The following is a 62,115-nucleotide window of genomic DNA, read 5'->3' on the forward strand; positions in this document are numbered from 1 at the left end:
GCCCTCCCCTATATTTTTGATATAACTTTTATGTAATCTAAAACTTCTTTAAAAATAAAGAAAAAAAGAAAAAGAAACACGCAAAAAATACAAGACAAAGCCATCATTGTGGATGAAAAACAACACCCAAATATATGTTATCTTCCAGAAAACAACTTTATTTCTTAATTTTTAATTTTTATTTAATTGTCTTTGTTTTTAAAGATACATAGATCACAAAAATGTTACATTAAAAAATATAAGAGGTTCCCATATACTCCACACTCCACACCTCCTACTCCTCCCACATCAACAACCTCTTTCATCATCGTGGCACATTCATTCAATTTGGTGAATACATTTTGGAGCACTGCTCCACCACATGGATTATAGTTTACATTGTGATTTATACTCTCCCCCAGTCCATTCAGTTGGTTACGGCAGGATATATAATGTCCTGCATCTGTCCCTGCAATATCATTCAGGACAACTCCAAGTCCCCAAAATTCCCCACATCACACATCTTCTTCCCTCTCCCTGCTCTCAGCAACTCCCGTGGCCACTCTCCCCACATCAGTGATAAAATTTCTTCCACTGCTAGCGTCACAAATGTTCTATAGTAGAATATCAGTAAGTCCACTCTAATCCATATTTTATTCCTTCATCCTGTGGACCCTGGGATGGTGATGTCCACTTCACCTCTAAATTGAGAGGGGTGTTACATACCATAAGGATCATGGATGCGATTCTCCTGCTTGCAGTTGTAGACACTCTCGGTTCCCTGATGTGGTGGTTGACCACCTTCACCTCCCTGTTAGCTGGCCTGGATAAGTCCAACAAACCAGAGAGCAGGTGCTGCAACTCTTCTGAGGCTCAGGGCCTAGCTGGCACATGGACAGTCCAGAGATTCAAGTATCCTGAGTATACACCAATTCCAGTGCCAAGCACAGGTTCAGTAAAAGTGACAGAAGAGGCATGTATATAAAGGTCTCATCTGAGTCCAACTCTATCACAACCAGGAGCACAAATTCCAAAGTAGGGCCCACTGGCAAGACACTGAACTCCAGAGCCATCTGCCATGACCATAGAAGCTGTGTGTTTCTGTAGCCCTCAGGAGCACCACTACCTGGGGTTGTATCTACTTTGGCCATCTCTGGGATCCTGCTGAGACATGCGTAAGTATGTCTAATGACTCCCTCTGATGACTCCTGACTCATTTTGAGTCTCTTAGCCATATTAAACTCATTTGTCTTTACCATTTTCTCTTTTTATTCAAGGTCTTTTTCTAGTTGCATCACCAGCTGGTGCTTGGTAGTAATCCCTTGGTGCCAGGAAGGCTCATACCCAGGAGTCATGTCCCATGCTGGGGGGAAGGTAATACATTTACATGCTGAGTTTGCCTTAGAGAGTGGCCACATTTGAGCAACATGGAGGCTCTCAGGAGGTAATTCTTAGGCACCCTGCAGCTCTAGGCCTAGTTCAAATTTCAAGCACACAGGCTCATAAGCATAGTCATCAGTATCAAGGGCCCATCATTGGAACATCCTTCTTCCCTGGCCTTTGCCCTTGCACTTTGGGGATTGTTGCTGTTCCATTGAGGAATGCGACAGAGCTCCCCTGGCTAGGAACTCAGCACTCCCTCAGTTGTGTGTAACTCTACCTACTATGACAATACCCAATGAACACCTGAACATTTTTATATACCCTTATACATGCCCTGGAGAACTCCCTCCCAACCATGTGTCCCCCATCAATGACACCCCACACCGGTGCTCCTCCCCTGCCATAGTTGAACCCCTCTGTGATCCAAAACTTCTTCAAAAATGAAGCCTAATACATTGCCAAATTCAATTAGTAGGAAAATGAAATAGTAATGATAGGTTTAAAGATTAGAGATAGAATACATAATAATTTAGAAAAACTAAAATAAAGTAAAAAATACATTGGGGTATTAAAGAATGAAAAATATCATATAACTTTGTTTTTGACATTTTGCCTTTCATTACTATAATAGGTATGGCCCTGTATGTACAGAGGCAAGGCAATCTCTTCCATTCCTTCATTAGTGTCTACACTCTTTTTTTTTCTTAATTTTTAATTTTGTCTTCAGAAAAGTTTTAGATCACAGTAAAGTCACATATATAATATAGGGGACTCGCATATACCCAACATCAAATCCTTTTCCCCTTTCCCAAGCAATGATCTTTTTACATGTGGGTGTTATACTTGCTACAGCTGATGTACAGATATTGAAACATAGCTACTAACCATGACTCCATTTTGGTTTACATTATGGTTTATATTTTAGACTGTACTCTTTAATAAATTTTTGGTGAAATTTAATCTGTCCTATATCCATCATTGCACATTCTTGTGGAACACTTCCATTGCCCCCCATTTACCCCTCTTCCATCTATTCTATTCCTTTCTCCCCCTTCCCTCAGGGCCACAGTGACAACCAAGCTTCACTGCTTGAAGGACCAGATTCATAAATACTTACAACAATACTGAGGGCTTGACGCACTAGTCTGTCCTCCCCAATTGGGAGCCACCCATGCTCTCGAGAGACACCCTTCCCTCTGTTTGAGAACATCAGGCCTCCCCAGGATGGGAGTACAACACCTTCCCATGCCTTGTATGGGTCTTCACCCAATGCTAAAATAAACTATGACAAGATGATCACTCACACACTCCCTAGAAGTCTGCCCCAGGTGCACCCTGTGCCAGAAATCCACTTTAAATATAAAGACACAGATAGGGTAAAAGTAAAGTAATCAATGTAAAACAGTTTTTAAAAGGAAAGAGATGGAGAAAGATATACCACGCTAACACTAACTAAAAGAAAACTGAGTATCATGAAAAAGTTTTGGTAACTGATGTTGGTGATTGTAGCACCACCAAAGTGTATCAAAGTGTATATTTAATAATGGTTAAAATGGAAAAATTTTTTGTCATATATATATGCTACCACACACAAAATGAAAAAAATAAAGACATATGGGGCAGCTATATTAATTTCAGACAAAGCAGATTTCACAGCAAGGAAAATGATCAGGGATAAAGAGGGGTATTACATACTGATAATGGGCCCAATTTCCCAAGAAGACATAACTATCCTTAATGTGAGAACAGAGCCTCAAAATATATGAGACAAAACCCCATAGAACTGCATGGAGAAAAAGACAAATTCTCTATAAGAGCTGGAGATTTCAACATCCCTCTGTGGTAATTGACAGAATCAGGAGGCAGAAAATCAGTAAGGATGTAGTTGGACAGTATAGCGCTATTGATCAACTGGATCTAATTGACATTTAAGGACCACTTTATTCAATAAAAACAGAATACATATTCCTTTTATGCTTACTTGGAATATTCATCAACATAGATCACAACTTGTGCCATAAAAAACACCTAAATGAATTTTAAAAAATAAAAATCATACAAAGTATGCTCTCAGGCCACAATGAAATCAAAGTAGAAATCAGTAAAAGAAAGACAGCTGGAAAATCCCAAAACATCTGGAAATTAAACTACACACTTAGAAATAACCATGAGTCAGAGAAGAAGTCTCAATAGAAATTTAAAATTATTTTGAACTAAATGAGAATGAAAATCCAACTTAACAAAATCTGTGGGTTACAGCAAAAGCAGGGCTTAGTGGGATATTTTTATCACTGCATGCATGTATATAAAAAGAAGGAAGAGCTTGTGTCAATGATTGAAGCTTCCATTTTAGAAAACTTGAAAAAGAAGGGATAATTAAATCCAAGCTGAGCAGAAGAAAATAAGTAATAAAAATGAGAGCAGAAACCAATGAAATTGAAAACAAAAAATTAATAGAAAAAGTCAATAGAGTGAAAAGCTGGTTCTGTGAAAAGATCAAGAGAAATGATAAACTTCTAGCCAGGCTAATCAAGGGGAAAAAAAGAGAAGACACAAATTACTAATATCAGAAATGAAAGAGGGACTACCATAACTGGTCCCATAGACATAATTATAAGGATAATAGAGAATACTATGTACAATGCTAGGCCTGCAAATTTCATAGCTTAAATGAAAGGGACTAATTCCTAGAAAGATACATTCTACCAAGACTTGGACCAGGAGAACTAGGTTATCTGAATAGGCCTATACCTACTAAAGACGTTGTAACAAACAATTAATGCCTCTCCAAATCAGAAAGCACCAGGCCCAAATGGCTTCACCGGTGAATTCTACCAAGCATTTAAAACCAAAGTGATACCAATTCTCTACAATCTCTTCTGGAAAACATAAACAGAGGAACTAATTCTTAACTCATTCTATGAGGCCGGCATTACTCTAATACCAAAGCCAGACAAAGACACATTACTATGAAAGAAAATTACAGACCAATATCTCTCATGAGCATAGATAGAAAAGTCTTCAATAAAATATTAGCAAATCAAATTCAACAATGTATAAATTGAATTATATACTATGGCCAAGTGAGATTTATTTCAGTTATCCAAGCCTGGTTCAACATTCAGAAATCAATTAATGTAATCTACCAAATCAAAGGCTAAAGAAGGAAAATCATATGATCATATCAATTGATGCAGAAAAAGCATTTGTTAAAATCCAATACCCAGCCAAAATAAAAAACAACAACAATTCTAGGCAAACTAGGAATAAAGGGAAATTTCTTCAACTTGATAAAGAACACTTACAAAAACCCCCCAAAAAACAAAAACAACCTTGCAGCTAACATAATACCTAATGGTGAGAAACTGGAGGTTTTTTCCCTAAAACGGGGTACAAGACAAGGATATCCTTTTTCACCACTCCCGCTTAACATCACACTGGAAGACCTAGCTAATGCAATAAGGCAAGTAAAGGAAATAAGAGGCATACAGATTGGGAAGGAAGAAATAAAACTGTCCTTGTTCAGAGATGATATAATTTTCTATATAGGAAATCCTAAATAGCTGACAAAATAACTATTGGAATTAATAAGCAACTACGTCAAGGCTGCAGGATACAATGTTGATAGACAAAAGTCAACTTACTTTCCAGTAATGAACACAGCACCATTTACATTAGCACCAAAACAAAACAAAACAAAACAAAAAAACAACCCTGAAATACTTAGGTATAAACCTAACAGAATATGTACTGGGTTAATACAAGGAAAATGACAAAATTCTGAAGAAAGAAATCAAAGAGGACCTAAACAAATGAAAAGATATTCTGTGTTCATGGATAGGAAGATTTGATAGTACTAAGATGTCGATTCTTCCCAACTTGACATTTTTTTTCCACGCGATCCCAATCAAAACCCCTCTCTCTATGAAGCCACACTGGCCTGGCACCCCTCAACTCCCACCTTTCTGGTAGCTCTTCTTCACCCCATCAACCTCTAAACATTGGAGAAGCACAGGCCTGCTCCTCAGACTCATCTCTTTTCTACCTACCTTTCCTCATCTTTAGGTACCATCCTAAGTCATGCTGATGACTTAGCCATTTATTTTTCCAACCTGGACCTCTTTCCTGAACGCCCAGCTCATGTTTCCACCTGCCTCCTTGACATCTCCTCTTGGATGTCTGCTGTGGATTGAGTCAGGGCCCCCACAGAGACACGTTCACGTCCTGCCCGTGCAGTCCTGTGGATGGGAACTCACTTGAAGATTTTATTAGTTAAGAGGAGGCCAAAATGAATCAGGGTGGGCCTTAATCCACTAGGACTGTAGTCGCTATAAGCAGAGGAAATCTGGATGCAGGAGGAGACAGACAGGGATACGTGTGACGGGGCAGGGACTGAGTTACAGATTGCCAAGCAAGTCCCTTCTAGAGCACTGACAGACTTCAGAGAAGGCACGGTCCTATCGACACTTGGGTGTTGGAATCGTAGCTTCCAAAACTGTGAGACCATAAATTCCTGATGTAAACCAACTGGTCTGTGGTATTTGTTACAGCAGCCCTGGCAAACTGAGACAATGCCCAGCTAATCTGCATGTTCAAATCTTTCCCATCTCTGTACAGGGCAACTCTGTCCTTCACTTTGGGTAGAAGACAAACTACACGATCCACCCCAGCCCACCCCACCACTCTGAGCTCATCTTCTATCACTACTTTCCGTCTTGTTCCGCCCACAGGGACCCCCTTGCTTGTGCCCCCACCTTTGCCCTCACGCTCCCCTGTGCCAACTGTGCTGGCCCACAGGGCATCCTCTTGGCTCCTTCCCTCCCTGCCTTTAACTCCTTACTCAAAGTTGCTGTCTTGGTGAGATTGTTCCTGGCCACCTGTCTGAAATATAATCTGCTCTCCCACACATCCAGAGGCATTTTCACACCGTAACTTTTTTCGCCTAACAAAAAACTCAGTTACTTAAGTTACTTATTGGTTTCTTTTGTGCCTTCCCCACTAGGGTGAGACTCTGGCTGGGTTTAGTCACAACTTCAATGCCTAGAACCCATGCGCAGTAAACATTCACTGAATGAACTTGCTCTTCATTCATTCAATAAATAGATATATTTGTATCACTGGTACCGATCACCAGATACTCTTGTATCCAGGGCCTGCTCTGCACAGGTAGGTGGTTAGAAATGTTTATCACAAAAGTAGCTACCCCTTCCTCTTTGGTCTCCTGTATAGACCTTTCTATAATCCAAGATCACGGTGTGCATGCAAACTTATACTTGCTTTATTAGAGAAGTTGTGGGTTTGCAGAACAATCATGCATGAAATACAGAATTCCCACATACCACCAACACGTTGCAATAGTGTGGGACATAGATGACAATTAATGAGAGCACATTTGAACAATTGTACTAGTAACTAAAGTCCATGGTTTAACTTAGGGTTCACTGTGTATTACGTGGTTTAACTTAGGGTTCACTCACTGTGTATTACATGGTTTAACCACTCACTGTGTATGACATGGTTTAACTTAGCGCTCACTGTGTGTTACAGAACCCCGCCCTTCCTTTCAACCTGGGCGAAATGGGGAGGACAGAAATGTCCCGGGTGGTGGAAGGGAACTCGAGGGCCGCGGTTTCTCCGGCACTCCCACCCACGCCGCCGTTCCAACACCCTGGTCTAACCAATGTAAAAGGCTGTGAAGGCCCGGATTTCCGGGAGGAGGAGCAGGAGGCGGCGCGGGGCGAATGAGTGTAGCAGGGACTGTGCTATAAAAGCTGCTGTCGGCGCCGGAGCTGGCGCGACGGGCGGACCTGGGCGCCGGGACACCGCGGACGGCGGAGCCGAGGGAGCTGGGCGCCCGTGGACCCCCGTGGCCGCCTGTGGCCGCCGTGGACAGCGAGGCCGAGGGAGCTGGGCGCCCGTGGACGGCGGGGCCGCCTGTGGCCGCCGTGGACAGCGAGGCCGAGGGAGCTGGACGCCCGTGGACGGCGGGGCCGCGCGCGGTGAGCGGGCGCGGGGGGCGCGGGGCCAGGGCGCGGGGCGGCCCGCTCCGGAGCCCGTCCTGCCCCCACCCTCGGGGGGCCCCTCCTCGGGGCTTCGTGCCCCGCTCCGGGGCCCCGGCGCCTCGGGAGGCCTGCGGGCCGCGGAAGCGAAAGCGATCGCGGGCTGGAAGCGGCTGCGCCGGGCGCGCGCCCCGGGAGGCGCAGCTTCCGGGTCCGCGCCCCGGGCAGCGCTGGACCCCAGGTCCCGGGCCCCGCCGCGCCGGCCCCGCACGGCCCCGCGCCGGCCCCGCGGGTCTCTCCTACAGCCTGGTCCAGGAGCAGCGGGCGCGCCCGGCCCCAGTGGGGTTACCGGGTGCCCTGCCGCGGAGAGCCGCGGTTTGCACGCCGGGGGCGGTTGCAGCGACACCCAGAATCTGTATAGTCATAATTCTTGGACGCGAGCTGGTCATGGGGGAGGAGGGGTCCGGGGCTCCGGCGTCGAGAGGGCGAGTATCAGACCTCCTGGGTCGTCGGGGACATTTGCTTCCACGAGCGCGGCGGGGTTGGCGACAGTGGCGGCCGTGCGCTCCCCGCCGCCTGACAGCGCGTTCGCTCCATCTCCTCCTCATCCTTCTCTCCGCGGCTGTGCATTGCCCCTCTTTAGTCACTCGTCTTCATCTTGCTCCTAATGTTTGTTCAGTTGGGGCAGCGCCTGAGGCGGTTATCTTCCTTGTATCTGGGAGAAGTCCTTCCGTCTCCGGAGTACTCCATAGGTTTTTAAGTTTTAATCACTTTATTGAAACGTGTTGGTCAACCGCGCAGTCATCGGCATTTGTATAATCACAGAGTTGTGTTCTTCCGGGAATGAAGTGATCTTGGAAGTGAACTTCATACTCCGTTTGCAACCACCAGCGAGGCTGTCAGCAGGGAAGAAACTGTGGTCAGTTTAGAAACGTGGAAGAGTGCAGCTTTTCTGTGCGAAAATACTGAAGACCAAGCTTGTTTAAAATGAAGTGTGGAGGGTATCATCGTTATCATGACTGATAACCATAATGATTAGCTTTAACTTTGATTTTCCTCTGACTGCACTATATTGAGTCCCGGAGATATGTTGTATTTTCAGGATTATGAATATTAAGAAAATATCCCTAAATATTAACTTCCTAACTGCTATTATTTGCAGTTTATTAACCCATCCCATGCTAATACCGCCAGTGTGGTCTGGGAATTTGAAAACAATGTGTAGCTTCCCAAGACTTAGTTAAATAATATATTTCTGGCAAAAAATGATTGACTGGATTAACTTGTAGGATATTGATTTTTGAGGCACATATTTTTAAAATTTAGTTCCATACTTGCCCCATGCTTCCTAATATGGCACACTCATTTCATATAGGTGAGGAAGGCTCTCAGATTAGGTGATTGCAGCTGGATTTTTCCAAGGACAAATTATTGTTTGCAGTCCAGAGAAATGGCATGTGTTAATGGGCAGAGAGTGGAAGTTTGAGTGAAGGGATAAATTCAACCTCAGAATCTGCCACATTGGATGAACCATTTAACTATAAATCTCAGCTTCCTTATTTGTAAATTGAGAATGAGGATAATAAAACTTACTTTCCTCTGGTGATAATGGGATAAAGCGATGTTCAACTCGATTTCTGTCTCATTGCCTCTTGCTGATCATTTATCTTCGCCTTGCTCAGAGCTCTTGTTCACCTGGGGCAAAGCTTGAGGCTGTTATCATCAAAGAACCGGGGAGAAGCCCTTTGGTCACTTTGGGGTACTTGAGTAAAACTAGGGTTCTCTTAGGGAAGGAAGTAGGCAGTGGCATTTGTGTAGGCGACCAACATTTGTCTACCACATTCTCTTAGATATGGTCACAGTTGAAAATTGGGGAAAGAATGAGGTTAAAAAGTAGACCTATTAATGAAAAGTAAATATGACTATTTTGGTATTTAGACTTGTCCTGCCATAGGAGGTAATTTGTGAATTTTCTTGGAATTTCCCATTCCAAGAAAATTGTTTCCCTGAGTGTCTGAATTAACAGCCATTTATGCACTGTTACATTATTAGTTGAAATGAGTTATGGTAACATGCTATATAACAAGCCAGTGTGCCATCATTAATTACTCATAACATTGCTTCCTAAAAGTTTTACTACCTGTCTGCTGTTCAGTGTTTTTGTGACTCTAGGGAATCTCTCACCCTACTCATTCACAAGGCCTTCCTAAGATATGCAGTGCTTTACGAAAGTGAATTATTAATGAGGCAAGGAGGGGGGCGGTGAAAACAAAAGAAATAATTGGAAACCCATGTAAAAGAATGCAGAGACTAAACCAGCAGGCAGCGTAAGGATTTATGGGTTCAAGAGCTGGCTTCCCCTGGTTCTCTGAGCTCTGCCGTGCTTGCAGGATCCACGGGAACCCTGGCTTGTCTTGGCAGATAGCCCAGGTGGATACCCAGGAGAGATTTTTTTTTTTTTCCCTGTTGGTTTAATTTATTACTGTTCGACATCCAGTGACACTGACATACCCCCACAGGGCCTGTGCCCCAGGCCCCGGTGCGGCTGACCTGTCCTAGAAACTACAGCACAAGGAGCAGAGCGGACAGCTACGTACCTGCATCCACGGCTGAAAACTGCAGTGATTCCAAACTGCAGCTGCCAAAGGGCGGCCGGGAGTGGGAAGGAGAAACCCGTACCACGCGTTCCCCAATTCGTCATTTTTCTTTTTCCTCTTCTTTTTTTTTCCTTTTTTGTCTTTAAACGGTTAATGCTGTTAGAAACGCTACTGATGCTGGGACAGGGCCAGACACAAACAGTCCTACGTCTTCTCTGCCGTATAGATATGGAAGATTTCGGTTTATACAGGTTTACCCCACGGCTGAAACTGCGTCTGCTGCTACCTGTTACTGCTCAGGGCTGGGACGGGCCCGTGGTCAAGGCTGTAGAATGTTGGGGTCGGTCCTCCTCCTGCTCCTCTAAAGTTGAAACGTTACACCCACGTCAGGGCATGACTGCAGTTCATTCCCGTTTCTTTACTCTGTGAGCTTATTTGAACTTATGAAGTGTCCTTCTACAACATCATTTTTAAAAGCTGCTAGATGTGTTTCAGAGTATCCATGGGTAAACTTTTGTAGCCAGCTCTCCTCTGTACCCGTTGATTGTTTATACAGATCGTTGCTGTTCTGTATGTTATTGGAAACATTTTTGCACATAATTTTGTTCAGCGTCTCTGTTCCCACATCAGTAAAGGACTACTTCCGTGAATGAATCCCTTTTTAAAAATAATTTTTATTATAAATGAAATTCATGTTTATTATAGTAAACTTGGAAATTGTAGTGAAAGTATAAGTACGAACATGAAAATCACTCTACCATCCAGATAAAATCCTTGTGAACATTTTGGTGTTTTTCCTTGTTTTTATTTTTCGTATGCCTCTATGGAAAAATGTACATATTTATTATATTTTTCACACTTACTCTTTGAAAACAATTTTGATAAAGTATGTAATATTCTATCTTATGAATGTGCTGTGATTTATTTAATATAGTCTTTATTTTTTAACTTTTGAGTTTGTCATAATTTCAGACTTCCAGGAAAGTTAGAAAAATAACACAAAACAATGCAGAAAAGTCCAAGGTATTAGATGCCCACTTTCATTAGCTTTCAACATTTTGTCACATTTCTAATATCAGTCTATCTATCACATTTCTAATATTCTATTTATCTACCTACCTACCTACTTTCTAAACATTTGAGAGTAGGTGGTATACATCATACTCCTCAAACACATAATACTCCTGTGTATGTTTCCTAAGAACAAAAATACTCAATTATGTAACCAACTTCAGCATAATTATCAAGTTCAATAAATTAAACAATGATATAAAGTTTATAGTCTATAGTCTAATTTTTTCAGTTGTCCCAATGTCCTTTTGGGCATTTCTCCCTTATTAGATCCAATCCAGGAGCATGGATTGCATTTGTTATTGTTTCTTCAGTCTCCCTCTCTCTTTTTAAAAATTGTGATTTTTATACACACACACACACATATATAAATATATAAACATATTTTCCATTCTCAACAACTCCCAAGCATACGATTCAGTGGGATTAATCACATTCACAATGTTGTGCTACCCTCACCACCATCTACTACGAAAACTTATCCATCACCCCAAAGGAGACCCTGCAGCCATTATGCAGTAACTCCCTCTTCCCCCAACCCCATGCTTCTGGTACCTTCACTCACTTTCTGGCCCTATGAATTAGCATATTCTAGTGATTTCATATAAGTGGCATCATACAATATCTCTGCTATTGTATATGGCTTGTATCACTCAACATGATGTCTTTAAGGTTCATCCATGATGTAACCTGTGTCAGAATTTCATTCTTTTTTATGACTGATTACCATTCCGTAGTACGTATATACAGCCTTTTGTTTATCCACTCTTCTCTTGATGGACACTTGGGGTGCGTCCACCTTTTGGCTCTTGTGAGTAATGTTGTTATGGATATTGGTGTACAAATAATCTGTTTGAGTTGCTGCTTTCAGTTGTAGGGGGTATATACCTAGAAGTGGGATTGCTGGGCCATAGGGTAATTCTGTGTTTAACTTTCTGATTAAACAGAAATGTTTTCCACAGATGTTGAGCCACCAACAATGTAGTAGGGCTCCCATTTTCCCCAATTTATTATTTTTTTTCTTTTGTTGCTCATGATTTTGGTGTAAAATCTAAGAATCTGTTGCTTAATACAAGAAGCTGAAGATACTCCCCTGTGTATTCTTCTGAGAGTCTGATAGTTTTCTCTCTTATATTTAGGTCATTATTCCATTTTGAGTCAATTTTTGTATATGGTGTGAGGAAGGGGTCCATTTTAATTCTTTTGTACGTGGATATCCAGTTTTCCCAGCACTGCTTGTTGAAGAGACTATTCTTTCCCCATTGTGTAGATTTGGTACCTTGTCAAAAATGAAGGGGAGCAGATGTGGCTTAAGTGGTTGAGCGCCTGCTTTCCACATGGGAGATCCTGGGTTCGGTTTCCGGTGCCTCCTAAAAGAAGACAAGCAGCACTGCCCCTGCTGCAAAAAGGTAGACGCCGCTGCCACCACAGGGAGCAGATGCCACAGGCCAGCAAACACTGCAGCCTGCAGAGAGCAGATGTGGCACAGTTTCTTGAGCACTCGCCTCTCATGTAGGAGCTCCCAGGTTCAGTATCTGGTGCCTCCTGGAGAAGGCAACCAGATGCGCAAAAAAGTGAGCAGACAGATGAGAACTATCTGGGGGAGGGGGGGTAAATAAAGAAAAATAAAGTAAATAAGTCTTAATTTAGAAAAATGAACAATAAGCGAATAAACAGGAAAACCAACTGAGGGGAGCTGATGTGGTTCAGTGGTTGAGCACCAGCTTCCCACATGTGAGATTCTGGTTTCAATCCTCAACCTCGGTACCTGAAAAAATAAAATCAGCCATAGGCATGTGGGTTTGTTTCTATGCTCTCAATTCCATTCCATTGGTCTATTTTTCTGTCCTAGTGCCAGTACCACACCTCTTGGTTATTGTAGCTTTGTAATATATTTTGAAATTAGGAGGCATGTGTCTGTCAAATTTGTTCTTTTTCAAGATAGTTGTAGCTATTTGGGGTTTTCCATATAAATTTGGTGATTAGCTTAAATATTTCTGCAAAGAAGTCTTGTTGGAATTTTGATTGGGGTTAGGTTGATTCTGTAGATCCTTTTAGGTAGTATTAACATCTTAGTGATACTGTCTTCCAATCCATGAGCATGGTGTAGTTAAGTCTTCAATTGATTGATTTATTATTGATTTTATTCATTGATTTAAGCCTTCAATTTCTGTCAGTAATGATTTGCAATTTTCCACATGTAAGTCTTTTAGATCTGCTTTAGTTTCCTAGGCTGCTGCAGCAAAATACCATGAAGTTGGTTGGGTTAAACAATGGGAATTTACTTCAGGCTGGAAAAAAGGCCAGAATCAAGGCTCCATCAAGACAGTGCTTTCTTCCTGAAGACTGTGGCGTTTTGGGGCTGGCTGCTGGTGATCCTTGGTCCTTAGCTTGTTATGTGACAGGGAAGGTGGCAGCATCTCTTGGGCTCCTCCTTCTCTTCTGGGTTGCGTTGATATTCAGCTTCTTGCTTCCTGTCACTTTTTTTTCCTCTCTGTCTGAATTTCATTCTGATATTCTGCTTATAAATGACTCCAGTAATAGGATTAAGATCCATTGTGATTGGGCTGTGTCATATCTTACCTTGAAGTAAAGGCATCAGAAGGTCCTACTCTCAGTGGGTTCACATACCTGGGATAGATTAGTTGAATAGATTAGATTTAAGAACATGTTTTTCTTGGGTACATACAACGTCAAACCACCACAAATTTTTTCCTAGATATTTTATTATTTTAGTTACTATTGTAAACAGAACTTTTTTCTTCACTTCTTTTTTGGGTTCATTGCTGGTCTATGGAAACACTACTGACTTTTTGCCTTTTAATCTTGTATCCCAACACTTTACCAAATTAATTTATTGACTCCAATAACTTTCTTGTTGATTCTTGAGGATTTTCTATATACTGGTTCATGTCATCTGTGAACAGGAATAACTTCTTCCTTTCCAATTTGGATGCTTTCATTTCTTCCTGTTCTAGCTCTGGCTAGAACTTCCAATAGAATGCTGAATATCAGGCATGAAAGTGGGCATCTTTGTCTTGTTCTTGATCTTAGTGGGAAAGCTTTTAGTCTTTCACCATTGAGTATGATGTCAGCCATGGGTTTTTCATATATGCCCTTTATTGTGTTGAAGAAATCTCTTCCTATTTTGCTGAGAAATATTATCAAGAAAGGGTGTTAGAGTTTGTCAAATAACTTTCTGTTTCAATGGAGATGATAGGTAATTTTCTCCCTTCATTCTATTGTGGTGAATTCTGTTAATTGGTTTTCTATTTTTTCCCCAGAGATTTATTTATTTTCTCCCCTTCTCTGCCCCAACCCTGCTGTTTTTGCTGTCTATGTCCATTTGCTGTGTGATCTTCTGTATCTATTTCTCTTTGTCTCCTCATCTTTCTCCCAGTGGATCCAGAGGGATTCAATCCTGGGGACCTCTGATGTGGAGAGAGGTTCCCTGTCAACTGCGCCACCTTAGTTCCTGGTCTCTGTTGCACTTCACCTTGACTTTCCCCCTGGTCTCTCTTTTGTTGCGTCATCATCTTGCTGTGTGACTCCCTTGCATGGACACTGGGTCACCATGCAGGCACTCACGTGGGCACTTGACTCACACGTGAGCACTGGCTCACTGCACAGGGTTGCTTTCTCTTCATTTTTTTCACTAGGAGGCCTCAGGGATTGAACTAGGTCCTCCCATATATAGGCGGAGGACTTATCAGTGTGCCACATCCGCTTCCCTAATTGGTTTCCTTATGTTGCATTTCTAGAACTAATCCCACTTGATCAAGGAACGTAATCCTTCTGATGTGTTGCTGGTTTCAGTTTGCTAATATTTTGTTGAGGATTTTTCATCTATATTTATAGTAATAGTGGTCTATAATATTCTTAGTCTATAATATTTATTTTTTTATTTTTAAAAGATATATAGATCACACAAATTGTTACATTAAAAAATATAGGAGGTTCCCATATGCCCCATGTATTCTTTTCTTGTGATATGTTTTTCTGGAAGAGTTTGAGAATGATTGGTATTAAGCTTTGAACACTTGTTAAAATTTAGCAGAGAAGCCATCTTGACCTGAACTTTTCTTCGGTGGAAGATTTTTGATTACTGATTCAATGTCTTTACTTGCTATTGGTCTGTTGGGATATTCTATTTTTTTTTTTTTTTGACACAGTTTCAGTAATATGTGTATTTCTAGGACTTTGTCCATTTAATGTAGGTTATCTAATTCGTTGGTGTACAATTGTTCATAATATCCTCTTATATATAATCATTTCTGTAATTTTAGTAGTAATGTTCCCATTTCATTTCTGATGGTTGTAATTTGTACATTCTTTCTTTTCTTGGTCATTTTAGCTAAAAGTTTGTCAAAGAACCAACTTTTGGTTTTGTTGGTTCTTTCTATTTTTAGTTCCATTTTATATTTCATTTAGCTCTGCTCTAATCTTTATTATTTCCTTCCTCTGCCCACTTTGGATTTGGTTTGCTCTTATTTTTCTAGTTCTTCAAGATATGAGGTTAGGTTACTGAATTGAGATTTTTCTTCCTTTTTAATTTGAGGAATTAGAGCTATAACGTTCCTTATCAGTTCTGCCTTTGCTGCATCCCATGGTGTTTATTGGGTTTTTCTTTTCATAAATCTCAAGACACTTAAAATTTCCCTCATTATTTCTTCTTCTACCCATTGCTTGTTTAAGAGTGCATTGTTTAATTTCTACATAATCCTGTGGATTTTCTCATTCTCTCTCTTATTGATTTCTAGCTTCATTTCATTATGGTTGAAGAATATACTTTGTATGATTTCAATCATTTTAAACTTTTTGAGACTTTTTATGTGGCCTCACATATAGCCTGTCTTAGGGAATGATCTGTGTGTACTTAAGAAAATGGCCTATTTTGATGTTGTTGGATAAACGGTTCTACATATGTCTGTTAGAGCTAGTTGGCTTATAGTATTGTTCATGCTATCTATTTCCTTATTGATCTTCTGTGTAGATGGTCTATCCACTATTAGAAGTGGTGCATTGAAGTCTCCTACTACTGATGTATTTCTCCCTTCAAAGCTGTCAATATTTGCTTCACACATTTTGGGGCCTGTTCTTAGGTCTGTTTATGTTTTTGATTGCTATATCTTCTTGCTGAATTGTCCCTTTTATCAATGTACAGTGTCATTCTTTGTTCCTTTTTATGGTTTTTTACTTAAAGCTTATTTTGTCTGTTATTAGTTTAGCCACACTCTGTTTTGATTACTGTTTGCAGGAAATATGTTTCTATGCTTTCACTTGTAATCTGTGTGTGTCTTTGAATTTAATGTGGTCTCTTGTAAATGGTATATGGTTGGGTCATGGTTTTTTTTTTGTTTTTTTTTAATCACAGTCAAACAATCAAACAATTAATCCCAGTCTGCCAATCTCTGCCTTTTGGAGAATTTAATCCAGTTATATTCAAAGTAACTACTAATAATGCAGGACTTAACTTCTGCCATTTTCTCATTTGGTATTTGTCTTAGTTTGCTAAAGACTGCCAAGGCAATATACCGGAAATGGACTGGCTTTTACAATGGGGATTTATTAACTCAAAAGCTTACAGTTCTGAGGCTGGGAAAAATGCTCTTACCAAGGCATCAGACAGCTCTTCCTCTTCCTCCCCGTAGACCAGCTTCCAGTGATCCTGGACTCCGCTGTCAAATGGGAAGGCATATGGTGGCACCTACTTTCTCCTAGGGGTCTGTCACTTTCAGCTTCCTGGTTTCCATGGCTTCTTCTCTCAGCTTCTGGGAGTTTTTCTCTGTACTTCTGTGTTCTGTTGATTTCAATTTCTGGCTTCCAGGACTTTCTCTCTCACTGTCTGGGAATTTCTCTCTGATTTTCTCTCCATAGTCATCCCATTTATAAAGGACTCCAGTAAGAGGATTAAAACCTACCCTGGGTCAAGACTACTGAAGTAATCTATTAAAAAGCCCTTAGCTGAAGTCATCTAATTAAAAGGTCCTACCTGCAATAGATTCACACCTACCAGAATGGATTAACTTTAAGGACGTGGTTTTCTGGGATCCATCCAACATCAAACCATCACAGTAGTTGTCCCTGTAATTCTTTCACTGCCTTATTTGTATTTAGTTGATCTTTTGTAATGAACCCTTTAGACTCTTTTCTCATTTCTTTTGTGTGTAGTGTTTTGACATTATCTTTCTGGGTTTCCCAGGGGTGTAAATTTAACATCCTAAATCTTTAACACTTACTTAATTTTATACCAACTTAATTTCACTAGCATACACAAATTAGGTTCCTATATCCTTCTGATCCCTGACCTTTATGTTGTCAAAAATTACTTCTTTTTACATTGGCTGTCCAAAACCTTAGATTTATCATTACTTTTTAAGCATTTTCATTTTTTACTCTGTAAGATGAAAAAAGGGGAGTTACAAGCCAAAAATAAAATATACTGATTTTTACTCCATAGTTACCATTCCTGGAGACCTTTATTTTGTCATGTGGCTTTAATCTATTGCCTGGTGTGGTGGTTTGAAGCTGTATGTACCCCAGAAAACATGTTCTTAAAGTTAATCAATAGGATCGGTCTTACTGCTATTTCTGGAATCCTTTATAAGAGAATGAAATTCAGACACACAGAGAGAAAGCCACAGGAAGTAAGAAGCTGAAATCAACAAACCTGAAAGAGAAGAAAGAAACCAGGAGATGCCACCATGTGACAAACTAAGAACCAAAGGTCACCAGCAACCAGCCCCAGAATTTCACGGTCTTGGGGAGAAAGGATCACCTAGAAAATGCCTTGATTTGGACATTTTCCCAGGCTTAAAACCATAAGCTACTAATTCCCATTGTTTAAGCCAGCCCATTTCATGGTATTTGCTTAAGCATCCTAGGAAACTAAAACACCTGATATCCTTTCCTTTCTGCCTGAAAAACTCCCTTTAGCATATCTTATAGGCCCAGTCTAATGGTGATAAACTCAGTTTTTTGTTTATCTGGGAATGTCTTAATCACCCTCTCATTTTAGAAACAAGATTTTGCCAGATATAGAATTCTTTGTTGTTACATTTTCCTCCTGTACTTTAAATATGCCATCCCACTGCTTTCTAGCCTCCATGGTTTCTGAGGAGAATTTAGCACTTTATCGTTTTGACTATGCCTTGTGCATTGCTTCTCTCACACAACTTTCAAGAGTCTCTCTTTGTCTTTGACATTAACAGTTTGATTATAAGGTATCTTCGTGTGGATCTCTTTAGTGTTGGTTAAGCTTCTTGGCTACATATATTCATGTCTTGTGTTAAATTTGAGAAAATTTCAGTCATTATTTCTTGGAATATTCTCTCTGCCTCTTTCTCTCTTTCTTTTCCTTCTGGGACTCCTACATGCATATGCTGATATTATGTTTGGTTGTCTCTCACAGGTCTCTCAGGCTCTATTAACTTTTCTTTATTCCTTCTTCCTTCTGCTTCTCAGACTAAATGATTTCAGTCATCTTATCTTCGAGTTTACTGATTATTCCTTCTGTCAACTCCAGTCTGCTGCTGACTCCCTCTAAGGAATTTTTTTATTTCTTTTACTGTGGACTTCAGAGCTGTTTGGTTCCTTTCCATGATTTCCTTCTCTCTACCAATTCACTTTGGGTTCATCTGTCATTTTCCTGAATTTTTTTAGTTCTTTGTCCAGGTTTTTCTTTAGCTCTTTGATAATGTCTAGGACCTTTTTTTTTTTTTTTTTTTTTTTTTTTAACAGTCTTTGCCTAATATGTCCTAGGTCTGGTCATCCTTACTGATGGTTTCTTAATGCTTTAATCATCTCCTTTGCCAGGGCTATCACTCCCTGTTCCTTTCTTTTTGTTTTGTGTAATCTTTTTTGAAACCTGAACATTTTGATATTTTAATGTGTTATCAGTGGAATTTAGACTCTGAGGTGTCTGTTCCCTTAGCTTGTATCCAGCTAGTGTTGTGACTGAGCTTTCCTAGAATACCAGGAGCCAACAAGAGAGAAATAGATAGGAAAAATGTACATGCTTTTCCCAGACTTTGCAGATTTCCCAATGAGGGTACTTGAGTACTCTCCTTCAGGCATATGAGTTAAGAGAATAGCTTTGAAACCACCCTGATCCTTTTTTCTTCAGGGGCCAAGAGCACTGAAGCATTTAATCTACCATCTTAAGGGGGCTTCTTATCTTTTTTTTTTTTTTTTTGCCTTATTTTATGTATTTATTTTTATCAGTTTTATTTTGATATATTCACACACCATGCAGTCCATCCAAAGTGTAGTCAGTGGCTCTCAGTATAGTCAGGGAGTTGTGCATTCATCACCACAGTGAATTTTAAGACATTTTCATTACTCCCAAAAGAAAAAACCCCATATGCCTAAGATGCCCCTGTTGTTGAAAAGTAGCACTGGTGTGGTACCTTTGTTCCAAGTGAGGAAAGAAGCTTAAAATATTACTGTTAACTATAGCCCATAGTTTGTATTAGGTGTATTTTTCCCATATTATTTTTTAAGTTGGCTTTTTTTTTAGTGCTGTCCTAGTTACTGCTGCCCTTTAACTGTTTTCCAGAACTCTGAGAAAGATGCTTCTGTCTGGTTTTGCTTGTTGTTAAAAGTTTAGTGGTGGGGATGGAAACCGGGTTTTCTTACTTCTCCATCGTGGTATCATCGCTGCAGCCTTTATTTTTGGGTAAATATTTCCTTTTTAGAGAACACTCCATTTACTGCTCACCCACCATGTGTCAGGTCTTTTGTTGGGTGCTGGAGATGGACAGCCTCCAGCCAGTTAGGGAGAAGCAGCCCATGACATCTGTCCCAGCAGGCTTGCGGGGAACAGGGCACGTTGACGGTATCCAGCGGGGGCTCCTGGGTGGCTTCCCGAGGGATCTCGTTCTCACAGGGATGGTCAGTAGGAGCTGGGAGCCAGCGGCATGTAATGCTCACACAGTGCTGGGAGGTAGGCGCTGTTATTTCCGTTTGCAGTTGAGGAAATTGAGGCTAAGTAGGTTCCTCAAGACCTTGGGTCTAAAAATTGCAGAAGTAGAATCCAAACTCAACAAGGATAAGCCCGAGCTCTTTCCGCTGTCTTCTAGCCCCCACCCCCACCCCCGCACCCCCGCCTCACCTCTTCCCCTATCTTCTTGGACTTTGGGCAGCTTTCCCCAAGCCGGCTCCTGCCCATAGATTGCCTTTTCCTGAGTTCTTCTTTCCTTCGCAACGCTGTGTTCCAGGGAAGAAGGAGAGAGAGATTTGATGTTGCCTTCTTCTCTGCACCGATGGATAAATTCTCCAAATCCTTTTCCTTCTTGACTTCCTAAATTTGGCATCTTTCCCTATATATCCTTCAGATTCCTTCTTTTCCGTATCACTGTAAACCTATTTATTTTCTAAGGCTGTTCAGTGGTTTCATTTCCTGCTGTTGGCTGGGGCTGCTGGGTCTGGCTCAGGGTAAATTTTCCCTTCTCTGTTTTGTAATTCTGGCAAAGAAGCTCATGTGCCATCCCGATTTGAAGGTGATTTATGTCTGCTTTAGCCTTTTAACTCGAGGAGGCCCCCAGCCTGTGGCCACTTTCAAAATAAAACTTCTTAGTTTGGGGATTCCAGTCATCAGAGGAGTCAAAGCCTGAACCTGTTTGCAGACAGCCCCCCAGGTACAGATTGGCATGGAGGCTGTTGTTTTATGCCCCATACTCGGTCCAAGAGAAACAAATGCTTTTTGCTAAGGGGCTGCTTTTGTCTGGGCCATCCTTTCCTTGAGGGGGTAGCACATAGTGGAGTGCCACTTTGAGAGGGTGAAGAGGTCTTAGTTCCCACCCTCACCTGGGCTTTCAAGCTCGGCCTTTGGGGTGGTGAGTTTGGCATTGCCACCCCAGGGTGTGCCCGAAAGCCTTTTGGGTCGACTGCCCCCTTCCAGTGCCCTGTTTTAAATCTTAGTCTGCTAGGCTGCCGAAATGCGATAGGCCGGAAATGAATTGGCTCTTACAATGGGAATTCATTAACTTATTTATAAGCTTACAGTTCTGAGACCATGAAAATGTCCAAATTAAGACTTCATCGTGCAACGCTTTCTCCCCATAGACCAGCCGCCAGTGATCCTGGGCTCCTCGGCCCCATGGCAAGGCACATGGTGGCATCTGCTGGCCTCCCCCTTCTCCTCTGGGTTTCCTTGCTTTTTTGGCTTCAGTGGCTTCCTCTCTGCTCCTGTGGCTTTCTCTCTCCATATTCATCCCATTTATATGGGACACCGGCAAGAGGATTACGACCCACCCTGAGTCACGCCTTTCTGAAGTAACCCAGTCAAAAGGTCTCACCTGCAATAGGTCCACACCCACAGGAAGGGACTGTCTCTAAGAACATGATTTTACAGCTTCCAACCATCACATCATCCCTGGATTTCTTTTGCTTCCCAGTGAGCCCAGCTCTACTTTTTTTTTTTTAATTAATTTATTTATTTCTCTCCCCTCTCCCCCCCCCCCCCCCGCCTCGGTTGTCTGTTCTCCTTGTCTATTTGCTGCATCTTTTTCGTCTGCTTCTGTTGTTGTCAGCGGCACGGGAATCTGTGTGTCTTTATTGCGTCATCTTGCTATGTCAGCTCTCCATGTGGGTGGCGCCATTCCTGGGCAGGCTGCACTTTCTTTCGCACTGGGCGGCTCTCCTTACGGGGCGCACTCCTTGCGCATGGGGCTCCCCTACGCGGGGGACACCCCTGCGTGGCAGGGCACTCCTTGCGCACATCAGCACTGCGCATGGGCCAGCTCCACACGGGTCAAGGAGGCCCCTGGGGTTTGAACCGCGGACCTCCCATGTGGTAGACGGACGCCCTAACCACTGGGCCAAATCCTCCACCTGCATTTTTATGATGTTTGTGAGATCGTTTCAACATACATAGGTGTATTGTAGCAGGAGGCAATTTTTAGAAATGTTCTTCCCTGTAAGGAGTAAAAGTTATGGTCTTCTCTGACTCCTAGAAATATGAAAAACAGCTCATTTCAAACACGGTAAATCTAACCTCCAAAAGCAACCCGGTGGAACGTCACCTACGTTCTGGGAGTGACGCTAGCCCTGACCGCCGTGTCCCCTCTGTTTCCTCCGCAGGACACTGCCCTGAGGGGGGACCCAGCGCTGGGTGTGGGGCTCTCAGAGCATCAGGGATGGCAGGAAGCATGTTGCTGGATGACATCCAGATGAAATCCACCGACTTCCTGGAGAAGCAGCACATCGACAGCGGGGGCTTCGGGAAGGTGTCCTTGTGCTTTCACCGAAACCATGGCCTTGTGGTCCTGAAGAACGTGTACAAGGGACCCAACTGCACGGAGTGAGTGGGGGCCGGCGGGCCAGACCCCAGAGGTGGGCCGCAGAGGCGCAGGGCAGTGCGCGGAGAAGAGCAGCTCTAGAACTTTGGGGCTTCGAGGGGCTTTCGAACGGGGCAGACCGCGGTTTAAATCTCGGGACTTAGACTTTTCGCCAGGTGTCCCGATGACTCACCAGGTGGCTGTCATTCTTCTCTGGTAGCTAGTAAGAGGAAGGAAGCAGAGAAAGGGAACGAGGTCAAGGGCGATGTGGGAGGCGAGGCAAAGGAAACGGGGCTGGCGAGGGACCCTTGGAGATGGGCTTACTCCCTTGCTTCACTTTTTTTTTTGGCCAGGACTGGCCCCTCGCTTGAAAATAAAAGTGGCTCATTCATTAGAGGTTCCAAGGACCTCTCTTTTAAAGCAATTGGTGGAGTTGTTTTCGGTTTCTTTTCTCGTCAAAGTGGTTAGGAAGGTGGCTACATTTTTAAATTATTGTACTCGGCCACCTTTCTCCAGAGATGTTGCTGCTATTGATGTACTTTTCATTCACTTATTTATTGATTTAACATTTATTGAACTCTCACAGTCATTGGGAAGTAGGAAAATAAAGACGAACGAGAAACTGCTCTGCCACCTAAAGCTGGTAGTCCGTCCCTGGAAGAGATCAATACTGCTTTAGTCTGCTAGGCTGCCAAAATGCGATAGACCAGAAATGGGTTGGCTTTTACAATGGGGGTTATTAGCTTGCAAGCTTTCAGGCCTGAGGCTGAGAAAAATGTCCAAACCAAGGCATCATCAGGCAACGCCATTCTCCCAAAGGACAGCTGCCGTCGATGCTGGTCTCCTCTGTCATATGGTATCTGCTGCTCTCCCCTTTGTTTCAGTTTGCCAAAGGGCTGCCCATGCAAAGTACTGGAAATGCATTGGCTTCTAGAAAGGGTATTTATTTGGGGCAAAAGCTTACAGTTCCAGGGCTGTGAAAGGTCCAACTCAAGGCACCATAAGAGGTCCTTTCTCACCCAAGTCTGCCATGTGTTGAAGCAAGATGGCAGGTGATCGCTGCCTTCCCTCCAGGCTGTGCCATCTCCTGGAGCTCAGCTGAGGGCAAGCCAGGCATAGGGCTTTTATTTTACCAGGCCTCTTCTCTCAGGCTGTTCCCCTTTCTTCCTGATTTCAGCTGCGAACTATCAGGCAAATGGCTCGTCTTCCGCCAGGCCTCAGCTCTTTGAGTTTCTCGCTTCTCTGTCACATGGCAGAGCTCTCTTTCTTTTTTTTTTTTCAGACCCAGCAAGAGGCTGACACTCAACCTGAGTCATTGCCTCCCTGAGGTAGTCCAGTTGGAAAAAGGTCTCATGCCCACAGGAGTGGACCAGCCCACAAATATACTTTCTCCTTTGGGGATTCATGAAATAATTTCAGACTGCCTCACCCTTCTCTTCCAGGTCTTGTCACTTTCAGCTTCCTGCTTCTCTGGCTTTTTTCTCTCTCCTGATTTTCATTCTGTTATAAAGGACGCCAGTAAGAGGATTAAGACCTACCCTGGGCCATGCACCTGCTGACGTAACCTCATCAAAGGTTCCCATCTACAATGAGCTTATACCCACAGAAATGAATTAACCTTAAGAACATAACTTTCCTGAATGATGAACAAACCTAAGAGGGGAGGGTAACCGTGGACCAAGACCAATGTAGATTTATTTTTATTGTAGGTATTATCATGTGGTTACAGAAGATCTTGTAATGTTGATATACAGATAGTGGTTACCAGAGATTCAGAGGGGAGGGGAAGGGATGGATAGATGGAGCGCAGAAATGCATTTTTAGGGCATTTGAACTGTTTTGCATGTTACTGAATGACGGATACATGATATTATACATTTTGTCAAAGCCCATAAAACTGTACAGTGCAAAGTGCAAATCATAAACTGCAGACCTTGATTAGTAGCACTTTTTCTTCAGTTTGGTTTGTAAGTTGTAACAAACGTACCTCACTAACATAAGATGTGAAGGAGAGGGGGAAATGTATATGTGGGTGGGTGGGAGTAATATGGGAATGCCTTTGTATTAGTCAGCCAAAGGGCAGCTGATGCAAAGCACCAGAAATCTGTTGGCTTTTATTAAGGGTATTTAGTTGGGGAAAACACTTACAGTTACAAGTCCGTAAAAAGCCCAACTCAAGGTTGCTTTCTCACTGAAGTCGGTTCCTGCGTGTTGAAGCAAGATGCCCGCCCATCTCTGGCTGGCCCCTGCCTTCTCCTCTGGGCTGCCTCCTCTTTGTGAAGCTCTGCTTCTTCCTGATTTCAGGGGCAGGTGGCACAGGACTTGTCTCTCAGGGCTTCGTAGATCAGTCTCCGCTCTCTTCTGAAGGTTAGCTGTAAGCTATCAGGCAAAGCTTTTCACCTCTCCCTGGGGCTTTCGCTATTTGAGCCTTCTTTCTGTCACATGGGTTGATCAAAATGAAGGAGCGCTCTCTTCCATGTGTCTTCTTGAGTGAGTGTCTGTTTATATCAGACCCAGCAAGGGGACAGGGACTCAGAACCTGAGTCACACCCACCGACTTTGCTCCAGTCTTAACAGGAAATCTAATCAAAGGACCCTCAGCTGAATATGATGCAGTCAAAGGGTGCCACACCCGGAGGAATCGATGAGCGTACAAACATCATCCTTCTCTTTTGGGGATTCCTAAAATGATCTCAAACTGCCACATCCTGATACTTTGGGCGGAACTTTTCTGTAATCTAAAATGTCTCTAAAAATAAAGTTTAGAATGATTTTTTTTCCCCCGAAAAGCACATCCTCTTCCATCCAGCTTCAAACCATCCGAAATCCATACACAAGGAACTCTCCGCGAGGTGGCGCGTTGGAGGCCTCCGCGTCCTAACCCGGCTCCTGCCCTTCCCCCAGGTACAATGAGTCCCTCTTGGAGGAGGGGAAGATGATGCACAGACTGAGACACAGACGGGTGGTGAGGCTGCTGGGCTTCATCATGGAGGACGGGGTCTACTCCCTCGTGATGGAGTTCATGGAGAAGGGGAACCTGATGAAGGTGCTGAAGTCCGAGGTAGGGGCTCAAGGCCACGGTGACCTGCTGCTGCTTGTCTGTCCCGGTCACCACCGTGGGGTCCTCTCGGGGCTCGCAGGTGTCAGAGACTCCCTCTGTGAGTTGCTAGGCATCTGGGATTGTCCGAAGTCTGCCTCTTGTTCCTTCTTCTTCGACTTTCCCTGCTTTGGGCGAGGGGTCCTCTCCTCTCAATTTCTGCAGATACTTCCCTGTATCACTGTTCTAGTTTGCTGAGTAGCTTCCAAGCTGACAGTTTTGAAGCTGAGAAAAATGTCCAGATCAAAGCCTCTTTGGGCAATGCCTTTTCCCTGAAGGCTGGCGATCCTGGACTCCTCTGCCACATGGCGAGGCACATGGCGGCGTCTGCTGGGCTCTCCCTTCTCCTCCGGGTTTCGTTGCTTTCAGCCTCTTGCTTCCATGGCTTTCTCCGTCTTGTCTGAATTTCGTTCTATTATAAAGGACTCCAGTAAGAGCATTAAGAACTCACCCTGAATGAGGTGGGTCACATCTTAAGATCCCCCAAAGGTCCCATTACAATGGGCCCCTCCCCACAGGAATGGATTAGCTTTAAGTACATAGTTTTCTAGGGTCCATCCAGGCTTCAAACCATCACAGTCGCTCCCTTGAAAAGTCACCTCCGTGTCTCCATATTGTCACTGGTTTTGACGAACCCCGCCAGCCACTCTCAGCTCCACGGTTCAGAGCTGTCTTAGATTCCTGGCTGCTATGGCAAAGACCACACTGTGGGGTCTTCCTTGCTCACCGTTTCAGAGGCTAGAAGGCTTCCTCTTGGGTTTGGGAGCTTTCTGGCTGGTGGACAAGCCTTGGGTTCCCTGGCCTTCCTGTCCAGGGGCGATTGCCTCTCCTTTTTCTTCCACTTCTGACTCTTCTAGTTCCACCTGTGGGTTCTATCAACTCCCTGCTGCTTCTGCCCCACGTGGCTTTGTCTTCATGAAGCCTTCAGTAGTGGGTTAAGGCCCACGCGCATTCAGCAGGCCACACCTTAGCTAAAAATAACACCTTCCAAAGTCCTGTTTGCAGCGAGTTCATACCCGCAGAAGGGATTAAGATTGAGAACATGTTTCCTTTTTCTCTGCAGCTTACCACAAGCCATGTGTTCATGAAGTGCATGATCTGAAGTAGGGTGTGTGCATGCTGGCCAACAATTAAATAGCAGTTGGTTGATTAAAGCCTACACATTATAAATGACTGTAAGAGAAGATGGAATATTAACGATTAAACTTAGATACCTGTTACTTTAGGTTAAATGTAGAATAGTATTGGCAAAGGGACTGGATAAAAGTTGAAACAGGAAAATAAAAATTGTTGACTGTATTAGTCAGCCAGAGGGGTGCTGATGCAAAATACCAGAAATTGATTGGTTCTTAGAAAGGGTATTTATTTTGGGTAGAAGCTTACAGTTCCCAGGCCATAAAGTATAAGTTACTTCCCTCGCCAAAGTCTATTTCCACGTGTTGGAGCAAGGTGGCTGCCGACGGCTGTGAGGGTTCAGGCTTCCTGGGTTCCTCTGGGCTCAGCTCCTCTTTTTCTCCACAAGGCCAGCTGTAGCCTATCAGGCGAACGGCTCTGTCTCTCTCCCCAGGATTTCTGCCATGTCTAAGGAGTTGTCGCTCTCTATTCCTCTGTGCTCTCCTGGCTCAGGTCCTCTCTTCCTGGGGCTGGCTTCTCTTCCTTGTGTGTGTTTACTTCCCAGGGCTCCGGCTCAAGACTCCAGCATCAAACTCCAAATCAAAACTCCAACATCAAAATCTTCAACTCTCTTCTTTTGCCCTGCCTTTTATCTGTGAGTCCCCACCCACCAAGGCACAGGGACTCAACACCCTACTGACGTGGCCCAATCAAAGCCCTCATCATAATTTAATCACACCCAGGTACAGACCAGTTTGCAACCATAATCCAATACTATTTTCAGAATTCATGAACCATGTCAAACTGCTACAGTGACCAAAACCAAATAGTTTTAAAACTTTTACGCCTCTTAAGAGCCAGACCTCATGCCAGTGCTTTGGAATCAATAGTAGAAAAGACATAGACAGGTAAAGGAGGCAGACAAATAAAAGAAGGATATGGAATGGATGCTCTGGTATCATCACCTGCCGTGGGAGCTTAGGAGGGGTACCCACCTCACCTTGGCAGAGATGGGAAAGGCATCCAGGAGGAGGGTGGCTTGAGCCAAATTTGGAAGGACAAGTAGAAGTTTTGAAACTGAGGATTAGGGAGAAGTGTTCCAGGCAGAGAGAATGGTCACGGGCAAAGGAGCCAGTTTGGGGAAGTGAAAATGACAGAGCATAGAGTGCGTGGAAGGAGTGACGAAATAGGAGTGCAAATCCTTCCTCTCTTCCATCTCACCCTATCCCTGACCCCACAGCTGCCCAAAGCTGTGCCAGTTCCTCTAGGTCAACAGACATCTCTCAGAAGGTACAAATGCCTGTGAGAAGGATGACCATTTGTACTCAGTGTGTTATAATCTGATCAGATTGTTCACCTCCCCGAAGCTAGCTAGATCAGATCAGCCGCATGAAGTAGGCATTTGGACTGGAAGACGAGTTGTTTGGGACGTGAAGCATTCTGCAGGACCAGGTGGACACAGGGGGCACCCAACAGTTGGGGATCAGGAAGAAAAGAGGGGTGGGAGGGTGATTGACTTCACTGGTTCAGAATTTTTTCCCAAGTCCAATCTTTTTTTTTTTTTTAAAGATTTATTTATTTCTCTCCCCTCCCCCCCTCCACCCCACCCCGGTTGTCTGTTCTCTGTGTCTGTTTGCTGCATCTTCTTTGTCCGCTTCTGTTGTTGTCAGCAGCACGGGAATCTGTGTTTCTATTTGTTGCGTCATCTTGTTGTGTCAGCTCTCCGTGTGGGCGGCACCATTCCTGGGCAGGCTGCACTTTCTTTCGCCCTGGGCAGCTCTCCTTACGGGGTGCACTCCTTGCGCGTGTGGGGCTCCCCTACGCGGGGACACCCCTGCGTGGCACAGCACTCCTTGCGCGTATCAGCACTGCGTGTGGGCCAGCTCCACACAGGTCAAGGAGGCCCGGGGTTTGAACCACCGACCTCCCACGTGGTAGGCGGACGCCCTAACCACTGGGCCAAGTCCACCGCCCCAAGTCCAATCTTAACACTAAGGAAGAGGGGCGAAATGTCCGCTGCTTTTTAGACAGTGGTGACCAAGATATTAATACTGTGCTTCAGTTACATTTTGAGTTAAATATAGTTTGGCGAGGTTGACCTGGGAAACTAGCATCCATCATTTAAATTTTTTTTCTGGTCTACCAACATACATAAAAATTTTTAGGAAACAGCCTGATCTTTTCAATATTGAACAAAATTAATATTTAACCACTGAACTAAAAACTACAATTGTCTCATAACACAAATGTCCGTTGAACTAGAATATAATGGCAAATAAGGGTGAGCTGAGACTTGGTGAAGACCTGAACTATCTGATAGCAAATCAGGGACGTTTTTTGTTTTGTTTTGTTTTGTTTGTCTTTGTTTTTTTAAGGTATCCAGGGCCGGGGGATGAAGTCAGGACCTTGTACATGAGAAGCTGGCACTCAACCACTGAGCTACATTCGGTCCCCTGAGTTGTTTTTTTTTTCATTTGTTTGCTTGTTTTTTTTTTGTTTTTAGGAGGCTCCAGGAACTGAACCTGTGCCTCCCGTGTGGGAAGCAGGTGCTCAACTGCTTGAGCCACATCCGCTCCCCTCAGTATAGTTTTTATTTTTAAAGATTTATTTGTATTTATCTCCCCCACCATGTGAGATGGCTCCCTTGTCTGTCTGCTTGTTTCCACTTGCTGTTTGTGCTCATTGTCTGCTCGCTGTGTCCTCTCATCTTCTTTAGGAGCCACTGGGAACCCAAACCTGGAACCTCCCAGTGGGAGGTGGGAGCCCAACCGCTTGAGCCACATCCGCTCCCTGCTTGCTATGTTTCCTCATTTGTCAGCTCGTCTACTCTAGGAGGCACCGGGAACCACACACAGGACCTTCTAAGTGGGAGGCGAGTGCCCAACTGCTTGAGCCATGTCCACTCCTTCAGTATAGTTTTAACTTGTTATCTCATAGATCACGTTAACATAGTTGTGATCAGTATGGACACATTCTCTTGCATTCTTTTTTCTCTTTCCATGATTTCACATGCCCTGTTCCATGTCATGGTTCACATATTTACTATAAATATAGTAACACATCATTGGTATATACTTTTGAGAATGTTTGTGTATTTATTTACTCATTCTTTCAATAAGCATCCCCTGTCCTGGGTACCATGCACCATGCTAAATACTAAGGATACAATATTTTTTAAAAGACTTTTTAAAAAATAAAATTTTATCGAAGTACGTCACTCATACATGAACATTCATGAACAACACAGATAATATAAAACTTGTGGATTTACAAAACAAACATGCATATCGTCATACGGGGCTCCCATACATCTCTCCACCCCCAGCACCCTGCATTGTTGTGAACCATTTGTTACAAACTATGAAAGAGCATGATCAAAATATCACTTGTAACTATAGCCCATATCTTACATTTAGTATATTTTCCCCCAAGGGTAAAAAATAATAGTTTTGTTCTTAAGGACCAAGGTTTTACATTTTTATGTTACCTGGCTTGGCATGGGATTTTAATTTTTGCGCTGTCAATGCAATGTTTTTTTCCCATAGGGTCCAGAATGAAATCTTTCTAGGAAAGGGGGCTGGTCTCCCAATGACGGTGGCATGGAAGAGTGTGGTAGGAAGGCTCAGAGCCCACTACCCTTTAATGAAGCAGATGTTTGGGCCAGTGTGATGACTTTTCCACTTCACGGAGTTACTATCACTTGTTTTAGATCAGCATCCCACTTTCTGTGAAAGGAAGGATAATTTTGGAGACCATCGAAGGAATGCTCTACTTACATGGAGAACGTGTGATACACAAGGACCTGAAGCCTGAAAATATCCTCGTCGATAACGATTTTCACATTAAGGTAAACCAGGATCTGCATGCTTCTAGAAGGCGGGGGTCATTTTTTAAAAATTTTCCACTGTCCATCCTTTTTTTTTTTTTTTAATTTCTCCTTTTTTTTTGTTTTTGTTTTTGTTTTTGTTTTTCAAATTCTACTCAATTAATTTTTTTAAAAGATATTACATTAAAAAAATATGAGGTCCCCATTTGCCCCCACCCCTCCCCACCACCACTCCCACCCCAATAACACTCTCCCCCATCATCATGTCACATCCATTGCATCTGGTGAGTACATCTCCGGGCATCGCTTCACCCCATGTCCCGTGTTCCACATCATAGCCCCCACTTTCCCACGTTCCATCCAGTGGGCCATGGGAGTTCATACAACATCCGGCATTTGTCCCTGGGGCATCACCCAGGACAACTCCCAGGTCCCGAGAATGCCTCCACGTCTCTTCTCTTCCTCCCATTCCCCACACACAGCAGCCACCATGCCACTTTTTCCACATCAATGCCACATTTTCTCGATTATTAACCACAATAGTTCATGAATAGAATATCATTAAGTCCACTCTGATCCTTACTGTATTCCTCCTTCCTGTGGACCTTGGCTTGGTTGTGTCCATTCCACATCTATGTCAAGAGGGGGTTTAGATTCCACATGGATATTGTATGTAATCCTCCTGCCTTCAGTTGTAGGCACTCTAGGCTCCATGGTGTGGTGGTTGACATTCTTCAACTCCATGTTAGCTGAGTGGAGTAAGTCCAATAAATCAGAGTGTAGGAGCTGAAGTCTGTTGAGGTCAGGGCCTGGCTATCATATTGTCAGTCCGGAGATTCAAATTCCCTAGATATATCTTAAACCCCAGCACCAACTACAATTCCAGTAAAGTAGCATGAAAGTCTTGTGAAAAGGGATCCCATCTGAGTCCTGCTCCATCACGCAGAAACACCAGCTCCAAAGAAGGGTCACCTGGCATGGCAGTGAACCCCATCTGCCATGACCATAGAACCTGTGGGTCTCTTTAGCCCTCAGAAGGACCAGTACCTGGGGTTGTATCTACTTTATCTGTCTCTGAGACTCTGCTCAGGTGTGTATAAGGGCAATCCTTTTGACAACCTCCAGACTCTTTTTTAGAGACTCATAGCCATATAAACTCATTTGTCCTTTCCATTTCCCCCTTAATTTAGGTGAAACAGCATTTTTAACTCCTGTTATTATATGTAGACAGGGATATTCTGCTGGTCCGCGTTGAACCTTTAATTCAAGGTCATTTTTCTAGTTTCATCATCAGCTGGTACTTGGTAGTGATCCCTCGGTGCCAGGGAGGCTCATCCCCGGGTGCCATGTCCCACACTGGGGGGAATACATGCTGAGTTTTGCTTCGAGACTGGCCACATTTGAGTAACACGGAGGCTGTCAGGAGGGAACTCTTAGGCATAGTGCTGCTCTAGGCCTTGTTCTTATTGCAGGCGTATAGGCTCACAAGCATAGTCATTAGTATCAGGGGCTCACTGTTGGACCCTCATTCCTTCCTGGTCCTTGCTGTTGCACCTGGGGAACTGCCACTGCTCCCCTAGGGACCACGACAGAGCACCCCCCCGGCCAGTAACCCAGTACCCCCCCAGCTGTTGTTTTTAATTGTTTCTACTATAAGTATATCCAAACATTACCATGCACCCTGGACATATGCCCTGTATAACTTCCTGTCAACTATATATCGCCTGTCAATAACATCCCATACCAGTATTCCTCCACTGTCCATTCATTTTTGTAGATGGTAGACAAGGAAGGAAGACCTAGCTCAGCTTATAAGTGGAGATTCCGAAAGGCTCTACCAAGGTGAAAAGAAACAGACTTAATGGAGGTGAGAGGTACCTGTAAGGGCATAGCTCCTATCTTCTGGGGAGAAGTAGAATTGAATGGGGTAAGAAAAATTCTTTCCTAGAGTTCTGCTAGAGACTTTGAGGATTATTATTATTCTTTTCTATTTAAGTGTGGTAATCATGTAGGACCCAGATTGTGGCATTTATTTTTCAATAGCTGCTTCAGTGGGAAATCTGTGGGACTCTCTGAGAGCCCCCCGAAAGTGAGGGGGGGCATGACATGGTGTGCAGGAACATCCTTAGACCCTGAAGCTGGCCGGAGAGCCTGATCGGCAGGGAGCTGGCTGTTTTGACGTCAGAAACTTCTGCTTTGAAATTTGGCAGCGTTAATATTCTGCCTTTGTTCATTTCCGTCCAGCTGTGCTTTCTGTTTCGGTTTACTTTTGAAAACACCCAAGGGAAGTGGCTTTTGGGAAAGAGCTCAGAACTGCTCACACAGATGGCCCACGGTGCCAGAAGATTCTGCTCTTAATCGTTGTTCTAGACTTGGGGAGACTTTTACTCTGACCTCACTCTTTAAAGGAAGGTTGGAGAGACTTTTACTCTGACCTCACTCTTTAAAGGAAGGTTGGAGAGACTTTTACTCTGACCTCAATCTTTAAAGGAAGGTTCTTCTTTTACATCAGTAACTTACTCCCTTAATCCCTTTTGTTCTGGACAAATTAAAGCTTGAGTAGCCCTGCTGCAGGTTTTAACATAATCCCATGCCACAGTCCATCCCAAAATGCTTACTTGATTCCCAGTAGCAGAAGGGGAACCGTCACCTTTGGTTTTTTCGGAACTGTATTGTTTTCTTGTTTTGTTGAATGACCTTGTTCTGTTTCTTTCTGCTTTTTGTTTTTCAATCTTGTTTTTCTCCTCCTTCCTACCCCATCTTCTCTTAGGATCACGCTCCAACTGAAAACAAGTAGCACCACAGTTGTTTTCCCCAGTGTGTTCTTGGAATCCTTGGAAACTCACTTCCATGGGCCTCTGGACACCATGTGGGAAAATAGAAGTTGAGCTACTTAGTCTCTGTCTGCTACACAAATAGGAAGTCAGCAGAGAAGAAAATACTTTTTCCTCCATCCTCAAAACTAGTTTAATAGATGGAGTAAACAAGGAACTAGAAAGAGCATGTTTGGTTGTTGTTATCGATAAATTCAGAAATGTATTTTGCTCTTCCCTTCTCTCACCCTAGCAAATTCTCTGCCTCTAATGTGTAAGAATTCAGATACCAAAATTTCACATGGATTTCTTGGGGTGAGGCATAGGGGGGAGTTTTCTAGATGGCTGAGAAACCTAAAGTTTCTATGAGTCTGTGATTGACAGTCATCTTTCTTTTCAAACAGAAGTAGCTGTTTTCAACCCTTGCCTTGGGCAACCATGTCTGGAAAATTCACTTGACCGCACAGCTATTGGGTAAGCCCAAATCTGATATGCCTCGTGTCCTTAACAGAACAATCCGACGGGTTTGATCTCTCTGGCAGATAGCTGACCTTGGCGTTGCTTCCTTTAAAACGTGGAGTAAACTGACTAAAGAGGAGCATAATGAGCAGAGGAAAAGGATGAATACCTCTCAGAGAAATGCCGGCACCCTTTGCTACCTTGCCCCCGAGCATCTGAGCGATGTCAACGCAAAGCCCACCGAGAAATCAGACGTGTACAGCTTTGCCATAGTCCTCTGGGCAATTTTTGCAAATAAGGAGCCGTACGAAAGTAAGACATTTTGGAGAGGAGTGGGCTTTGGGTACAAATCAGAAGTGGTTACATGAAATAATGACCTTCAGTGAAATCAGTTTAGGTGAAATCAGATTCATAATTGTTGGTTTCACATCTGTCTTACCCGGTCGACCGTATGCTCCCCGAGGACTGAGACCATGTCTGATTGATTCACTGCTGTTTCCCTGGCCCCTTAAAACACATCACACCTGGGACCCAGTAGGCTCTGGTTGAAGGAATGAGGAACCCCAAGTTAGGAGTCAGGGATCCCAGAGCCAAAAGGAGCCTTGAGAGTAAAATTCCAGGATGCTCCCTGGATGGAAAAGCTTGCTTGCTATTCGCCTCTTCCTACTACCAGGTGTCCACTTCCTGCTTTCATTCATTCACATACTTCTTCATTCAATCATTATTTTTTTCAGTGTCTCCCGTGGGCGCTTTAGTAGACATTGGGAATATAAAGATGAGTGATAGATGGTTCATGCAGGAGAACGGATACCTAAATAAGCCTTCTTCAGTTTAAGTGCCTAAATGAATGGACCTTTTCCTATCCACCTGGGATGACGTTTATCCACCCCTGTGATTTCATGGTCCTCTCTTTGCTCATCTTTCTCAAATCTCTCTGCCCTGAATACCTAGTCACCTGTAAGTCAGATCCATTACCTGTTTTTGGGGAACCTACAAGGCATCATACCCCCCAAACCTGCCCATGGTCTAAATACTGCCCCTGTATCCCGGCCAGCTTTTTCCTCCTCAATGGTTCAGAAAATGGCACCACCATCCACCTACCTCGTTGCCCAACCAGGAACCTTAGAGTGACCCAAGACTCAACCGTGCTTTCCATCTCCCGTATGAAAACCTGTGACTTCAGGATTATGTATACATAATTCAGGAGGCACCTCGAAACCAGCCGCTTCTCCCTCACCCCACTGGCCTCTGTTTAGTCACACCCTCCTTTTTCTCCGGAGGCTCCTCGTTTATCTCACTTTCATCCTCATGCAGCCCATCAGTCACACTGCAGCGATGGCCCTAAACGGCAAGCGTGACCATCCCCGTCCCCTGTTCAGACTCCTTCCGGGACTGCCCCGGGTGCAGGGTGGAACACCGGGCCCTCAGGAGCTGGCCCTTGTTTCTCTGGCCTTATCCCTCCTTGCTGCTCCTGGCTTTGTCAGGGTGCCCAGTTGTACTGAGCTCCTCCGCATTTCTGGAATGCATCCTGCTTTCTCTAACATCCGGTCTTTTCTTATCCTCTTCCCCCAACCCTCTGAATGCTTCTTCCCACTCTCCCTGGAGAGCTCCCGCTTCTGTTTCTGCACTCAGCAGTCTCCTCGGACCTTTCTGTGTCGCATTACCAGAACCCCTTGGCCTGCTCTTACACCAGCTCTTGCTCTCCGTTTCCCGTCACCCTCCTTGCACCAAGCTCCTACGAGGCCCGAACGGACCGCGCGTGTCTTGCCCTCGGCCTTCTCGGGAGCCGGCTTGCTGCCAAGTCTGTCCTTCACCTGCAGAAATGACAGTGTGGTTTGCCCATCTCGGCCGGGGAACGTGGCCGCTCCTTGTGGCGGGTTCACCCCGCTCCTTGTCTATCTGAAAAGCACATCCTAGTCAGAGACAGACGAGCAAGCTTTGTCCAGGGTCCGTCCCCGCCCTGCCCCGAGGGAGCGGGGCCCGAGGTCACGGCTCAAGCCCTTCTCTGCCCTCCAGACGCCATCAGTGAGCAGCAGCTGATGGTGTGCATCAAGAGTGGGAACAGGCCCAGCGAGGACGACATCATCGAGACCTGCCCGCGGGAGATCATCAGCCTCATGAAGCTCTGCTGGGACACCGACCCCGACGTGCGGCCCACGTTCGCGGGTGAGAGCGGCCTCGGGGCTGCGCAGGGCCCCGTCCGCTCCGCACGGCGGGTTTTCCTGCGAGATGTTGGCGGGCAGTTGGTGTGGGTTTCCTGAAGATCCACTGCGCTCATGGTTTCGAACCGATTTTCTTGATTTCAACATCGAGATGCCATCCCACTGAAAATACTGAAGGTGGATGAGGCTCTCTAGTTTTCTTAGTTTCTTTTTTTTTCTTTTCCCTCCCCTTGCTTAGTATTTTTTTGTATCTTCGTAGTATCTTTTCGTATCTTTGTAGTATCGTTGTAGTTTCTTTGTAGTATCTTCGTAGTATATTTGTAGTATCTTCGTAGTATCTTCATAATATCTTCGTAGTATCTTTATAGTATCTTCGTAGTATCTTTGTAGTATCTTTTTGTATCTTTGTAATTTTTTTTGTTATTTAGACTGGGTCTGTAATAGAGGGAGATGTAAAGAGACAGGGATGTTTGCCACATCCTTATGCCTCTTCCTCACTCCTGTACGTTACCTAAGGTCTGTAAAAGGGGGAAGAGGAAAGAAGAAAATCAGTTGAGAGAAAAAATAATAGGAAAACGCTAAGGCGCCCACAAAGCATTTTGCCCCCATATTTTTGCTCTGAGGAAACAAAGCGCTACGGCTGCCCACCGCCGTCAGAGCATTAGGTGGGTACTTCTGCTCAGTTGCACCCAGCTGTAATTGTCTCCTGGCTTGGTTTCTTCTCTTCTCTCTTGTCTTTTTCACTTTTTTTTAGTGACAGGTTTTATGGAGGTCATTGGGGGCTCACATGCTATGGAAATAAGACAGAGAGATTCTCTCTACCCTTTTCCCATTTTCCTCCAACGGCGACGTCTTGCAAACCTGTCGGGCGCTGTCACAAGCAGGCTGGTAACACTGACACAGACGAGATACAGAACGCGGACCTTGCTCTTTCCAGCCATGCCCACTTGCCTCTCCTGGCAGTCACAAACCTGTTCTCCGTTTCTAGAATTTTGTCCTTTCGAGAAGATTAGATAAATGAAATCACACAGCAGGTAACCTCTGGGGATGGTTTTTCCCCATGCAGCAGCATTCTCTGGAGATCCATGCGGGTTGTTGCATGTATCGATAGCCTGCCTTTACATGGCAGATCCGCTGCTCATGCACCACAGTCTATTTCACCATTCACTCCTGGTTTTCCCACTACCTTCCTTGCTCATGAAGCCTCGGGATCTTATTTAAACGTTCTCTTTCGGCCGGCCTCTCTGATTCCCCTCCAGCAGGGGCAGGGGGCTCGCCACCTTGTTAGTGCCAGGGGGAGCAGAAGTCCAGGCTCCCCACTCGGCCCCACTGACACAGGAGGTGGGCTGCTCAGGGGTCGGGGGTTCCCGTGGAATCCGTGTGGACCCCGCGATGGGGTGGCCTCGTTACCGCTGGACGATGGAGAGAGTCGTCCCCTAGGCCTTGTCTGACACCCCCCTGGTGGGACGGGGAAGGGGCACCTCGTGACTGCTAGGTGGGTTTGGCATTTCAGGCTGCCCTAGTGTCACCGCTGATGCTGATGCTGGCGGCGCTCGTCACCAGTTGGTGGGTAGGACAGTCCGGGCTCCCTGGCTGACTTTCTGGGAATCAGCCCGGTGGGGGTACTGGGCGCCTCGTTACAGCATCAGCGGTGACACCAGGGCAGCCTGAAATTCCAAACCCACCTAGCAGTCACGCTTGGTTGAAATTCCAAACCCACCTAGCAGTCATGCTTGGTTGTCGCTGGTGGGGCTGGAGCCACCGTTTCTACTGTGGCGTTGGCTTCAAGCAGAGTAGTTGGCATCTAAAGGTCTTCTGCCTTGGTGGGCTGCCCTTGCTTAGTGCTTTGTCTAGTCTGGGGAGAGCAGGTGAGACTTTCCTGCTTTGTGCCTGTTGGCACCTCTGGGTTGCCAGCTTCTTCAGCTCCAAGCCCGGTACATACAAGGCAGAAAGAAATGCAGCAGATTCACTGCTGTGTCCCTCCTCAGCTCCTGAAGTCCCTGGCTGGTCTGCCTTCTTCCTCCGAGTCATCTTAGGTTGGTTTAATGCACACTGTCTAGCGTTTTTGTTTTAAGTGGGAAGAATAAGGAAAACTATGTCTGTGCATCTTCCCGGAAGAGGAAGTGGCCTTTTTCTCTTCCTGCTAATAGCTAACACTTTACCCTGAATCTGTGTGCCCCATCCTATGGTGAATCTGATGCCAGAGGGGCAGAAACAGGGACCTCACCCACCCTTCCTTGTTCACGTGAAGATGAACTCGCAGCGGGTGATGTGGAGTCCGTGGGCTTTGGCTGCAGCTGGAGAAACTGTTAGGCTGCTGTTAGGGAGCAGCCTCTGGTTTCCGGTGTTATCCTGTTCCTTGTTCTCTCTGCCTACCTGTTAGTCTGGCTAGTTTTGTTATCAGAGTTTGTGATTTGGAGCTTAAGTTTTTATTTTACTGCTTTGCCCACATATTGAGTTGAGTAAATCAGAGATAAATAAGTACTTTATTTTATACAGTGCCTAAGAAACTTAAAGTGCTCTTTTTTTTTCCATACAGGCATTGAAAAAATATTTACGCCTTTTTATTTAAAACAACTAGAAGAATATGTAGAACAGGATGTGAAGAATTTAAAGGTAGGTAACAATATAGCAGATGTCCAAAATTTTAATATAGCAAAACATGGGTATTATTAACCGTGAAAACCAAAGCAGTGTAGTTTGTTACTGAGTTTTGGGGTAGGCTAGCTTACCAAAAAAAAATTAATATTTTTGTGCAAAATCTCAAGTTGGCCTACTGAATCCATTCCCCCCTCAAAACTCATGAGAGAAAATATGTAGAGCAATATGACAGTGAAAGCACATCATCTCAGGAAAAGAATGGAATAGGTAGATCATTCATTGGAGGAGTTCTTGAAAGATAGCCAACAGATTTACATCTGCTGAGATATAACAGAAAAAGTGCTAACCCAAAATATAATGCTGAGGGAGAAGGAGCTAGAGGAGTAGTTTTGGGTCAGTGTATAGAAGCAGCAGCACAGCCACCCTGGACATTGACCAGGGAGTGTCACATTTATTCCAGCTAGAAAAGTTTGCTCCTCCCCTTGTGCTAAGTAACAGGATGGCCCTGGGGTCAGAGGTGTGGAAAACCAGGTACCAGCTAACCCCAGCAGATCTCCCCCACATCCATACTCAGGAAACCAGCTGCTGCCATAACTTGTCCAGAAACACACCCCCAGATTCATGAAAGGAAGCCTAAGGTAAATAAAACAGATAAGCAGAGATTTTAAACTCCAAAACAAAACAAAACCAGACAACCAAGGATTGCCAGACTTTGAGGGAAACACACTGTGAGAGAGAGGTGCACAGTGTAAACCAAGACGATAATCAGATGCCAGGCAAAATAGACATTAAAGCATAAAAGCATGATTACAATCAATCAGGATGACTTCATAATGATAAAATGCTGTTCAATTCACCAGGAAGATCATAACAATGTTAAATATATGCCTTTAGTAGTATAGCTTCAAAATATCAAAGCAAAGCAAAAATTGACAGAATTCAAAGGAGAAATAGACAAATCAACAGTCATGGTTGAAGATTTAATACAAACATCTCTTTAAATGATAGAATAGACCAAAACAAAAATTGGTAAGGATATAATAGATTTGACTAACATGGTAAACATATTTTCCCTGATGGAAATATCTAAAACATTGCTCCTAAAGCTGCAGAATACCTACCTTTAACCGATTTTTCAGAACACCAGATCATTTTCAAAAAATTGACTATGTACTGGGAAATAAAATAAGTCTCAACCAATTTAAAAGCACTGTAATCACATGAATTATGTTCTCTAAAGCTGTTTCAATTATGCTAGAAATTAATAACAAAAAGATAATTAGGAAATTTCTGTATGGTTAAAATTTTTAAAATATGCCTCTTGAGTCCAAAAATAAACCACAATAGAATTAAGAAAATATTTTGAACTGAGTCTAACAAAACAGTGCATCTTAAAACTTGTAGAATGCACTTTGTAAAGGAGTACTTTAAATTTGTGTAAATACATATATACACAAGAAAAGAAGAAAGGTTGAAAGTTGATTAGCTAAGCATTCCTCTCAAGAAGACAGAAAAAAAAATTGAGAAAAATAGAAGTAAATAATAAGGAAAAGAGCACAAATTAACGACATAGAAAATACCTAATAGAGGATCACAAAAACCAAATGTTGGTTCTTTGAAAAGGCTAATAAATTTGACTGAGACTGATTAAGATAAACTGAGGCAGGACTGAAATAATGAATGAGGAAGCATTACTACAGCTCTCTGCAGACTTCAAAATGGTGTTAAGAGGATATTATGAACAACTTTTTGGTAATTAATTTTTAAAATTAGATAAATGGACATATTTCTAGATAAAAAGATAACTTACCAAAACAGACTGAAATGGAAAACCTTAATAATCCTATAACTATTAAAGAGATTGAATCAGTGTTAAAAAATCGTTGCACAAATAAAATTCTAAATAGTCAATGATGAAATTATCCTGATCTTATGCAGACTTGTTCAGAAAATAAAGAAGAAGGAATTCACCTAAATTCCATCTATGAGACTAGTATAGCCTTGATTCCCAAAGTTGAAAAAGAATGTACAGGAAAAGAAAATTGCAGGCCAATCTCACTTAAAATAAAATAGATGTAAAAGTTCTAAATAAAATATAAACAGATGGAATCCATCAATGAACAAATGACCAAGTTGGGTTTGTTCTAAGAACAAAAGGTTAGTTTTTAACCATAGGAAAATCTGTCATAAATCACTATACTGTCCTGTTAAAAGAGAAGAAAATTGTATCTTTTCAATAGTTGCAGAAAAAGTGGCTTATAAAATATAATATTTATTCATAATAAAATACTAGCTGAGTAGGAATAGAGGGAAATTCCTTACCTGATAAAAAGTTATCTTAAAACAACCATAGAAAATACACTTAATGATGAAATGTTAACAGCTTTTCTTTGAGATAACTTGGAAGACAAAGATGCTCACCATCACCATTTCTTGTCAGTGTAGTACTAGAAGCACTAGCTATTTCAGTAGAACAAGAGAAAGAAAGAAGAGTTCTAGGATTGGAAAGGAAGAAACAAAACTGGTCATTATTTATAGGTGATATATGTACAAAGAAGATTCACCAGAATCTTTTTGACTCAACAATGTAGTTTAGCTGGTTATAAAATCATTATACAAAAAGTCAATTATATTTCTATGTATTCAGCATAAAGAGTTAGAAAATGGAAAGTTTTAGAAGATACCATTTTTAATAGCATAAAAATAGATCACTCATAATAAGTCTTACAAAAGACATACGATAACTCTGTGGGGGAAAATATAAGACTTTATTGATAGACATAAAGTAAGACTTAAGTAAATAAAGAAATCTACCATTTACTTTGTGAGTTGGAAATCACAATATTGTAAAGATGTCAGTTCTTCTCAAATTGAATCATTGAGCTATAGAAACTTTTACTTATATACTAAATTTTATGTGCGTGTATGTGTGTATATATATCTACACACACATACAGTCACACACACAGTTTTTTGTAATGTGAATGGGGCAATGGAAATTGACAAACTCATTCTGAAATTCATATGGAAAGGCAAAGAATAAGAAGGATAACCAACATACTCTTTTATTCTTTTTTATTAATATAATAAACCTTATTTCTAAAGAAGTTTTGGGGGGGCAGGGAGAGAAATAAATAAAAATAAAACTTAAAAAAAAAAAAAAGAAGTTTTAGATTACAGAAAATTTACATTGAATGTATAAGAGATCCCTTATACCCCATCCCCCTCCCATATTTTCCCCTATTAATAACATCTTATGGTAGTGTGATACATTTGTTGCAACTGATGAACAAATACTGAAGCACTGGTACTTAACCATGGTCTGTAGTTTGTGTTATGGTTTACGCTTTGCACCATCCAGTTGTATAGCCAAGGTTCTCTTGAAGAACAAGACCAGTGGGTGGGGAAGGGCTTGCTTCTAGAGTCTTAACAAGAATTATTATAAAGCTATATGGATTAAGACAAAGTAGTTTTGTGGGGGCAGACAGAACCCACTGAAATGGAAGTACGAGCCCCCACACATACGCACACATATATTAAAAACCTGGTTAGGACAGAGGTGGCACAGCCGACAGTGTTTTCAGTAAATGGTGCTGAGACTATTAGGTACCTTGTGTGAGTATGCAGGTTGACTTCTGAAATAACGGTGAACTGAAAATTCTGCAGCTCTTGGAAAATAGAGGAGAATTTCTTAATGTACTCTGTGTCGTGAATGATTTCTTAAGACACAAGAGCATTAACTATCATGATAATAATAGATAACCGATTAATTAGAGAACTTTTATTCATCAACAAAAGAAATGAACAATATGAAAAGAGAAACCACAGAATGAGAGAAGATAACTGCAACACAGGAAGCGGCAGTGGCTCAATCAGTCGGGCTCCCGTCTACCATATGGGAGGCCGTGGGTTTGTATCCCGGGGCCTCCTTGTGAAGGCAGGCTCGCCCACGTGCCACAGGGAGCCACCGGCCAGCAAGCACCGCAGAATGCCGCGGAGAGCCAACTCGGCAAGGTGACAACAAAAAAAAAGGGAGACAAGTAAAAACACAGAAGAGCCCGCAGCACATGGACACAGAGCAGACAATAAGCAAGCCTCAAGGGGGGCAGAATTGAAAAAAAAAAAAAGATAACTGCAACACATGTATTATAACTGACAAAGGACTTAAATGCATACCATCTAGAGAAATCTCACAAATTCAGAAGGAGAAACATAGGCAATCCAATTGAAAAATGGATGGAGTATTTAATGGACACTTCACAAAAGAGAACATTTGAATGTCCAATAAACATAAAGATGCACAGCCTTACTTAGTTATCAGAAAATGCAAATTAAAACCACAATGAGATATTACCCATCTACTAGGTCAACAAATACGGTGAAACTTAACTGAAGGGCATAAAAGAAATCTAAGTAAATGCTGAGATGCGTGTGTGGGTGGAAAGCCTTGATATGGTCAAGCAGTCATTTTCCCCCAATATAATTTATAAATGGAGTACAATCCTAATTAAGATCCCAACAGAATTGTTTTTGGAACTCAACAAGCTGATTCTTAAGTTGGTATGAAAGAAAAACTGTACAAGGAGAGCTAAGAAAATTCTGAAGAAGGGGATTAAAACTGTGTAGCATTAGTGCAAGGATTATCAAGTATATCACTAGAAAAGAATAGCGATATTCCAAGGTTGGATTCTCTACAATGTGTCGTTGCTGAGATGAGGACTGAGGTGCAAAGAAGGAGGAGAAGGGAGAGTTGGGCAGAGGAAAAATCAAATTACCATCCATCCTGACAAAGAGATTTGGCAACCTGGTAGGCAGGGAATTCCTGCCCAGCAGGGTGATATCCCATGAGGCCAAAGTGGCTTGTCCTTCATAGCCTGGCCTCTCTCAGTCATTGGAAGTGGGCTGCCCGGGAGGGGACTCACCCGGGCAAGGCAGGTGGAGTAGCTGAGCAGACTGAAGGAGCTGACAGCTGGATTCTGGTGGCTGACTGCTCCTTGAACCTGAGAAATCCTTCCTTGGGGCACCTGGTGGAGCAGGCCCACTGCTGTGTCTACTACAGAGTTGAAAACCAGTCAGAGCCACAAAAATCTCTTAAGTTAGCCACAAAATTCACAAGACATAAAACAGAAAGATGACTGCACTTGACCAAATTAAAACATAGTGAAGAGGAGAACATACTTTCATTGTGTTTAACGAAGGAGTAATATTCAGAATATATAATGGATGCCTAAAAAATAAAATAATAAATAAAATAAATCCCCAGAGGAAAAATAATAGGCACTGCAGTCAATTAGAAGTATATACTTCTAATTGACTGCATTGCCTATATATATATATATATAACTGTACACTTCAGAAAAGACATTAGGCCTTACCAACATACAAAAGCAAAATGAATAAAGGATAATTTTTTTTTTAATCTGGTAGATTTGACACCATTTTTGAAAGACATAATATTAAGTATTCGTGAAAATGCAGAAAAACAAGCAGTTTCTTGCAGTATTGGTAGGAGTGTAAATTGATGAAGTTTATTGACACATCTATCAAACTTGCTGCTGTTCTCTTAATAATCAATCCTCACACATGTGCTCAAAGATGTAACTTTAGGAGTTCTTTGCACCTCAGTTTATAAGAATGAAAAGTTGGAAAGAACCTAAATGACCATAAGTAGATGCTCTAAATTATGATTCATTCAAACTACATAATACTACACAGCCACTTAAAAGGATGTGGTAGACTAATATGTAATGATCTAGAAAGATCTTCAATACTCGTTAGTGAAGCAGTGTCACAAAACCATACTTAGAGTGTGATTTCCTTTATTGTTTAAAAAAAGACTTACTTGTATGTTTCCAGAACTGGGTATGCAGATATACAGAAAGAATGGGAAGGAGGCAAATAAAATTCTGGATGATAATTACCCATCAGGAAGGGAAGAGAGTGGGAGTTGGAAGGAATGACATTTCACCCCAAATCATTCCTGTATTTATTCAGTGAATAGTTTTTGGCCACCTACCTATGTAGCAGGCACTCTGGTAGGAACAAAATGCAAACGTAATTAGGTAATTAAAAAGTTGAAGGAAAAACACCCACAGGTCAGTGTTTCATCTTTGGGTAAGGGCACTCTTAAGTGGGTTGTGTGTTTAAAATAGTTTTCTCCATTGTCCTTATTTTCTCTATTGAGTATTATTACTTTTATAAGGAAAAAAATGTTTTTTGTTTAAATATATTTATCACCTGTAAGATCTATGTGAAATTTCTAGCTTCTGAAAGATTCATTCCCCTCATTATAATTTATGCTCTTAATTAACAGGAAGACTATCCAGAACACAATCCAATCATGAAGAGAATGCAGTCTTTTCAAACGGATTGTGTACCATTACCTCCAAGCAGATCAAATTCAGGTTACTTTCGCTGTGACCGCAAGTCTATTTATCCGTCTGTCTTTTCTCTCCTTCATCTGCTCTGCTCTCTGAAATACTACACAGGGTGGCCTGGGAAAGAGAAGAAACCATAAAACTTAACTCTGGCTTAAAGGAATGTGTTGGGTAGTTGAGATACACGTATCTGAAATATTATGTAACGATGTAACAAATCACAGAGAAGCCTGGATGCCGAGCCCTAATATATCCAAGAGGCAGAGAGTGACGGTTCCAGAAAAAGAGTGGGAACCAAGCCCTTGTGAAAGTCAGAAGTGACAGCATCTGGACTTACAAGTAGAGGGGGGCTGGCATTCAGCCGGGATACTCTTTTCACTGTGACAAAAGGGAAGGCTGAGTACAGGATACTGAAGCTTTGCTCTAGGGCAAACCCTTTCCCACGGCATGCTAATAATGGAAACTTCACTCAAAGCGTGTTTAAAGAATCGGGGAATCCATGGGACATGCTTATTTTCCAGCCCTGAATTGCATGGAGGAGGCTCAAACCCAAGCCCCTTTCTTCCCTGGTCATTGCCCTGACACCCGCTTGCTGTGACTTGTCGTCATTGCCCTGGTGCTCTGTCACTGCCAGGCAGGGGACTCTTTATTATAGCTCGTAGGAAGAGGACCATCTAGTAAATGCTTTCTTCCTTGTTCCCGAGGCTTCAGTGTATTACTCACGATGCATCCCATTTTATGTCACTTTTTAATGGCTCATGAGACCCCTTCGTTTCTCCCCAGCCCCGGAACAGCCCGGCTCGCTGCACAGTTCCCAGGAGTTCAGGATCGGTCCCGTGGAGGAGTCCTGGTTCGCTCCCTCTTTGGAGCACCAGGCGGAGGAGAACGAGCCCAGCCTGCAGAGCAAACTGCAGGAGGAAGCCAACTACCACCTTTTCGGCAGCCGCATGGACAAGCAGACGAAACAGCCACCCAGGCAGATGGCGGCTTACAGCAGGGAGGAGGAGAAGAGACAGCGGGTGTCCTATGACCCGTTTGCACCCCAGAGACCTTATGACCAAGCTCAGAACCCAGACGTGAAAGGATTTGCTTATCCCAGCGCCGCCAGCCATGCCAGTGCAATGCAGCAGCCAGCGGGGCTCACCAGCCAACCCCAAGTGCCATTTTGGAACAATGGCATGTATAGTCCACATGGTTTTGGAGCAGCATCATCGGATCCAGGAAGGGCCTGTCCGAGAGTTTGGTACCGGCCAAATTCGAGCCATCTACCTGGCCCGTACTCAACTCCAGTGCCTGAGACTAACCTTGGAAACACACCCACCATTCCGATCGGCAGCATGCCATCCACAGGTAATCAGGTCTTTACGGTCACAGGTTTTTATTTTGTTTGTTTTTTTAAGGTTTATTTTATTTATTCCCCCCCCCCCTCGTTGTTGGTGCTCTCTTTCTGCTCTCTGTGTTCATTCATTGTGTGCTCTCTCTGTCTGCTCGTCTTCTCTTTAGGAGGCACTGGGAACTGAACCTGGGACCTCCCATGTCAAAGAGAGGTGCTCAATTGCCTGAGCCACCTCAGTTCCCTGGTTTGTTGTGTCTTTCATTGTCTTTCCTCCCCATGTCTCTCTGTTGCATCATCTTGTTGCGCCAGCTTGCCGTCTTGCCCGTCCTCTCCAGGAGGCAACGGGAACTGAACCCAGTACCTCCTGTGTGGTAGGCAGGAGCCCAATCGCTTGAGGCACATCCACTTCGCACAGGTTTATCTGTTTTCTTTTTTTTTCTTTTCTTTTTTTTAGATCCTTCCTTCCTTCCATCCCTTCCTTCCCTTCTTCTCTTTCTTTCTCTCCCCTCCCCCCCCACCCCGGTTGTCTGTTCTCTGTGTCTATTTGCTGCGTCGTCTTTGTCCACTTCTGTTGTTGTCAGCGGCACAGGAATCTGTGTCTCTTTTTGCTGCATCATCTTGTTGTGTCAGCTCTCCGTGTGTGTGGCGCCATTCCTGGGCAGGCTGCACTTTCTTTCGCGCTGGGCGGCTCTCCTTATGGGGCGCACTCCTTGCACATGGGGCTCCCCTACATGGGGACACCCCTGTGTGGCACGGCACTCCTGCGCATCAGCACTGTGCATGGGCCAGCTCCACATGGGTCAAGGAGGCCCGGGGTTTGAACCACTGACCTCCCATGTGGTAGACAGACGCCCTAACCACTGGGCCAAGTCCACCGCCCCTGTTTTATTTTTCATCTGTCTGAATATAAAGCAGCTGTTGGCACTGTTGTAGATAAGTTATGATGGGGACCAAGGGCAAGTTTTTCAGTCTTTGGCCACCAGATGCAGCTTTTTTCTATGCATGGTTTTCATCAGAGCACTTGACCTGAGCATATTTTGATTCTGGTCTAGGATTCCTCATAATTGCCGGCAAGTGTTGGGTGACACACACATCCTTTCAATTGATAGGCACCTTCCACTGTAACCTGAAGCTAATACCCGATCTGCACAGCAGACCCGTGGACCCAGCCTCGGGGGATGGGAAGATACTCCCCTGGGGGGGGGAATGTCTATGACCTTCCTCCCTTTTTCTCCCCCCTCCCCTCCCCCACCCTGCTGTTTTTTCTGTGTCCACTTGCTGTGTAATCTTTGTATCTATTTCTCTTTTTGTCTTGTCATGTTTCTCCTTTAGGATTCACTGGGATTCAATCCTAGGGACCTCTGGTGGGGAGAGAGTTTCCCTGTTGATTGCACCACCTCAGTTCCTGGTTTCTGCCGTGCTTCACCTTGACTCTCCCCTTCGTCTCTCTTTTGTTGCGTCATCATCTTGATGTGCGGCTCAGGGTGCTGGTACTCAGCTTGCTTCGCAGGCACTTGGCTCACTTATGCAGGCACTGGCTCATCACGTGGGCACTTGGCTCACCACGCGGGCACTGGCTCACTTGTGCAGTCACTGGCTCACCACGCAGGCACTGGCTCATCACGCGGGCACTGGTTCATCACGCAGGCACTTGGCTCACCACGTAGGCACTTGGCTCACTTGTGCAGTCACTGGCTCACCACGCAGGCACTGGCTCACCACGCGGGCACTGGCTCACCACGCGGGCACTGGCTCACTTGTGCAGTCACTGGCTCACCACGCAGGCACTGGCTCATCACGCGGGCACTTGGCTCACCACGTAGGCACTTGGCTCACTTGTGCAGTCACTGGCTCACCACGCAGGCACTGGCTCATCATGCGGGCACTGGTTCATCACGCAGGCACTGGCTCATCACGTGGGCACTCGGCTCACCACGCAGGCACTGGTTCATCACGTGGGCACTGGCTCATCACACAGCACTTGGCTCACCACGCGGGCACTGGCTCATCACGTGGGCACTGGCTCATCACACGGCACTTGGCTCATCACACGGCACTTGGCTCACCACGCGGGCACTGGTTCATCACGCGGGCACTGGCTCACCACGCGGGCACTGGCTCACTTGTGCAGTCACTGGCTCACCACGCGGGCACTGGCTCATCACGCGGGCACTTGGCTCACCACGCGGGCACTGGCTCATCACGTGGGCACTGGCTCATCACACGGCACTTGGCTCATCACACGGCACTTGGCTCACCACGCGGGCACTGGCTCATCACGTGGGCACTTGGCTCACCACGTAGGCACTTGGCTCACTTGTGCAGTCACTGGCTCACCACGCAGGCACTGGCTCACCACGCGGGCACTGGCTCACTTGTGCAGTCACTGGCTCACCACGCAGGCACTGGCTCATCACGCGGGCACTTGGCTCACCACGTAGGCACTTGGCTCACTTGTGCAGTCACTGGCTCACCACGCAGGCACTGGCTCATCATGCAGGCACTGGTTCATCACGCAGGCACTGGCTCATCACGTGGGCACTCGGCTCACCACGCAGGCACTGGTTCATCACGTGGGCACTGGCTCATCACACAGCACTTGGCTCACCACGCGGGCACTGGCTCATCACGTGGGCACTGGCTCATCACACGGCACTTGGCTCATCACACGGCACTTGGCTCACCACGCGGGCACTGGTTCATCACGCGGGCACTTGGCTCACCACGCGGGCACTGGCTCATCACGCGGCACTTGGCTCACCACGCAGGCACTGGTTCATCACGCAGGCACTGGCTCACCACGCAGGCACTGGCTCATCACGTGGGCACTCGGCTCACCACGCAGGCACTGGCTCATCACGTGGGCACTCGGCTCACCACGCAGGCACTCGGCTCGCTGTGCAGGCACCCCTGTGGGCACTCAACCTGTTGCATGGGCACTCAGCTTACCATGTGAGCACTCAGCTCACCGCACGGGCACTTGGCTCACCACGCGGGCACTGGTTCATCACGTGGGCACTGGCTCACCACGCGGGCACTGGCTCACCACACAGGCACTGGTTCATCACGTGGGCACTGGCTCATCACGCGGGCACTGGTTCATCACGCGGGCACTGGTTCATCACGCGGGCACTTGGCTCACCACGCGGGCACTGGCTCATCATGCGGGCACTGGCTCATCACGCGGCACTTGGCTCACCACGCAGGCACTGGTTCATCACGTGGGCACTGGCTCATCACACGGCACTTGGCTCATCACACGGCACTTGGCTCACCACGCGGGCACTGGTTCATCACGCAGGCACTTGGCTCATCATGCGGGCACTTGGCTCACCACACGGGCACTGGCTCATCACGTGGGCACTTGGCTCGCTGTGCAGGCACCCCTGTGGGCACTCAACCTGTTGCATGGGCACTCAGCTTACCATGTGAGCACTCAGCTCACTGCACGGGCACTTGGCTCACCACGCGGGCACTGGCTCACCACACAGGCACTGGTTCATCACGTGGGCACTGGCTTATCACGCGGGCACTGGCTCATCACGCGGGCACTTGGCTCATCATGCGGGCACTTGGCTCACCACACGGGCACTGGCTCATCACGCGGCACTTGGCTCACCACACGGGCACTGGCTCATCACGTGGGCACTCGGCTCGCTGTGCAGGCACCCCTGTGGGCACTCAACCTGTTGCATGGGCACTCAGCTTACCATGTGAGCACTCAGCTCACCGCACGGGCACTTGGCTCGCCATGCGGGCACTGACTCTCCTCACAGGCACGCTTTCTCTTCTTCTTTTTCACCAGGAGGCCCCAGGGATTGAACCTAGGGCCTTCCACATGATGGGTGGAGGCCTTATCACTTGAGCCACATCCGCTTCCCTCCCTTTTTCTTTTTAACTTAGATAAATGAGTATTTCCCAAACTGGGGAGACTAGTCTTAAAATATTTACTGAAAATATAAATGAAACTTATTCCAAAAAATCGGTCATCCCCAAGCTCTCGTTATGTCCTCACACGTATGTCGTGAGGCTCAAGACTCCAGCTGGGTGGGGGGGCTTGACTTCCAGCTCCCATGTAAACCACTCCTTCCCAAAAAATGCAGCTTAGAACTTTCGTAAGTGGGATAACCTTTTAGGGTAGCTGTACTTCTTGTGTGTTCCCTTTAAGGTGGAGATTGAATTCTATAATCAGAAAAAAAAGTTTTTTAAGGAAACATGCGTTTCTATAATTTGTATTTTGGAGCACTGCCCCATGGACCGCACTTTGGGAGCCACTGCCCTGAGGTCAATGTAAATAACTGAACAAAAGTGGAAGGAAAGGTTTCCCTCAGGGATTCGTTCAGTCATGCAACAAGTATTTCAGAGTGTCTTATATATGCCAGGTCCTGTTCTAGTCACAAAATAAGATCTACCCCCTAAAAAATGATCCTTTAGAGCCTCCAAAAAGGCCAAAATATCCATTTTCCCTATTTAGCAGTGTCATGACATAGACTTTCAGTAGACGTGCACAGCAGCTCCCCTGCTATTCCCAACAGGACAAGTAATGTGGCAAATTCGTTCACATCACAGCTTATTTCAGAATTGTTCTAAAATGACTTTCAAAACACAAAAAGCAATTCAGGCAGATGATACTGCCTTCTATCAGTTAGAGCCTCCTTCTGCATTCCTAAGAAGCACTGAGCATACTTTCCTTATTCCCGAAGGACATCGTTTTGGAGGACAGTTGGCACCTGCCCGCAGGTGCTGAGTCCCCCGTCCTCCTCGCTGGGAGACAGCGTCCACCCTCAGCTCAGCAGCACAGCCGTCCATTACATCCAGCCTCTCAGGAAGGGGTAGACCTTTGCTTTGACTCTTTTGCTTGCTGTTTTCTAAAGATAAGAAATAAGTCAAATACTTTTATTTCTTATCTTAGGCCACAACTGCCCTTTGTGATGCAGATTTTTCTGCAGGTTCCTGACTTTACCAGGCCAAAGTCAAAGAGCTAGTTGAGGGCAGTGGACGTGGATCTCGGTCTACCACATGGAGGGTCCAGGGGTCAAACCCAGGGTCTCCTGACCCATGTGGAGCTGGCCCATGCGCAGTGCTGATGTGCGCAAGGAGTGCCCTGCCACGCAGGGGTGACCCCGCGTAGGGGAGCCCCACGCGCAAGGAGTGCACCCCCTAAGGAGAGCCACCCATTGCAAAAGAAAGTGCAGCCTGCCCAGGAATGGAGCTGCACACACGGAGAACTGACACAGCAAGATGACGCAACAAAAAGAAACACAGATTCCCGGTGCCGCGGGATAATGCAAGCGGATGCAGAAGAACACACAGCATAGAGACACAGAGAGCAGACAACGGGGAGGAAGGGGAGAGAAATAAGTAAAAAGTAAATCTCTGAGAGACTTACTTAGGTGACTGGGGGCAAGTCGTTGGGCCTCTCCAGAATTCCGTATCCTTGATCGTAAAATAAAAACATGAGATCCAAAAGTTTCTCTCTTGCGGGCACTAAACTCATTTTCTCATGTCGCATCTGTTTCTGTTCTTCCCGACTTCCCTGGGTTTTCCAGTGGCCTGATTGGGCAAAGCAGGATAAAGCACTGGTGCAAAACCCACAGTGTCGAGAGGGGCAGAGTAAACTCCTTGCTCAGTGCGATTGACGTTCTCTGTCCCACTTAAGCCCTGCGTCTCGAGGTGTTCCTTTTAAGCCAGGAAATGTTGGGCTGAGAGGGTTCAATGGGATAAGGCAAGTAAGCCCAGTAGCCCTGTGCTTGAAACCTTTGGAGTAAGAGCCCTGTGAGTGGCAGCAGGTATCACCACCATCATTGCCATCCTCAGGAAAACAAACACGTTGGAGCTGGGTGGCCCAGGAGTTCTTTATGGGGCTCAAGGACCCCGGTTTCAGTGTTCTCACGAACCACGTAAGAGCACAGGCATGTGCTTGTGTGTGCACGCCACCCATTTCTTCTCCTTTTTTTGGTGGGGTCCATAGTTTCCAGAGCTTCCCCTGAGAAGAGGCCCCTCAATCTGCGTAGTGTCTGACCCAGCTGCCCTGCCGATTTTAGGGCCAGAGGTGCAGACTGAGGTGCCTGGAGCTAAATTTCATTTACAGTCCTCAGAGCTTTCTCCTGCCTTCTCTCGCATGCAAAGACCTGCTAAATGTTCTTTAGCGATGGGAATAGAAACGGCCAGATCCAGCGCTTTGTCTAGGGCAGCAGGGGAGGTGGGTCGAAGGCGGTGCAGCCCGAGCCGGGACCTTGCAGGAACTCTGGGATAGATCCGGGAGCGTGGCAGTTCAGGGGGAGAGGACAGCTTGACCGAAAGCGGGGTCAGCGTACGAGCGGATCAGGGCACACCTGGTATGTGTGGAGTTATCTCGGCTGGAGAGAGGGAGGGGACTGTGCGAGGAGGATCAAAGAGCCAGACCCGAGAGGTTTCGTTCTACCCTTCTCAGAGGCTGGGGGGCGGCGATGGGAGATGTGGCTGGACCTTGGGTTCCTCCTTTTCTGACTTGGTGGCAGGCACGATTTACAGGAGAAAATGTCAAAAGGTGGCAGAGGATAAATCATGTAATGGAAACGTTTGGAGGAAAGCCCTGACCCTTTGCTGTGGGTTTTCCTTCTCCTGATGTCATGTGTTTCTCTTTCTTTAGACGAGTCCAGCAGATTCACCATATGCCACAGCACAGGTGTTCAGATTGGATACTGCAACCACATGGAGATGGGACTCGGTAACTCTCTCCCAGACAGCATGTACACCAACTTCAAGGAAGAGCCAGCCTCAAAGTATCAAGACATCTTTGGTAAGATGCCCTGCAAGGGCGCCATCTTGCACATCTCCCTTGTTAGAAGGGGACACAGTGGAATCCTAAAATTCCTCTGATGAGAACATCCTCCCTTAACATTGACCCACGTTTCCTCTGTAATCTCTGTAATTCCCATTTAATCCCTTCGTAAGTTCCTTACTTATCCTATGGGGATAATCATCTAATTCCTAGATTGCTTCTGAAAAGTAAATGAGTCCAAGTCTGTGTAAAGAACTTAGAATACTGCCTGGCACATGTAGTAAGAGCTTTGAAAGTGTTACGTTCTCTTCCTCCTCATCAATATTACTATTCAGACCTGGAGAAGCAGCTGCCGTAAGAACCCAGCTTCCTAACCATCCTGGGAATTGGCCAACATTTGATATAAAGGGTCGGACAAATATCTCAGGCTTTGTGGACCTAAGGTCTGTGCTGCAATGACCAAATGCTGGCATTGTAGCGCTCAGGTAGCCAAAGACGATATGTAAAAGGTTGGGTGTGACTGTTCCAATAAAACTTGACTTACAGAAACAGGCAGTAGGCCCAGTTTGTTCCCCGGGCCGTGGTTTGCCAGCCCTTAATCAAGCCCATTTGAAATACCTAGCCTTTAAAATACCTAGAGCGGGGGTCTCTGACTTTTGGGGAAGCAAGGGCACTGTTGAGAATCTGATGAAACCCAGGGTCTCTCTACTAGAGAGGTGTGAACAAAGCTTGGCAAATCCCTCGAGAGGTTCTCGGACCACTGATGGTGGTGGGGACAAAACCCCACTGCACTGGACTGAGGGAGGAATGAGAGTTGAGGGGGAAAATGAGATGTCTTTTCCCTTCTAATCAGCTTCCTGAGGTACCATCATGGAATATGGTTGGTTTGTGTTATACTTTCATTTGTTCCTTTTTACTAATTTTTTAAAGGAAGGGCTAAAGGGAAGGGGCTGGTAGAAAAAGGGAGGTTATGCCCAGAAGAGGAAGAGAGAGAAGTTGAGGGGTGGGGGGTGGCTCCAAAAACAGACTTTGAAGACTCTGGGTACCTCCTCCTTTTGGAAGACAAGGGAAGACATCGTGATTGAAAAAGTTTACCCTCGATGGTTCATCGTCCTTGATGATGTAAGGGGACAGTGAACCGTTGAGTGAGGGGGCTTCAGGAGCTGGTGGCCTTGACTCTGGCCAGATGTAAGTGGAAATGCTCAAAAGGAACAAAAATTGTGTTTTTTTCCCTTTACATCCAGAAGGGTTGAATCTAGGTGGGGCCACTGGCTAAGATGGCATGGAACACCCAGCCTAGTTGCCAAGTAGGGGTTTTGTTCCCACGGCCATCAGCTGTGGCTCAGGGGTGCATCTGCTGGGAGGAAGGGGTACCCTATTTTAATGCACAGAAAGGGTCCAGATGGGCAAGCAGGTGTGAAGAGTATCAAATCCCATGAGCTAAACCACTGTTTTAACTAAGAAGTTCTCCTCTTCGCTGTCGCCTGGCTTCACTTAGGTGTTTCGGCCACTCAGGAAGTTTGGCATGGGCGTATCTTGATGCGGTCTTCTCTTTTCCCTTTGGCAGATAATACCACCAGTCTGAGTGATAAACACCTGGAGCCAGTCAGGGAAAATTTGGGAAAGCACTGGAAAAACTGCGCCCGTAAACTGGGCTTCACCGAAACTCAGATTGATGAAATTGACCATGACTATGAACGGTATGGGCTAAAAGAGAAGGTTTACCAGATGCTCCAAAAGTGGCTGATGCGGGAAGGCACTAAAGGGGCGACAGTGGGAAGGCTGGCCCGTGCACTCTACCAGTGCTCCCGAATAGACCTCCTGAACATTCTGGTGTTCCTCAGCCAGAACTAGCCCTGCCTGGAAGGGCTTGGGCAGCCCGAAGTCAACGCCTCACTTAGTGAGTCACCCCCCCCACCCCCGGAAAGTGTGCTGCCTCCGAGAGTCCAGGATTCTTGCCTCGCTGCAGGGTGTTGGCTCTCTGCATAAAAACCATTTCCTGTGTTTCAGAGCTGGGAAATAGGGGGGACATGCCACCTGCAGGGAAGTCCACGCAAGAAGACCTTTCAGCGCCTCAGGATCAATCAAGAAAGAGGTTTTGGAATGGAGAGAAGATACCTGGGGAAGATTATCTTCCTGCGTGACATTTATTCCAGTTATTCACTCGGCTTCTTGGGTTTCGTTTGAGCGAGAGAAAAAAGATTCAGAGAGCACAAAGTAAATCGGCTTGTTTTATTTTGTGTTCCCTTCTCCGTATAAGCTCCTATAGCGGCTAAAGTTTGGAAAACTAAGTTTTCTCCAAGCAGTTTTTTGTTTTTTGTTTTTTTAATTGTAACCACAGTTCATTCCACAAATAGTGTCTGTTAACTTCAGTATCAAATGTAGTGCCAGTTTTAAGAACTACTACATGCAGATCTCTACTCCACAAACTAACTGAAGGGATCCTAGGAATACTAAGGAGGAAAAAGAAATAGAGGCAAGGGGTGAGGGGTGCATCAGAATTTCGCAGGCAGTTATTGCGGGGAATTGCTACTAATTTAGACAGCTACCAGAACTCCTGATTACTTATTTTTAAAGTCCTTCTCTAGCATGCTGACACTTTATGCATTTTCTCAACCTGTCTGCCCTGAAGAGGGGATGAGAATGTTGAGCTCATCACTCTTGGGGAGGAACAGAGCCTCAGGGCTGATCACTGTTGAGCAGCTTCCTCAGTTTACCCTAGTGTCCTATAGAAATATTTTGATTTTTTTCCTGATTTGGGAAAAAAAGAGTCTGGGAATTGGGGCTCTAGCACTCAGCCTGCTCACGTGAAGTCTAGAAGAGTGAAGCCACCTGAGCCATCCAAGCATCTCTGCTGGCACTTTGCTAAATGAGCAGGTTTGCCGCCGTGTTGAGCCCTTCTGGGTGGAGGAGGGCTCCGTGTTGTTAGCACTTCTGATTCTGACTCCCCGCCAGCCCTAGGAAGACATTTAAGCACACCCCTGACGTGTGACTGTAAAGCAGGACTTCTCAACCTCAGCACAGTTGACATTTCAGGCAGGATAATTCTTCCGAGGAGGGGAAGTGTCCTGTGTATCATAGGACATTTAGAAGCACCTCTGGCCTCCACCCACTAGGTGGCAGTAGCACACCTCTCCTCCCTCCACCCACTGTGACCAAGACCAGAAAGTAGACTTTGCCAAAGGTCCCTGAAAGGGGAAAATTGGCCCCAGGTGATAACCACTGCTGTACAGGAATAACACTCATTTTCCCAGTCCACACGGGACCCTGTCTCACTGCTTAGCAGCCACACAGTTTTAGTTCAAAAGGAAAATTGAACACCAAGAGTCCCAGATTTTGCCGGGACTTATATTTTTTTAAAGAAATGTATCCCTCTTACCTCTGTCTTAATGGTTTTCTAAATGCTTTAAACTTCAGAAAGGTATAATGATCAATGTTAAGTAGCAAAAGTGAATGGTATTTTTTTCCATGGATTTTTAAAAATAAAATGTATCTCAGATATGGGCCATGGAATTATGTGCATGTTTGCATAAATAAAATACTGGTGCCACTGGTGCCTCTGTGACTTCGGTTGGCATTTGTTGTATATTCTTCCCTTTTCACTCCATTGCAACTGGCAGAAGAGAGGAAGCTGATGATAAAAGGGAAGCTCCTAGACAGGTTCATTTTGGTTCTCGAAAACTCACGTCCAAGAATTCAGCATTGTGTGTTTCAGGCACAGTTCAGAGACCTTTCCTTCACCCCTCTCTCTAAACACCAGGTTGAAAAGGACCAAATTTGTCACTGAGGAGCTTCAGTAGAAGGCTCAAGCATTACCAAAAATTGGGCAGAATATTCTTGGGCAGAAACCAATTAAGCAAGACAATACAGACTAGAAAATGAGCAAGATCGATACAGGCTTCCAAATAAAGACATGCAAACTCTGAGGTTATTAGTAATAAATAAGATCCACTTCCAGTTCTCACAGCCTTGCTCGGCAGATTTTCCAACTTGTGGCAGCGATCGTAGCCTTTGCTTTGGCTCCATGATGCCAAGAGAGGGTATCAGGAATACAAAAAGGAGTTCCTCCTCACAAAATGTTTTAAATGGTATTTTACTGGACATTTTAAAGTGTGTTCATAAAAGCTATTCTAACTGTAAGAATAGTGTAAACAAAAATAGGAATTGAAATGTTGAAGATTTTAGAAGCAAAACATTGAAAGGCAAATGCTACCACAGTGAATTACAAAATATGTAATAATCCACACACAAGGTTCTGACATCCTTCAGGTTTAAATTCCCCTCTACCACTCTCTAGCCATGGGACTTGGGATATGTTCCCTCATCTTTCTTAGCCTTAGTTTCCTCATCTATAAGTGCGGAGGACAGTAGTACATAAATTTGATGTAAAGATTGAAACAAGGATGATTATAAGGTGCCTGGCACAAAAATGGTAGCTATTTTCAAATTGCACAAAAACAGTGCTGTGTACTTAATAAATTGTGACAACAATAACCTAAAAACTCACAGCACTATCATTTTTGTTTAACAGTAGTGTCCATGTTTGAGCTCTCTGGACCCCAGAACATCCTGTTCTTAAACCCATTGTGGATGGGGCCTTTTGATTAGATTCAGTGAAGGGAACTTTAGATTTGATTACTTTTGATTAGCTCACTGTTCTCTGTGTCTGTTTGCTGTGTCTTGTTTCTTTGTCTGCTTCTGTTGTCAGCAGCACAGGGATCTGTGTCTCTCTTTGTTGCGTCATCTTGCTGCATGAGCTCTCCGTGTGTGCAGCACCATTCTTAGGCAGGCTGCACTTCCTTTCGTGCTGGGCAGCTCTCCTTACAGGGCGCACTCCTTACACATGGGGCTCCTCCACACGGGGGACACCCCCGCGTGGCACGGCACTCTGCGCGCATCAGCACTGTGCCTGGGCCAGCTGCACACGGGTCAAGGAGGCCTAGGGTTTGAACCGCGGACCTCCCATGTGGTAGACAGATGCCCTAACCACTGGGCCAAGTCCGCTTCCCTTTCGCTCGCTTCAGTTAAGGGGCTTTGATTAGATTGCAGGACCCAGGGTGGGTCTTAATCCTTTACTGGAGTCCTGTATAAACGGAGGAGAGGGGAGAGGAAAAGCTGCCATTTTACCCTGCTGTGTGAGAGAGGACTCAGGATCACCTGCAGCTGCAGAAAGAGAAATCCTGAGACTGAGAGACAGGTGGGAGGCTAGAATCAGCGGAAAAGCCAAAGCTGAAGCAGTGAGGAATGGGGCTGCCCACAGCTGAGCTCAGGGAGAAAGTGAGCCTGGAGAAGGCAGAGACCTTTTGCCTTGCCATGTGACAGGCATCCCAGATCTCCAGCAGCCAACCTGATGCCGTGATTTGGTCATTTTCACAGCCTCAGAGCTCTAAGAATTTAACCTAATAAATTCCCATTGTAAAAACCAGCCCATTTCTGGTATTTCACATTGGCAGCCTTCAGCAAACTGAGACAAATAATGTAATGTGTTGAGGTTGTGCAGGCAGCTATTTTTAACCATCATCTCTGACAAGAACTCACGATCAACATTTCACGTAAGAAGTAAGGAAAGGTTTGTGCATGATTGTTCAGGTAAGAAATAAGAAAATATTTTGTGTGATATATGTATCTTTTAAAAAATAAAATGGTTGTATTAGCCAAAGAGATGCTGATGCAAAATATCAGAAATGGTTGGTTTTTATAAAGGGTATTTATTTGGGGTAGGAGCTTACAGATACCAGGCCATAAAGCATAAGTTACTTCCCTCACCAAAGTCTATTTTCATGTGTTGGAGCAGATGGCTGCCAACATCTGCGAGCGTTCAGGCTTCCTGGGTTCCTCATTCTAGGGTCTTGCTTCTCTCTGGGTTCAAGTTTCCTCTCCTCCTGGGGCTTGCTTCTCTTTCTTCTGTGAGCTTACTTCCCGAGGCTGCAGCTTAAGGCTTCAGCATCAAATTCCAACATCAAAACTCCAACATCAAAAGCCCTCAACTCTGTCCTTTGCCATGCCTTTTATCTGTGAGTCCCCACCCAGCAAGGGGCAGGGACTCAATGCCCTAATGATGTGGCCCAATCAAAGCCCTAATCATAACTTAATCAAGCCCAGGTACAGACCAGATTACAAACATAATACAATATCTATTTTTGGAATTCATAACTATATCAAATTGCTATATTCCACCCTCTGAATTTCAAAAAGACATTACAATATTCAAGAAAACCTTAAATCAGTAACAATGCAAGTACTGAATCATATCACAATTTAAAGAAATACAGTTTGTCTTGGGGCAAAGTCCTGTCTGCTATAGACCTCTGAAACTTACAAAACAATTTATCTGTTACCAAAACACAAGTGGACAGACAAAGGATAAACATTTTCATTACCATAAGGAGAAATTGGGAGGGAAACATGAGTTATGGGTCCTCTACAGTTAGTAAACTTGCAGGGCATCCTCCATTTGATTTCTGTCTGAGCATCATTCTTAAGATGATGGCTTCTCCTTGGGGCCATATGGGGATCCACCCTGTCCACAGTCTTGCCCAATGGCCATTTTCTTGGTTCCACCCTCATCAAGCATCTGGGTATCAACCAAGCTCCAGACCTCACCCTCCAAGAGTGTTGGGGTGATTGCCACACCTTACGCAATATTTGGGTTAGAGTCTTAACCTCCCTAGTACAGTGATGTGAAGACAACATTCCCCCTAACCTTTGGCATACAGGCTCAAGCCTCTCAGAGCAATGAGTGACCACCTGGCCTTCCTTAATTCATGGGGGACAGGTCCACTCCTCTCAGACCTGTGGGGTGCTGACCTTAACCGCCCTAATCTTGGGAAATGTGCTCCACCCTCTCTGTACCCTGGGGCAGCAAAACTCTCCCAGAACATTGGGCAGGAGCATCCACCCTCTTCAACTGCTGGGGCAAACTGACCCTCTCTGTACACATGGGTGGGGTTCCTCTCTTGGCCTAAGGTGAAGTCTTAATTCCACATGTCAGTTTCCATGGTTTTCCTCCTTCAATAGCTCTTTTCTATTTCCCTTTAGTCCAAGCTGACAGTGCGTTTGTTCATACAGCTCTCTCAAAAACTTCTTGGTTTAGCCTGCAAAAAGCAGGGGTCCAAGTCATCAGACAAGTCTTTCTAAGACAACTACATCTTCAACCCTGATTTACAAGTTCCAAGTTTAATTAAGTCCTCCAATGGGGCACTTTCTTCTGGGAGCTTGATTTCCAGAGGCTTGGAATTTCCAGAATAAGTTTCTTTGTACCTGACAGTTCAGTCCTCAGCATATCTCTCTCATCTAGCATTTTGCTTAAGCTGCAAGCAGAAGCCAAGCCGCATTCTCTGGGTTTACTTTGGAAGTTTCTTCAGCTAAATGCCCAGGCTTGCCATTTTCAAATTCTGTCTCCCATAAAACACCAGGAGATAATCTTGCTAAGTTCTCTGCAACTTTAAAACACAGATGGCCTTTCCTTCAGTTTCCAATAACAGTTTCATCATTTACTTCTAAGGCATCATAAAAAGTCTCTTTAGCATCCATATTGCTATCAACAGTCTTTTCAAAGTGATCTAGGCCTTTTCCATCAAGCATCTCACAATTCCTCCAAAAAATACCCCTTACCCACTTATAAAACCATTCCAACATTTTAGTAATTGCAAAAGAACCTCCCCACTCCTCGGTACCAAATTCTATATTAGTCAAAGGGGTGCTGATACAAAATACCAGAAATTGGTATTGAATGGCGAAAAATATATATAAGAAAAAGAAATAAGGAAATGTTTGTGTATGCTTGTTCTGTAAACTTCTCTTACAGAGAAAAAATGTTGACCCTCACCAAAGATTTCTGAAAGTCGTTCAGCTGACATACATTTCTTCTTCCTTCTGTGCAAGAAATTGATGTGGTAGATTTACATTAAAAGTAGAATATAAACATTTTTGTATATTCCATATTTAGGCCGTGTATTAGTCAGGGTTCTCTAGGGAAACAGAATCAGCAAGGGATATCTGTCGATAGTAAGAGATTTATCAGAGTCTCAAGCAGCCATGGGAATGTACAAATCCAGATTCTGCAGGCAGGCTGCAACCAGGGGCTGCAATGAAAGTCCAGTGAAGATTCTTGACGTGTTCCAGGAGACGCTGGCTGTCCAAAGATGAGCTGGGATATTCTCCATGCTGGAATCACTTCCCCTTTTAAGGGATTCAACTGATTGGGTTAAGTGTCACTCATTGCTGATGGCAATCTCCCTGACTGATGTAACTGTAATCAGCTATGTATGATTTACCACTGCAGTAAAGTCAATAGTGACTAAAGTCCATAAATGCCCTTGTATTACAGTTAGCCCAGTGGTTGCTTGACCAAACGACTGGACACCATTACCTGGCTGAGTTGACCCAATAGCCTAACCATCACAGACCGGATCTACCTTTACAACTCAAGAAACCCCAATGGGCCCGAGGACAGGGCAAGCAATAGAACTTTCCATGTCTGAACACTTAAAAGCACTGTGGATGCAGGACTCCTATACTAGAAGATTCTCTTGGAGGAGAAATACTGTGATATGCAAGGAAGCTGTTGTCAAATCAAGTGGAGTTTCCAACAGTAGTGATGAATCTGCCATTTATTTCCTGTTAAGGCAGAATGGTAGCCAGAATGACAGGGCTGGTTTTTTCTCCACTGAGCCTTAAATTGCAGATGCTCACAACCTTTATAAAGTTTGAATTACATAATCTCAAGAAAAATTGTTTGTAAATTGCATCACCCCGGCTAACTGACCACGATGGCAAGTGTGAAACTTTCCAGGGCTCCATCGCCCCACGGAAACTTTGAACAACCAGCAAGAATTGGCAGAAACATCTGTCTCAAAGCTCCAGAAAACAGTTAAAGGGTTGCAGTAACAGGGCAAGTGCCAAAAGAAGAGGAAGGCAAATTGAAAATGTAGGAAAATCAAATGTACAGCTGCCTGGGCCAGAGGATTGCTGGCTGTGAGACATACAGTGTGGCAACTGGCAGTGCAGTTTCCTGGGGATCTGTGTCGAGGGGCCACCTGCACAGGCCCAGGAGAAGAAAAGAGGGCAGTCCCTGTGCTTTGCTAGCGCTGTTTTCTAAACTCTTTGAGAAAGCTCTAAGGAGAACACTTGCACAGGCCGATCAGCAAAGCCTGGGAAATGAGTCATCTTTATTTTTGTAAGCTCCTGGCATTCAAGGAAACCTGTCCTAACAGTAGCTGGAGATAAGCTTAAGAAACAGATGGCTCCCACGTCTAAAT

General features: G+C 44.6%; 1 protein-coding gene across 2 annotated transcripts; it reads left to right on the plus strand.

Moving 5' to 3' along the window:
• The first annotated feature begins 7,110 nt into the window (after window positions 1-7,110).
• On the plus strand, window positions 7,111-56,420 carry RIPK1 (receptor interacting serine/threonine kinase 1). Of its 2 annotated transcripts, XM_058285176.1 has the most exons (11): window positions 7,111-7,361; window positions 22,112-22,331; window positions 25,213-25,369; window positions 30,228-30,365; window positions 33,700-33,928; window positions 35,633-35,782; window positions 38,318-38,394; window positions 44,693-44,783; window positions 45,540-46,106; window positions 52,724-52,873; window positions 54,423-56,420. In XM_058285176.1, the coding sequence occupies exons 2-11, from the start codon at window positions 22,168-22,170 to the stop codon at window positions 54,707-54,709; spliced, it is 2,010 nt and encodes a 669-aa protein (XP_058141159.1). In that variant the 5' UTR covers window positions 7,111-7,361; window positions 22,112-22,167; the 3' UTR covers window positions 54,710-56,420. The 2 variants fall into 2 exon arrangements, with proteins under 2 accessions (XP_058141159.1, XP_058141160.1); XM_058285177.2 differs by lacking the exons at window positions 7,111-7,361; window positions 25,213-25,369.
• Window positions 56,421-62,115: the final 5,695 nt, after the last annotated feature.

Source organism: Dasypus novemcinctus, chromosome 22 (genome assembly GCF_030445035.2).
Source record: "Dasypus novemcinctus isolate mDasNov1 chromosome 22, mDasNov1.1.hap2, whole genome shotgun sequence".
Classification (NCBI taxonomy): domain Eukaryota; kingdom Metazoa; phylum Chordata; class Mammalia; order Cingulata; family Dasypodidae; genus Dasypus; species Dasypus novemcinctus.

Coding starts and splice junctions, on each gene's coding strand:
- RIPK1 (XM_058285176.1), top strand. CDS start 22,168: ATGGCAGGAAGCATGTTGCTGGATGACATCCAGATGAAATCCACCGAC. Junction 25,370..30,227: donor TGAAGGTGCTGAAGTCCGAG/GTAGGGGCTCAA, acceptor CACTTGTTTTAG/ATCAGCATCCCACTTTCTGT. Junction 38,395..44,692: donor AGGATGTGAAGAATTTAAAG/GTAGGTAACAAT, acceptor CTTAATTAACAG/GAAGACTATCCAGAACACAA.